Below are 72,089 nucleotides of genomic sequence, written 5' to 3'. Positions count from 1 at the left end.
GCAAAAAGGTCCTCTCGTTAACAATGGAATTGTGCACAAATAATTTTGAAAATAAGTTCCCTGGGTAACAATATTTATACACGTTTTCTTTGATTAAGTAAATTTATGCACAGAGCATATCCAGCAAACAAACTGTTACCGCTTCTATAGGTAACAGGATATATGCACTCATGTTCTCTAGTAACAGGTTTTTCATCATAAGGTCTTATGCACATTATACACATTACACACAATTTCTCTTATGTAGAGGTCAAGGCCCCTCTTCAGGAAAAATACTCAGAAATCACATCTTTCTTTCCACCAATTAAATGGTAATATATAGTTATTTAATTATTATTAGAAACACATTCCTTGTCAGGGAGAACCACAAAAGTCACTAAATAAACCTGTGCTTACCTTCTGGTAGCTTGGCACAAAAGCAGTCAAACTTAACTTAGTACTTATGTGTAAAGTATTTATGCAGCAGTCAAACAGTAATGAATTAAAAACACAAGAATCATCTCAAACCAATTTGGAAAATAAGAGTATTTTTTAATAAATACAATTACGCCAAAAATCCAATCAGTGGAACCAGATGTATGATTTTTTTTAAAGATTCTAGTGAAACCAATACCAAAGCGCACAAAGTGCCAAGTGTGGATATTTGGTTGCCTTAGACGTGGTCAAAATCACAAGCTTTAATTGATCGCGATGCAGCTCGCGCCAGATACAAGAACAAGTTTGGCATGATAAGAATTGTACCTTTTGTCTTTGAAGGGAATCCGGCAAGGCTTTGTCTTGCTCATCCTCAGTTCCAGTGAAGCTTTCAGCTACACAGTGAGGCCTTGAGGGTCTTCGCGTGACTTGCTGTCACAACTGGTAGAGGTTTCAGGATTTGTGTCGCTCAACATAAGTTCCAGGGAAGCCTTCGGTTTGGAGCTGCGCTGCTTTGCAGGGCAATGTGTTCCTTTGTGTCAGATCTGGTGGAACCTTCAGTTAGGCAGGAAGAAGTACGCTCTGACTTCAGGCAAGGTCCAGGACCTGGAGGGAGGCAATTATCGTTTCAGGACTAAATCCCGCAGGTGGGAGCAAAGGTACCATGTCAAGTCCAGTGGTGCTGGTCATCCGGAAAGCAGAAGCAGCACGAAAGACCTCTAGAAGCTTGTTGTGTTACTGTAGCTAAAACAGGACAGGATGTCAGCCAAAAGATCTCTAAAGTCTCCTATGGGAATCCTTCTTACCTTCTTCAGACAGCAGGGCAGTCCTTCTTCTGAGTCTTACACAGCTCCAGGAGTGGTCTGATTAGAGGATCTGAAATTGTCATTGGTATCCCTATTGTGTGCCTGTGGGTGAGGGATGCCTCCTTTTTCTAATCTTCCCTCTTTCATTGGTTTAGCTCCAATATGTCTGGGTAACAAAGGGCCGGCCAGCCTAAGGATGAGCTACATTTGTCTGTGGCTGGGTAGGCAGCCCTTGGAAGTCATTAAGGGTGTGGTCAAGCCCTGAGGCTAACCGCCGTTGAAGCTCTGGAAGGACTGAATAAAGTTCTCTAGGACATCCTGCTAAGGAGAGCAACACCCTGCTTGTGAGAAATTGGGTTGCTGGTTGAAGGGGATATGAACCCTTCTCAAGCAGCAGCGGCAATCCCTGTCAGGAAGAACCACAGTAACTTACTAAATTAACCTGTGCATAATCCTCTGGTAGCTTGGTAATAAAGCGTTCAGGTTTAATTTAAAGGCAATGTGTAAAGTATTTAGGCTGCACACAAACGATAATAAAGTGAAAACATAGAACAAAAGAAATCCCACCTCAGTTTAGAAAAATAGGGTACATCTTAATAAAGGATTTGACACCAAAACAACAAAAATCCAATCAGTAGATTCGGAAATATGCAGTTTCAAAGATTTAAGGTAAGTATTGCACCTAAAACCACAAAGTGCCACTCATGGTTATTTGGTCAAGTGAGACCGGAAGAAGGTCACAAGTTCAGATCAACCGGGATGGAAGATGGACCAGATACAGGGACCAGGTTAACCCCGCGAGTCGTGGTGGAGGAGGCCGCGAGGAGCAGGGAGAGCGCCGTGGATGGACATCGCTGTAGCCTGAAGAGCATGCTGGGCATTGTGAACGATCATCGCTGTAGTGCAAAGATCCTGCCAAGTGTTGTAGAAAGTTACTGCTGGAGCTTCACATTGGCATTGCAGTGCAAAGAGTCAGGTTCACAGGACCATCACGATGGTGGCTGGAGAGAGCTGCAAGATCTTGCCATGAACAGGCTTGTTTGCGGTCATGAAGAGCTCAAAATCTCAGGAATTCTCCTTTTCATCTAGGTGGAGCTCAGCTTATGCAGCTACACCAAGGGTCCAGGGTCCCTCTTGGGGGTCAGAAACTCACTCCAGAAATGTCAACAGGGGTCAAGGCCTAGTTGCAGGACCTGTCTCATGGGCAGATGCCTGCTTGATAGGCAAGTCTTTATTTGATTTACATTAACTTCCTTTCAGAGGCATTCCATGCTGACACCTTCTGCCTGACTTCTCTCCGAGCTTTACAACTTTTTCCTAGCTTAGCTGAACAGGCTTTTTTTTAAGGGAAATGGGTATGCTTTGATTTACTTTGAGACAACTTTAAAAGTTAGTCTTTGTATTTATGATTTTAAATTGCTTTGAATTATATTGCTGAATGTATTTGCATATTAGCTACTTAATTCCAACAAACGCGATTATTTGAATTTGTATCTTTGCTAATCTTTTAATAAAAACGTAATGGTTTGAAAAGTCAATACTCTATGTCATCTTAGTGGGGAAAATGTGCTTCACATTATTTAATTGTATTGATTGTTGTGACAACCTTTGTCCAGAACTAAAGGTCGATCAGAGTGCAGCAGAACTTTGCACGGTGCAAAGTGCAGTATCACACTTTACCACTGGTTAACCGGAGTAAAGTGTGCAGTCCTAAAAGGAAAAAAAACATGTCCAACAATGGAAGTAAAAAGTCTGTTGTGACACTTAAGGGAGGGCCCAGTCCCAAAATGCAGTATCTTTAGAGACAAATATTTTTTTTATGAAAAATTTAATTTCATTGTCGGAGAAATATATAGTTCAAAGTGTTTTTTGAATAATCTAGAAGCACTGTATGAGCCACTACTCTATTTACTTATACACATTTTTCAGTTTATACAATTCTTATTGGTTGCTGCAGAATGCTGGAGTATATTCTTGCAGGGAGTGGTAGAGAACTGTTGGAGCCCAGTTGGGTAAGGAAGACACCTTGCCTTCAGTCTCAAACCTGCATTCTGACAACAAGTTCAGTTCAAAGAGAGTTTGAAGAACACAGTTATGCTGCTCATGACCTGCTGATCCTCCAGATTAAATTGACAGTAACCTCTTCCACCTCATCAGTCTCTAAATTGAATAATCCATTACAGGACCCCTCAGATATATGAGGGGGCTGACTCAATCTCACATCACATTGTAAGACTCACAGTAAGCTAAACATGTTTACAGATGAGTATTCCGACATATTGATTAACGTGTCATACAACTTGAGTGTGATGTTTTGGTCACTTCGTAATTCAGGGATTGTCATTGCTTGTACGCCAGCTTAACTATGATACAATAGCAATTAGGCCAATGGCATGTCAGCTGTTTGCACCATTGCCAGTCCCTATTGTGAGTTTCTGTTGATTTTGGGTGTAGACGTCATAGCTGTCCTGGCATTGTCAGTGAACCATGGTCCTAACTCATTAAGTGCCAGTGTGAAGCCGCTTTATACTTGTCTGTAGGCTATGTCAATGTACTGAACCAATATGCTTTCACAATCATGTAAATCCAGAGAAAATGTGCTTGTCATAAATCATCCCACTGCCTGTGGGTCACTGATTGATTTGGTGTACATGTTGTTACAACTAGACATGGCATGTGAAAAGGGATACTATGTTGCTGGTACCATGGAAATGGCCACAAGCATTAACAATTCCATGGTATCATGTCAGTGAAGAATGCAACCTGAGAGTGGACTGCTTGGTGTGTGTGTGTGAGCAATGTCTAATTTGTGTCAGGTGCTGCACCATGAACCCATCACAGACTAATGGTACCTCTGTTTTTCAAAAATCTACTAAGTGTATGTACAGATACCCTAAGATGATGAATACTTTGTGATGTGTCCCTCAATTTAGCTCTATTAATACCTACAGCAAAAGAACAAATGTGAGATCCTGGGCCAGTGGTGTGTAAAATCAAGAAGCATGCTGTGTTGTTATCGTCAATGATGTTGAGTATGGATACATATCCTTCACATTTGGACATGTCAGCCTCTCACATTCGGCATGTGTAAGACAGTCTCTAACTCATTGCTAGACCATCCCTCCTTGTCAAACATTATCCCAACTTGTGATCCCATAGCCTCCAGGTACAGCATTAAGGATGTCAGTGGTGGAATAATCAACAAGCAACGTCTTGGCAATGAGCATCTCACTTGGGCTTGTGTCCCTTGAGTATGGTGTGTCATACAGATTCATGGAAGCTAATGGTTTGAATAATCAGATTATAAGGACAGGTTTCAACCTAGTTGTGTGACCGTAATCAAGTGTGTGATGTCATTGTTGCAGTGTCTTCCATGTAAAGTATTATTGTCTACATTTAAAAATTGCAGACATACATTCACCAATGTTGCAGCCCTGCTCTGCAGGTCATTGGCTGTGTACCCAATGCTCTGATGGTGTGTATGACTTGCATGATTATTTTGATCTGGTCCGGGCTGGGTGCAGACAGGTGCCAACGTGATGGCCCGAGCTGTGCATAATGACAAGTCTAAGGTGTGCCCTGCATTTTGGATCAGTGTGGTGACAACCGTGGTCAGCCTAATATCAGACTTGTCATATGTCAATATGGACAATGTATGTTGAGCACTCATGGCATGTTATTTGGAGTCCAAGACATAAAGGCGCACATTGTACAAGTTGTGGATGGTGTTGCAACTGCTGAAGTTGATGTTGTTGGTGAAGCAAACAAAGCCACAATGGTCCATGCATGTAAGAGGTAGCTAACTGTTGTTTTGGCTCAGCTCATGACTGGAAAAAGCATGTGTTGTGCATAGCTGTAGGCTTGCTGAATGCAGCAGCACACAACGTCATTTGTGTGTTGTGCTAGCATGCCTCCTACATAGCTAATGATAATTACAGTGCATTAGGTGGATCAGTGTCTGTGGCAGATGGGAGAAGAGCCACTCATTCAACTGATCTGAACACAAAAATTATGTTGGACGGAGTCACAGCAGAGAGCCAATATCATTAGCAAAGATGCACTAAAGCATTCTGCAATAACACATGCCCAACTAGATAAACAACTTGACATAAATGCCAACACACAAATCCATGTACATCAACACCACATTCAGCACACAAATGACTAATTCCGCTTTCCCTTATATGTCACAGGGGACCAAGGATATGCACTTGGAACATGGATGACAACATCAGTACGAATCCCTACCAATCAAGGCCAGAGGCAGTACAATGTGGCACACCGACGCACACGGTCCATTGTGGAGCGGACATTTGGTGTATTAAAATCAAGGTTTCGGTGTTTGGATATGTCAGGTGGCAGCCTGCTGTCCAGGCCAGAAATGGTGAATAAAATCATCCTGGCATGTTGTGTGTTGCACAACATATGTGTCCGTACTAAAGCACCATGGAACCAAGTTCCAGATCCACCTGATAAAGGTGAGGATGAAGAAAAGGCTGGTGCTGTACACCCCAGACCTAATGCTGCAGGACTTGCACGGAGGAACTGTATCATTAACTATTTATTGGACTGAGTCTGTCACTTTGTGACGCTCACCCTCTGATGCTTGTCAGAGCCAAATGTCCACACACGTGGTGTCAGTCAAATACAATGTTACAAAAACATAAAATGTCTCTGTGTCACTGTCTGCCATAGTCACTGTACTCATTAAACCGTTACACTCCTCAAAAAGTGGTTACAGAAAACAATAGACCATGGACGTTGGGAATGTGTCCACAGTACAGAAATGGTCAGCAGCGTGTAAAATGCATGACACCACGCTCATCATTGTGCTACGTAGGCCGCACTATGTCAAAAGGTTGTCCCACATGATTACAATAAAAGCAAACTAGGGTGTTGTCTGTGATGAGGATGAGATTCATAATCTGCTGACATTGCCTGAATACAGGTATATTGGAGTGGGTACGTTGTGTGATTCTCCTAAATTATGAGTTTGTGAAATGGTGTAAAGGATGCCAATAGTGCATGCAAGCCTTCAAATATACAAGGGTGCATATCATCCAGACACATGTCAAAAACATGTCTGTCTATGTGGCAGAAAACTGCAGCTAAAGATGTGAAAAATAGGCTTGATAATCTGCCTACTACAATTCCCAGAGAGCTGGAAGCACGCCGAGTTCAACGCCCTACTGAAGAAACCCAAGGCGGACCCCAACGACCTCAAGAACTTCCTGCCCATCTCCCTGCTCCCTTTCCCGGCGAAAGTCACAGAGAAGATCTTTAACAGGCAACTGACCCGCTACCTCGAAGACAACAATATGCTGGACCCTTCCCAGTCAGGGTTCCGCAACAACCACAGCACCGAGACCACCCTCATCACCGCCACCGACGACATCAGGATCCTTATGGACAAAGGAGAAACAGCCGCCCTCATCCTTCTGGACCTATCAGCAGCCTTCGACACAGTCTGCAACCCCTCCCTAACAGCACGCCTCCATAACGCCGGAATCCAAGAGAAGGCCCTGGCCTGGATCACATCCTTCCTCTCTGGCAGAACCCAGAGCGTCCGCATCCCACTCTTATGCTCCAAGACCACCAAGATCATCTGCGGCGTGCTTAAGGGATCTTCCCTCAGCCCGACGCTGTTCAATATCTACATGGTACCACTTGCCAACGCCACACAACAACATAGCCTCAACATCATCTCCTATGCCGACGACACCCAGCTGATCATCTCCCCTGCCAAAGACACCCACACTGTCAAAGCCAACCTCCGCAGAGAAATGAAGGCCGTCGCTGAATGGATGAAGGACAGCAGGCTGAAGCTGAATTCAGACAAGACGGAGGTCCTCATCCTCGGCTCAACCCCCTCAGCCTGGAATGACTCCTGGTGGCCAACATCCCTAGGAACAGCCCCAGAACACACCGACCACAAACGCAACCTAGGGGTCCTCCTCAACTTCGCCCTCACCATGACCAAGCAGGTCAACGCAGTCTCCACTTCCTGCTTCAACACCCTCTGAATGCTCCGCAGGATCTTCAAATGGATAGCCTCTGACACGAGAAGAACCGTCACCCAGGCTCTCGTCACCAGAAGACTGGACTACAGAAACGCCCTCTATGCAGGAACAAGAACCAAGCTCCTGAGACGGCTGCAACACATCCAGAACACCTCGGCATGACTAATCCTCGACGTCCCCCAACACAGCCACATCACACTCCACCTGAAAGGCCTGCACTGGCTCCTCGTCAACAGGAGGACCACCTTCAAACTCCTAATCCACGCACACAAAGCCCTACACAATGCCGGACTAGCATGCCTCAACGACCAACTCAGCTTCTACACCCCCATCCGCAGCCTCCACTCTGCCTCCGCTCTGCCTCCCTCGCCCTCGCCACAGTTCCACGCATCCGGAAAACCACTGCCGTCGCCAGATCCTTCTCCTACCTTGCCGCCAAGACTTGGAACACTTTCCCTACCGGCCTACGACAGATCCAGGACCTGCTGGCCTTCAGAAGACTTCTCAAGACCTGGCTCTTTGATAAGTAGCAGCACCAACCCCCCCCCAGCGCCTTGAGACCCTCACAGCTATGTAGCGTGTTTTACAAATGCATGATTGATTGATTGATTGATTCCTATAGAAGCATGCACAAGATGTGCAGGATATCTAACCTGGGACCGTATATGAAATATATCCTGCATATTAGCAAGCACATTGTTGCAGTATATTTGCCTATTTATATCTGCACAGATGGCCATACTGTCAATGATGTTCCTGAACATATACCTCAAAGATGCATGTGTGTGATCGGCTAAGAGCTGCAAGGAGGGCGTGTAATGTCTGGAAATTTGGATATGGGGTGTGAAAAGTGGCAGCATATGAATTTGGGGCATCTAGTTGGGGTGCAAAGATGGAAATGGGGTGTGAAAAGTGGCAGCATATGAATTTGGGGCATCTAGTTGGGGTGCAAAGATAAAAATGGGGAGTGGAAAGTGGCAGCATGTGAATTTGGGGCATCTAGTTGGGGTGCAAAGATGAAAATGGGGTGTGAAAAGTGGAAGCATATGAATTTGGGGCATCTAGTTGGGGTGCAAAGATGAAAATGGGGTGTGAAGAGTGGCAGCATATGAATTTCGGGCATCTAGTTGGGGTGCAAAGATGAAAATGGGGTGTGAAAAGTGTCACTATTTAGAAATGTAGGGGACAAATTGGTGTAACACGTAGATGTGGTATATAATGTGGTTTCATCATTTATCTGTCTGTCACAAGATATCAGCCCGGAAACCAGTACCACATACAGATCAACAAGGGCAACCTTAACTATCCAGACCAGCTACTTGCCAAAACCAATGGTTCCCCACCACCAAGAAGATACGCAAAACAGCTATATCAAAAAAAGGACACCCTGCATGGGTGAAGACACCTCCCACAGTTGGACAGACAAGTTTATGAGGATACACACTGACACCTGGCTCAGTCATAGCTACCAGTGAGACACATCTGCCATTGCATATGCACCACTATGTAACATCAACATCTGACAATACACATGCAGGTACACACACCTGGAAGTGTACAGAAAGTGATGGCCCATGTCATGTGTCCCCCATGGGTGAGTAGCACATGTAAGAAGAAGAATTCATCACTGATGGCCCACTTGTAAACAATGCCAACATGACGTAACATATGTGGTGGCTAAAGTTCCAAACAGTGCAGATGTGGTTGGCCTAAGGCGCTGACGGGAGCTAACTTCCTACGTGCACATACATTCGTAGTATGTTGAGCTGCTGTTCATGTTGGTGAGTAGCAAAAATACACACCTGCTGCGGCCCTAAGCCCAATTCAATGGCAATTAAAGGCATGTTCATTGCACAACCGAGCCACGGACTCATGACCCACGGACTACACACAGAACAGATGTGAGGCGCAGGCCATGTGAGGGCACGGAATAGCTCTGCAGCCCAGGCTGTGGCAAGTGTTGCAGCAATCAGTACCATGCCACTGGGACCCTGACGCCAACCCTCGGTGCGCCTGCGTGGTCCTGCACGATGACGCATAATCACGGGAGGAAGACCCAGAGGGTAACACACTACATCCTGTGGCTGAACACTACACTCACAGATATGTGAAAGAGAGAGCTAGATGGACTACGACGTACTGAAAGAGTCCTGCAGCAAAACGTTTGATTGTTGAAAGTGGGGGCGCAGCCATAGGATACACTTGTGGTGCGTCACGAAGACTCACAGTACATCTGGACATCCCTGATGGCCTTACCAGAACCCCACACACCCCTGACCTCTGACCTCTCCTGAGCTCACAATGTCTGATCCTGGCCACACTGGATCTAGTGGTCACCGCAGGGAGACAACTGAAGGTCCATTCTGATCCTGCATGCTGGGGTGGTGCGGTTGTGCCTCTGCTGGCCCAGCCGCATTACACAGTCTCTGCCTAGCCCCACTACCATCTACTATGCTCCTGTATGCTGTGTGGACTAGATATGACTGTGTCTATGTCCCTGCACACACCAAACTGCTGTGACATTGTTTGGCGTGGGTGCACAAGTGTGATGGTGGGTACTCAATGCGTGAGAAACATTGATAGGTGTGTCTACAGATGCTCAGTACCATGTGACATACTTAAAATACACTACAAGTTAATTTTAGTGGACACTTTGCCAACCAACCCCACTCACACTGCAGATGAGCTGTACACTGTTGCGCACACAAACAGGACCTCTTGCATGTTCATCATGACATGGTAGTGCGTGTAAGGCCTCAAGCCCTGTGATACAGAGGCAGACTGTCCACCAAACCCAGAAATGTGGTCACACCTGCAATGTAGCTCTACAGTTGCCCTACACTTCAGCCTGCGCTCCATGCTGAATGCTGCTGCCCTTGTGTGGCTGATACACCTGAAATGGGTGGCCATCACAAAGCCCTACCCAGACAAAAGGTGGCATCATGTGGCTGAGACCCCAGCCACATGTCACATGCCACTTGTGCATGGCGGGGGGCGGAGGTGCACTCACCTCCCCTCTGTCCTGCATGTGCAAAGCAACTTCAATGTCAATGCAAACCACAATGGATCATGTCTCAGGCAAACAAGAAACAGCTTCAGTACCATATAAAAACCTGGGTGAGTCAATATGGCAAATATGCACTTCCCCAATTTTATACATTTTTAATGTGGCTATAGAACACACACATCTACGTGCAGATCAGCAACAACTAGTACATTGCACCATTCACACAGAAGCTGACGTTCCTGAAGTTTCCAAGCATGTTGCATCTGTAGACCAACATATACGATACATAATCAAACATGTTGAGTGCTGGAAGACAGAGTCAACAATGTCGAAGGGTGGCCACAACGCTACTATGTATGCATGGTGTGCTGGGAAGAAGGGCAGGAGGGTGAAGATCCGGATGTGTACACTGCAACTTGACAAAAATAGATGCTATCCAGAAGGCACTCTCTCATCACGCGTCATAGTGGAACGGGGAAACAGGGTGCTCACCAGACCCTTGCCAACAGGATTTGAGCCTCACACATATTCGATCAATATCCTCAACCACAGGGACAGGGATGCCATAATGCAATTAATTCCACAACTAAAAAACATCAAGGTTCTCAATCATTCCACATTTCTTCATGGACTACATGTCACTGGTCACTAAACATAGATACACGTTCCTGACAGGCAAGGATCGTGTTAGGCAAGATAAGCTTGTGGACCTTATCCTGTTCCCAGCATGTCTACGTGTAGTAGCAAAGGGAAATACTAACTGTGTTAGAAAATCCATGACAGGCTGAATATTGGATGGACTCATACGCCACTGCAAAATCTGAGACTGTGCCCACTTATCTGCAACGACATTGCCACAATGCATCCTCCCACACAACCAATGCTGGTCAAACATGGAGCCAAACTCACACTTTACTATCTAGATGACTGACATTGCTCCAGGCACAGATTTATTGTTCAAGGTAGTCCAGGCCATAGCAGACATCACAGGATCTCAACTGGACCACCTGGCTCCACCATGAGCCCACAGGACAAGATCAGCCACATTCATTCCTCCAATGAGCCACAGGCATCTCAATACTCTCACTATCTGCCCAATGTCACTCCACAAAGGTCCAACTACATCGCACAAAAAGCAGAACTTGTGCACCACTTGGGTGACATACCCTTGGGAACTATATAGAACAGCAGTCATGGCATGCATATCCTCAACTGTTTCATGCCACAATCCATGTCTCACACATACCTGTTTCTTGGCTGTGTCACGATCACTGACTCCATGACGAGCCGGAGTGCCCTCTCACTCCCAAGCTGTGCTCCCACACATTTCACATATGTCGGTATGTATCTTCAGGCTGGGATGTATCACCGTGTGGTGCATGCCGATTTGCAACTGTCTGTCAGCTGTGAACTTCTCAAGAACCAGTCAAGAGGCTTGCATATCCTTGGTCCATGATGCAGTATGTTGCACACACACCTCTGTCATTGTGTGAATCTTGCGATTGGACAATGATTTGTGGATTGATTGCCGCACATTTGCCCGATTGTGTTCACTTATGTGTTTAGAACCGTTTGCATTGCCATCTAACATCAGTATAGGTTCAAATTATGAACTTTCAGTGCCATTGTAGGCAACACTGTGACCACATGTAATAGTTCCAACGTATACATGCACTTGTGCTCAAAAATTTAACACACTCTTCACATTTAATGACCTCCCTCAAAAAGGGGCACATGGAATGTCCAGGGCATACACACTCCATCATGTGATTTGTATTTTTACTCCTATCTCAAACAACACCATAGAGAGCTAGTGCAGCTACGGGAAAATCATGTGTCTAAAAGCATAAATGCCACATCTACATCGTTGTTGTCTGTGACAGTGGGGTGCCACGGGATACTCCAAGAGTCATAGTTCAGTCCACAGGCTGGTTGAAGTGGCAAGGAATGGGGTGATATGGCAGTCCATGGGGGGTCCAATGATGTTCCCAGGGACAGTGGGAGTAAGTGCAAGAAGTGCATGTGTGGCACGATACTGAGCACAGCAAGACAAAAGAAACTGGGGCTTTGGCACAGAGGGATACTACCGCTTCCTCTTCAGCAGCAATGCGCTGTCATCTCATCTCCATCATCTTGTGTGTCATGTGCATTGCAGGTGTCAGGTTGTGTTGTGGCTGCAGCCCTGTGAGGCACTGACACGCCTGGTGTTGGAGCTGAGGATGTGGAGGCCGCTGCAGCATTCATCTGCACCAAACCCTGTGGCAGAAGAAGACAACAATCAGGTGCAGGGCATTGTGTATTCCAGCAACCTGGCCCCTGTGTTCAGCCCTGTCAGCCAAATCTTGGGCCTGCATCCGCTCCATGCTCTCCATGATCTTCTGAATGTTATCCAGATCCTTGCTGACACTACAGGGCCCACCCTGAGCAGACAGTGCCTGTTGCCTCAGGACCATGCCTCTAGCAATGTCAGCCATGGACCACTGGAGAGCATTGAAGGGGCTGTGGATGTCTGTGAATGTCTTCATGCAGTCCCTAATGGGACTGAGACACCCACGTAGACCCGCAATTTGGTCTGCCAGTTGCCTAAACCCCACCTGCACCCTTTCCCCCAACCGTTTCTGGAGCTCGATGACCCGCAGTTGGAAGGCGCGGTGGTAGGATCAGGCTCCTGGAAACTAGCTGGGGCGGTCGGTGCCTGCTGATCATTGCTGTGAGCAGGGGGTGGGGTCTGCAGAGGGCTGCTGGGTTGCCCTGCAACGGAGGCTGGCGAGGTGAGGTCGTCGAGCAGGAGTTGCAGGGTGTCGATGTTGATGTTGGCATACGCCTCCACGTCATCAGCGGGTTCCAGGCCAGGAAGCTCTTCAGGTGCTGTCTCGCCCTCTGCAATGTGATATGGGAGATGAATTACATCACTGTTCATCTGAAACAATCATGCATTTGTTCATTTTACTTCGAGACAGCAGGACAATGTCAGATCATACTGATTTGGAGGAGAGGACATGTTGACAAACGGTGAAAGATTTGATGAGAGTGCACATTGTGAAGTAGTAGTGGTACATGGTGGTCTCACAGTGCCCTATTTTCAAGAAGACATAGCAAAATGGCTCTGCTTTAGTACAAGGAAATGGCCATTTGAGTGGAGATTATGTTAACACCGTGCTTGATTATATGCCCTATGATGTTATTTGACACAGGCAATCGGGCGGCCTTTGTGAGACATCGTCGCATATGCTCATCCATCCACAGAATACTGATACGAACCTCCCCTCCCCCTTAGTGGTTGGCTCTTTTTAGTTCCACTTTAGATTCATGCTGTAGATCAAATGGATTACAGACAGCTATCTCGACGCACAAGCCACATCATTAGTGGGGACAGAGTAATGGAAGGCTGATTCGTGTCCTGTTGTCATGGGGCCTTTCTGCCAGCCTATCAACCATTCTGACTTCAGTATTACACTAGTGGAGTTGCTATGCGCCCAGCTAGCCGCAATGCCTATGATATGGTTGTTTGCATTACGTAATGGCGTTCTACATGTCTGCTATGGCCTACAGTGTCTGACATTAAGGGGCAGAATTCCGATAATTGTTGCCTCTTTGCATATCTGCAGGGATGCCACAGTTATTGTGCAGAACGCCGCAGCGAGCATGGATGTGATGCATATACAATGCGGTGCAACATGGTCAAGAAATGAAGACGATGTGTGAGCCATCTATGCTGTAAATGGGTAGCATTGCTAGAGTGGGTTTGCAAGTGCTACGCAGCCAGCCACAGCTGCCAGTGGGAGTACCTGCAGTGCGGTGATGTGGGCAAGTTGGGGAGTAGTAATGACCGGTTACTCACTGGTAACATTCATTACTCCGAGGCATAGCCCTCCCCGTCCCACTTCCTTACTAATGAGCTGATAGCAAAGAAAGATTTGCCTTCACACAGTAGCAAAACAGACTCAAGCAGCACAAGCAGAAAGTCACAAAACCCAAGCAGAACACAACACTGCGCACACAAACACAGGAGAAACAGTCCCACACATCACTCAATGACCACAGGACATAAAAGTGTGTGGAGAACACCCAGCAGCATCCACGCTGAACACTGCCAGGGAAGCCCCCCAGAAGCAATGCCCAATAAGCAGGCACCCCGACGCAATGAACCTCAAACCGACGCAGGTGCCAACACACCACATGTCCAAAAGCAGGCCCTACAGCCAACACAGCCACTGATGAAGAGTAGCCAAAAAAGTCTCCAGAACATGACCAGCCAGCACAAAGTAAACAAAAAGGGAAACCACCATACAAAAAAAGGCACTGCAGGAAGGAGGCACACCTCCAGAGCACGCACAACCGCCAAACAGAGCAGCTGCACCTAAACCCCAGAAAGAGGAACCGAACAGAAAAAAGCAGAACATGAAACTTCAACAAGGAGTAAAGGAACGAAAGAATGGCCCCAGGAGGAAACAACTCCACAACCACCTGGACACCAAGGGGCGCACCAGCTCAACGCACAAACCTCCGAAAGGCACATACAGCTGCCCACAGAGCTCGCAGGGAGGATACAGGCCAACCTAAAAGTCAAAGACAACCACCAGGAAATCCAAGACACGCACCGGAATTCAATGCAGACACACCTCGTGTAGGACATTAATCCAGGAAAGAAAACCCCATGACTGGCATCGGACAGGAGAGGCGAAGGGCTTCCGAACCAAGAAAAAAATACTCAGCCACGGAAGGAGAACACCCCAAAGCTAGGAGGTCGAGACACACCACAGCCCTCCCGCAAGCAGAACAGACACCCCGAGACAGATGTGATAGAACAAGGGACCGCCGGCAATCACCAGCAAGGCCCCACTGCAAATCACAATAGAGGGAGCAAAGGCCACCCAGACCAAACCGGAGCCACCATGAGAAACGAGGCCCAACCCAGTCCAACCGGCTGCAGGACCCGCGGATCCAGCACAGTCGGGGGAAAAGCACACAGCAGGCCCCTGTACAACAGAAGGACAGGGCAACCACCCCCCAGACAGTGTCTGAGCAAACCAGACAACAACCTCAACCCATGGCATCCCCGGAGATGAAAAGCAGGTCCAACCACGGGTCCCCAAACCAGGTCAGCAAGAGGCTCAACTCGGATAGGGAGGGAAACCCCCCACCACTGCGCCCCCCTCCAATGACAAAGTAAAACGTGCAACCAAAAGCAAAGGCTGGCCACTTACGAACGGGTACACACAGCACTAAATAAATGAGATGCAAATAAAAGAATTGAAAGCCTAAGTTAACAATGATCCAAAACCCACTTTCTGAACCAGGGACCATTCAGATCACCAGTGAAACGCTCCACCAACTGAGGATCTCAGACAGCTCGGACAGTGAATGTCCCGTGGCAGGGCAAAGAGGCCCGGGTGAAACCAGGGCTAAACAGCCATGGTATACAGTGCCCCGCCATCCCAAAGCACTGACCACGAGCATGAAGCACCAGGCGCAGACCAAGAAGAAACAAGCCACCACGCCCCCGGCACACAGAGAAGCCAGCCGCGCCAACACACCACCCCTCCCACACCGGGTGTTCCCGCTACACCTACTCCAAGCAAGTGCAGGGATGTGACCCAGCATGGGACCAAAAGTGAGTGACTGGTATCTAGTAGATTTAAATCAGCCAATAGAATGAGGCGTACCAATGCCAGAACACAACCTCCTGTGCATGACTGCCACCCCCGGTGCCAGCCCTTTGTGACTTTACATATCTTAAAGAGGCATTAGCTTGAGGATAGCCCGCAGCATTGAGCATCCTTTGCGCCACAACTGACTCACAAAAAGGGACGCAAATGCAGACTTTGAGAGGCGCAAGGGACTTGTAATTCTGCACCATGATGTATGTTTTTTAGCATTCTGATCTTCCCTAATGTGTGTAGCCTGTCAACGTCTGCATGCTGTTGTTTCACGAAAAACACAATACATCAAATGTACATGGAAATTTAAAACTTGACCACTAATGTGAATTTAAATGGTGATTCCATTAACATCCAGGCATATTTTTATACATCACCATGATGATACACCATTATAGCATTCATTTAATATATTGTGCCCTTTGCAACCTATTAGCGTTGCATCAAATTTTACTATGTAACCCTTTGCGACGTATATGCGTCCATATTATCGTTGCTAAAGCTAAATTTTTGCCGCTAACACACAGGAAGTGATGTATTACTGCTTCCTGTCACTGGGGTTTGGTTCTAACTTTCACTTTCTCTTTTCAGCACATTGCTTGTGTATGTGCTGAGAGGAGGAGGTTTATGGTGGTTGCTGTGGTTGGAATAGGATTTAGAGAGTGGTGCTGTGTCCTGTCTGAAGTGTCTGTTTGGTGTATTTGTCTGTTTTTGAACTGCTTGTGTGTCTACTGTCCTCAGTTTTGTTGTGTTTTGGTTTGGGGTAATTAGTTATTAATATATAGTTAGTTAGGTGGGTTATTATTTCTTAGCAGTAAGTGGGTTACGGGGGCCAGGGAGATGGCTGGTGTGGGGCGATCAGGGAGGATGAGTGAGGGGGCATTGGGGGGGGGGTTCTGTTGATGGTAAAACTTTACCTACCATTAATGTTGAAGGCTGGGAGACAGATCCTGCAGGGATATACTGTGGCAGTTCAAAAGGTGCGCTGGGAGCGGGTGAACCTCCAGATGGAGAGATATTTAAAAATTTCACGGAATATGCGCCAGTGGAAGCACGGCTGGCAAGACATGCTTGCGCAGGAGGCAGACCTGCTAGACTACACCGGAGTGATGACAGGCCTACAGGGTGGTAAGTACTAAACCCATTATTTGAATCCAATAAACATAGGTATGTAAGTGAGTAACTTGTGTGACATGTATGACATCCACATGCTGACTCACAACTGTGATACTGTGACAAGGTGTTACTGACAATGTCATAAAACATTTGCGCAACATTCACATCACTTAGGATTCTGAAGAACTACCTCATCCAAACACATTGTGGCAGATTTACAAGCCCCTTTTACCTCTTTAGCGCCGCCATAGCGTCACTTTTGGGATGCAGCGGCAGTGCTAAAGATGCGCCATGGTGCGCTATTAATAACGTGATGCATCTGTGAGCAGCATCACATTGTAAAGCCCTGCACCTTCAGGAGGTGTTCCTGTGCAGGGTTGGGCGTTCCTGCGCAGGAACGCCTCCTAAAAGTGGCAGAGTAATATCTACAAGTTTACACTCAGCCACTTTTAGGCCAATGCTGCATCAAAACCCTGTGCCTGCTTGAAGCAGGCGTAAGGATTGACGCAGCATTGACAAGATAGGGCCCACAAGAGCATAGCTGGAGCTGCTTTGCGCCTGCAATGCAACTCCTGAAATGCCCGCCTGTTAGACTTGGCTGTCTCTAGTTGGCAGAGGTATACACTTCTGATAAATAGGGACTCACCTCCTCTAATCAAGGCAAGGCGATCACACACTTACATAACCCCTGCTCACCCCCTCGGTAGCTTGGCAAAGCAGACAGGCTTATCTCAGAGGCAGTGCGTTAAGCATTTATGACCATATACAGTAATAAAGTGAATACACTACAAATGGACATGACACAGTAGTATTATAAAAATAAGAATGTTTATATAAGGCTTAACACAAGACCAAATAACGACAAAAATATACCACAATCTTAATAAATACTCTTGGAAGGAAAAATAATAGTTCAAGCGTGGTTTCTTCCTAGCACAAAGTCTTTAGTAACAAAATCAACTCTTCTTCTTTAAATCACAGTTCTTGGCAACAATGTAACCCACACAGTAGTCACACGATGTCGAGGCAAAGTTAATCCAAAGGTTCGGCGTCGACCGCGAGGAGCGCTACGTCGAGCCCGGAGTCACACGGACCCCCCACAACACAGTACCTTGGAATAGCAAAGCACAGGATGATCAGCGGTGTCGAGATGTCCGGCGTTGCGTCTTCGGCGTCGATCAGGCCTTTGAGTCGGGGCGATCTGCAGTGGCGTCGACAGATGTCAGGCAGGAGCAGCGCTCACGAGGTGAAGCGGGATACGGCGTCGTCGTCGATGTCGATGATGATGTTGTAAGAGTGAGCAGCGCTCACGGCGTCGAAAGGGCTCGGGGTCGCGGCGTCGGCAGCTGCTTTGCTACTACCATCGATCGGGCCCAGCAGCCGGCGTCGAAGATGCGGGACACAGGAGCTGCACTCATGATGTCGAGCTGGATTCGGCGGCGTCTGTCGGTGTCGGGATTGCTAGATTTCTTCAGAGGTGCTGGACCTTCAGGTTCCAGCAACAAGCACTTTCAGCAAATGGTGAAGTCCTTTATCCCTGTGACTTCAACAGGAGGCTGGCACTCTTCCAGCCCTTGGAGATTTCCTTGGCAAAGCTTGAGAGTACACACTCAGTTCCTCTCTCCTGGTTCCTTGGCAAAAATAAAGAAGCGACTGCAGGATTCCCCCCAGCAAAAAGCACTCTGGCAGAAGGGGTAGGCAAGTCCTTGAATCAGCAGGCTTCTTGTCCTTGGTTCAGGGTTCCTTGTCAGAATTGATCTAAAGTCTTGGTTAAGGGGTCCTTCTCTTATACCCCTTTTCGGCTTTGATCTCTTTGTCCATGCAGGGGAACTCCCCTCATCCCAGGTTTGCTGTGGGTGTAGCCAGGCAGAGGCACCTGGCCTATTCACTGTGCGAGGCAGGGCCCTCAGACGCCCAGCAGGAGGTGGAGCCAGTATTGTCACCGGCAGGAGCAGAGCTATCAGTCGCCCGGTAGGAGGTGGAGCCAGCATTGTATCGGGCAGGGCCGGCTATCAGGAGCTACTCTTCCCCTACTCTTAATGCAAATGCCTCACTCACCCCACACTGACTCATTCAGAACTCTGGAGCCACCCAGCCCCTGTCACACACACACCAAACCAGCAGAAACCAGTAATAGTTAGACAAGAAAATAGCCACTTTCTAAAAGTGCTTTTTTCAAACCCAGAGTCCAAAAACCATCCACCCAAACGGATGCGTTATTAAACCCTGAGTTCAGGGATACCAAACTCGACATTGTACCATGCTCCCTAAGCCAGCTAGGATTATACCATTAATAATCCCGGCAGCCCATTCTAACTTATGGAGAGCAGGCAACCTTTCAATAGTGAAGAACGAATATGGCGGTAATTCACTATTAGGACATGCCGACTTCGTCAGGCTTGTCCTACCTTAGGCTTACAATGCACCCTGCCCTCAGGCCTACCATAGGGGTGACTAACATGAAGTTAAGGGAAGGTTTGGGGACTGGCAAGTAGTTGTACTTCGCAGTCTGCATGACAGAACCTGACTGCACGTAGGTCTAGCAATGGCAGACCTTTAGACATACTTTTACTTGGCCGCTCTTGTGGGTGGCACAACATGTGCTGCAAGCCCACTAGCGATTCAGAAAAGGGGGTGGTGATGAACAGAGTGTCTGAATTAAGCAGACCACTCTTACCCAGTCCAAAGATCAGGGCTTGATCCATCACTGTTATTTAGCTCACTGCACCATCCCAGCTCAGAACCTGGCTATATGCAAATTATTCTGTCCCTGGCCCAGTGCATCATGGGAACAGGGCAGACCAAACTACCAAGCCAATTCTTCACCAGAAAGGAGACAAGCTCACTAGCAGCACTTGTATTTACAAGCCCTGGCACTCCTCATGAACTAGACTAAGGACTGACAGTAAACCAAATAAGCCAAACATGGAATTCAATCAATACAGTAATTTTACATAGGGAGCACTTGCACTGTGGCACTGATCAGCAGTGGCACAGTGCCCAAAGCAATATACCAGCAAAAATATCGTAAACAGAGGAGGCAAACAGAAGAAAAATGGAGGAGAGACTCAGACCAAGGATGTCAGGTCTAACACCGCCTTTACGGCACAGATGGGTTACGCATCTGTGACGTTTTTGCCCCATGGTGCACCACATTGTAAATGCGGCTCACCATGGGTGGCAAAGGCATGTCGCACAATTACTGGCGCATCCCTGCTAATTTGCATGGATGCGCCAGTAAGTGTAAGTCTGCGCCTTTGTGTGCAACAGTAGCGTAGGTGTGCGATTGGTCAATACAAATAGCCCTATTAGTATTGCACCATGATGTGCCAGTTGGAGTGAGTAGTCGCCTTGAAATTGAGCTGTGAACACATATTTTCGCTGTGAAGACCACATATGGGACTGAGGTCTCCTGTGTGTCACTTGCCAAAACATTACTATGTAATGGTGAGTGCACACATGGCAGTAAGGGTGGCAAGGCACAGAGGGTATTAGAAAGTATAAGTCCATCACGGGTGTTGCCATTCGAAGAGATGTGAGCAGAGACTGTGTGCAGGATGCCGTGTGTGTGTCCACTATGGGTAACTGAACATGTCGAGCAGAGCAATTGTGTGTGTAAACTATGTGCAGGACAGGACACAGTGTGACAATTGCGCAAATCCATGAGCAGCAGGACTGTACCTACACGGCCCCAGTTCATGGGTCATGTGCAGAGATGTCCTTGTCAGGTGAAACCTGCACTACAGGAGTTTTACTGTTCCAGAGTGTCTTACATCCCAAAGGACTGCATATCAGCCTCTTCCAAACTGCTTTGTTGCCCTCATACGCAGTACAACCTAGACATGATGCCTGTGTGGACATGGTGCCTTGAAATTGCATTACACAACTCTTATGTGCATGTATCACAGCACTGATGTTATGTGTGGGCCACCACTGCATTTGCAGGGCAGGGTTGTGGACCAGTGTCAGCAGACTCGATAATTCTCTCCTCGGTGCCTATTCTAACCTGGGATCACACTCGGCAACTCTGGGCATTAGCTTGCCTCATCTCCACAACGGCCCCACACATACGCCAGGGATGCCTGGTTTCACCTTGGAGATACCCAGTAGGGACCATCTCACAGGGAAAGCCAGGACGGGTTCCCCAGTGGTCTACTGCGCAGAGATACTCCTTCGGGAGTCGATTCTAGCGCATTACAAACCCACAATTAATTAATATGCATGGCAGTCAAAGTGAACAGGGTCATGCGTACAAATTGTCATTGACCTACACAGTGATGTTGTTTTTCCTGTGACTCAAATGTTGTTCCTCATGTTTATGTAAAGTTTCTGGATGCCATGTAATGACATATATTTACATATGTTCACTCACACATGGCCGACAACCCATCACACAGGGTGACATTGACCGATTCAAGGACCCAAATGCCACTGGTGAGTATTTGTAGTTGAAATTGCCATTCTGTGGTGTCATGAATGTCATTACCAAATGGTACACATGGTTGTTTGGCCATATGGGTGTGCACCGCATGTCAGTCTCCCACAATGTGTAGATGTTATTTATGATTCAGAATTGTATGCAAATAGGTATTTGGATGTGTCGAAAGGCATATCATTCTCAGTTGTGACTTTGCCCATTGAGGGACAATGATACTGCTTAGTTTTCCTGTGCATGCCATACAGCACAGGTTCTAGATAATTAGTCATGCAGGCAATACACTACTTGATTTTCACACTTGGGGGCATATTATCAGGAACAGTCGCAAGCGTTATCTCCGCTTTATCTGCAGGAAAATGCCACGCATAATCCCGTAGCAGATGCCCATTACTTGGCTGACATGAATTATCATGGACAGGGCATGATCTATTGTTAGTCATAGTTTGCGGATTGCAGGTTTGCGAGGGGGACATTAGCGCAGTTCCAGCGGCCACCATTCATGTGACCAAAATTCCTTAGCCTTGCCAAACAGAATAATGTCCGTTTCACTGCGGTTCAGTAGGAGTTTGTTGCTGCTCATCCAGTTACTTATATCAATCATGCTGTTTTTAAAGCAGAAGCGTATGTCAGAGTAGTCTGGTCCGCACATACAAAGTACATGGGTTTCGTCAGCGTATGATATGGTTTAGTAACCGTACGGTTTGATTCCGTTGGCCAGCAAGCTCAAGTATAGATTGAACAGCATAGGACTTAGGATAGATCCTTCACACCTGAACCTGGTCAGTAATGTCTATTCTCAAGGGCATAATATCAAGCCGTTTATTGCCGGTTTAGCAGCTGCTTAGTGACGATGTAGCAGCAATATTGTGTTGCCCTTTCTTGATATCATAGCCCCCAGTTGTTAGTAAGTGTGTACCAGTCTTGTTCCTGTGCATGTAGGCTGAGTTTACAATCAGTTGGCATTGACACCTGCACACAGCCACACTATCACCCATAATGAGTGCCAGTCTTGTCACTGACTACATGAACTGTACCCATTGGCAGGTAGACACACATGTCTGCACAAGTGCATTGTACAGAAGCTGAAGCAGTGTGTCACAGGATCAGATGAGGGTGGTGCTGGCCATGGAGGGGTAATGCCACCCTACTAATGTGAATTGGACTAGTTGCACACACTCACGATGCTCAATGGTGACATGTTATGACAGTCTAATTTTAAATCAGATTTGTCAGTACATCACACCTGCCATACACTGTCATGTCACTATCCATATACTGTATTGAGCAACCAATAGCTTGACATTTATGTGGTCAGGTCACTTAGAGACGTTACAGGATATCACTTGTGTTTTGGCTTCCATATTGTATGGGATTTGAGCAAATACTTGTTAATTAGCAAATGACCCAGTGTCCTTGTGTGGGAATTAAAACTTTTTTTTCCAGACAATATGACTCCTGAAGAACTGCATGCGTACCAGGTGGCAAAGGCAGGTGGCAGCATGTACGTCGTGGTAAGAAAGGGTACATGGATATGGCCTGGAAGTACCTGTCTGACAGGAAGGCAGGGAGATGGTGCTCTATGCCAGAGTCTGTTGTAGGTACGGAAAAACGAAAATCCTCCAACGATGGTGCCAGGACTGGACCAATTACTTTTTTGCCGAGGCATTAGAGGGACACGTCACAAGGCCTGTTAAGAAACCAACCAGCCAGGAGACTGTTCAGACGTCAAGCATTCCGGCGAACATTCCAGGAACAAGCAGCCAGGGGGCGGTTACGGGAACAAGCAGCCAGGGGCCGGTTACAGGGACAAGCAGCCAGGGGCCAGTTCCAGCAGCAGGCAGACAGGTCCCAGGGCCAGTTGCAACTAGTCAGGGTACAGGCCAAACCCAATCCAGCCAGGATCTTGGACCACCCACCACTCTGCCTCAAATCTCCAAAACACTGATGTTGCTGTTAAAGGAACAGCAACGTAACAACAACTTGCTCTTGGACATTAAAAATGAGTTGCTGACCCTGAACAAGAACATCCATGCAATCAGTGAGAAACTGGCTCTTCCCTGAACATTCCTTTGTTTCCCCAACACCCCTCTTCTGCCTTCCCTCAATGTTCCTTTTTCTTAGATTTGTAAATAGTTTATTTTGTTATTAGATGTAGATTAGTTTTAGATTAGGTATAGTTAGTTTAGTATAGTAACATATTTATAGGATAGGTTAAGATAGTGTTGCGGCTAAGTTTCTTCTCTCTTTGGGTGGGGGGTTGATGTCCTTTTTTAGTATGTGTAGTAGTGTATAGTTAGTATTACAAGTGTAGTTTAGTTTAATATGTGTTTAGGTATTTTAGACATAGTGATAGTTGTAGTGATTATTGTAGTTTTTGATAAGTAATTTTTGTAAGAATAAATACAGTTGATTTCATTACTGCTTGCAATGATGTCAGGTAGTATGCAGAGTGTGTGTCTTGATACATTGTATGCTACTCAGGCCATCTGTGGAGTAATCTCTGTATGTGTGACTATGGATGTGACCTGTTACTCTGATGCATGTATAGTGTTAAGTAAACCTTAGCTGTGGGATCTGTTGACTTGCATGGTTGTCAGATGACATAGGATTTTGAATGGTCTAGACTATTGACATGTAATATTTAAGGCACAACATATGAAGTGTGATGTGCAGAGTTGCACAAGACAATGTTTCACATTAGAATTAGTGCATAGGAACATGGTATTGTGATTGCCAAAGCCAGGGAAAGTGGATGAGTTTGGTGTGCGATAGTCAAGGAATGGTATATTTTCTGCTAATCCATGAATGTTTCCCAGGTGAGTGTTTGTGGACGTTGCAGGACAGTGGAGTGAGGTATTCAGTGTATTGAGGTTCAACAGACTACTAAGGGAAGACAGGCCTTTGTACATGACTGTCTGCAATTTTTCGTTGATTGGCACACAAATGAGGCTAGGCTCACAGCATACACTGAATCTTGGATGCAATTCTATGTGGGAATTCATCACGCCTCTTGCCAACACTTTATTAGCATTTTTGTACTGCAAGGCAGGGATGATTTTGTTACCCATCAGGGTAATATGGCCACACATCTCATAGAACGTCCCAGACGCATATTGCATGAGATTTCTGGTGTTGACTTAATCTTCTATTATTGTAATCACCACACACATTTGATGTGTGCGCACACAGACACATGCAACTGTGACAGAACATTGTGGATGCACTGTGTATGTTGATATTCATGTGCACAATTAGGCATGGTGCCTCGGACATTGACACACAGGTGACATTGTGTTCAAGTGCTTGAGTAGTCTGCAGGCAAGTGAGTATGTGTCAGGCTCGCAATGGTAGCACAAGCTTGGACACTACTCAGACACATGTGTGCAATGCTGCAGGCGTGCAGACGTTGGTGAAGGCATGCCGGATTGTGCACAGGGGCATTGACATTTGCTGCACATACACAATGTGGCATCCGAGTGACATGTGTAGATGTGCATTCTATTTGTATGTTCATGGTGATGTTGCAAGGGGCCCATTTTGTAAATGTTGTACATGTAACATTGTAGTGCCACTGTGTGTTTTGCAAATGCACTCTGACACTGCTGGCAGGCAGTTTGCTCCACCTGCCACCACACGGCCGCCAGCTACCTGGGGCCTGCTCCCTGCCACACGCATGTGTGGCTGACATTTTCCGCTCCTTCACACTGCTGCGTCCCTGTGCCTCCGCAACCAGCTCTCCATTGGACACCCCACTCCTGCCTCCCAGCTGCTACTCACTCCCTATCCCCCTCTTATGTAGTCGGCACAGCGGGTGGGCAGCTGGTGTGTGTAAAACGCAACAAAGGCAAGCCTGTCTGCACCAGGGCTGCGCCCAGCGCCAGACCCCTGGACCACAATAACATCACGGAACCAGAGTCCGCTACGACGCCAGCACCCTCCACACACTCAAACACATCAAGTTCAACACAGCTTCCAAGCCACCAAAAACAGACTCACAGACCTTTCTCCTGCCACACCTGCAGCTTCACCTGCAACAGTACCATCAAACCTCCTAGGACTGGACACAAAAATATACGCTGCATACTCCTTAACACCCACACAACACGCAAACACGCCGTATATCTCTGGGATCTGCTCGACACCTCCACCCTTGACGTGGCCCTCCTGACTGTGGCATGGGTTTACAACTCCTTTGCTCTTGACATCGCCATAGCCATCCTGGATGTCTACAAGATCACCCACAGGGATCACACTGACTGAACCAGAGGATTAATAGCCATCGTCCACAAGTCCACCCTCAAGCTCGCCACCCACGCAGATAACATCCTCAACACAGGCAAAACACCTGCCCTTCTAGATCCACACTGACCCCAACACCAACCTCACCAGCACACACACACTCACCTCCACAGACTACATCCTCCTCGGATACCAGAAATTCTACCTCAAGAAGAACAACAACACTAAATCCACCACCCTGATCGACAACCTGGACAATCTCCGCCTCAGGCAAATCGTCAGCCCACCAACACACAACGCTGGTCACACGCTGAACCCCATCTTCTCCACAGGCACCCACATCACTTTCTACCACACAACCTAATTCCACTGGACTGACCACCACTGCATCCATTTCCCCTTCAAGGAACAAACCACGCAGCACTGCACACAACTGCTACCTTGCCACTACTGGAGCTAATTCACCGAAGAGCAGCTGAATCCACACTCACCCAAAACCCACACACCGACTACAAGAACCCAGACACTGCAGCCTGCCACCTCAGACAGTGGATCTACGACAGCGCCAATACCCTTGCCCCACTGAGGAAAACCTCCAACAACCACACCAGCAAGAGAGCCACTTGATTCACCAACGAGCTCCAGAGCTCAAAACGTGCATGCCAGAAAATGGAGAAGATTATGCGCCACCAACAAACTCCGGACAACTACGCAGCCAACAAGGACACCATCTGCAAATATCACCACATCATCTGATTAGCCAAGGGATCCTCATTCAAAGAGCATCTGGATGACAATTCACACAAGAGCAATGAGCTGTACAGCATTGTGAAAAAACTCTACACAACCAGCACCAGCACCAACAACAAACCTCCCTCATAAGAACTGTGCAACTCACTAGCCATCTTCTTCCAACGCAAGATCGCTGACATCCATGACAGCTTCAACACGAGACACGCACCAAAAATGAAAGATTCCACCTCCCCTGTGATCACCACCAGCACAAACCCCCTGACCTCTTTATCAAACGTCAACAACGACAAGATCCACAAGGTCATGTACTCCACTCACTCAGGCTTTCCCTCAGACCCGTGACCACCCCATGTTTATACAAAGCAGACGCTGCCATCACACCCCAACTACGGAACAACACCATTTTCAGTAAGCTGGATACACCCAAAAATCAACGCCCTCCTCAAATTGAACAAAGCAGACCCCAAAGACCTCAAGAAATCCCAGCCCATCTCCCACCTCCTGTTCCCAGTGAAGCTCACCCAGTACAACATCAACATGCAACAGGGCCGCCACATGGGAGACAACAACATCCTGGACCCATCACAGTCACGGTTCCAACAAGACCCCTGTACTGAGACAGCCATCATCGCCGCCACAGATGGCATCAGGCACCAACTGGAGAACGGCAACCCATCACTAAGGGTGGGCGTAAAATCCGTTTCGCGGGCGAATTTGCAGATTTTCCGCGATTTCGCGATCCGCGAATCTCGCGAAATCACGGTAAAATCCGCAAATCAGCGGGGAGGAATTTGCAGCCAAGCAAGGGTTACAGCAGCAGGTGCAAAAGTTGAACCTAATTTCTTTGTAACCTTTTACAAAAGGGTTACAAACAAATTAACTTCAACTTGGACACCTGCTGCTAATTGCTTCCTGGCGCCTCGTTGCCTACTTGCAACTATTCTCTGACCCTGCTCTGACCCTTGAAGCAGGGGCAGAGAATAGTTACAAGTAGGCAACGAGGCACCTGTCCAAGGAATTAAACCTCATCAGGAAGCACTTACAGATATAAAAAACAGGAAGAAGGGAGAGGATGGCAAATACACCCATTTTGAGTTGTCAGGAGGGGTTAAACTAAAAGAGACCTTTACAGCACAATTTTCATATGCATTTTGCTAAAAATAAAAAGCTGTATGTTCTGTAGGGGCAACTCAGGAATCTGGCCCTTCAGAGATCCGGCCTCTCTTTCTTTCTCTCGTTCTCTCTCTCCCTCTCTCTTTCCCTCTCTTTCTCTCTCTTTCTATCTATCTATCTATCTATCTATCTATCTATCTATCTATCTATCTATCTATCTCTCTCTCCCTCTCCCATAAACGACTCCATGGGTAACTTCGCTATGCAAGCGGCTCGCGAAGACGCAAAAATCCCCGCGAACACGCAAAAATCCCCGCGAACACGCAAAAAACCCCGCGAACACGCAAAAAAACCCGCGAACACGCAAAAAAACAAAAATCCGTAAAAATCGCACAAATTCGTGAATTTTGGGGATCGCAAATTCGCAAATCCGCAAATTCGCGGATCACGAATTCGCAAAATTCGCCCATGCTTACCCATCACCCCTCATCGGCCTCGACTTGTCAGCCGCATTTGACATGGTCTGCTATCACACTCTAAATACATGCCTCCTATGAGCCAGAATCCAAGAGAAGGCCCTTGACTGGAGCACGTCCTTTCTCTCCGGCAGGACCCAGAGCATCCACCACCAGCACTTCAGATGCAAGGACACCTACATCATCTGCGGCATCCCCCAGGGCTCATCCCTCACCCAATGCTGTTCAAGATCTACATGGCCCCACTCGCACAAGTGGCCTACCAGCACTACCTCAAATTCATCTCCTACGCTGATGACACCCAGCTCTTCCTCGACCTCACCGAGGACCCGCACCCCGACATAACTGAACTCGTCAAGAGAATGTAGGCCGTCGTCGACTGGATGAGGAACATCCGTCTGTAGCTGGACTCTGACAAGATGGAGGTACTCATCCTCAGAGCCACCCCATCAGCCTGGGACTAATCCTGGTGTCCGACCACACTGGGAACAGCACCAACACCCACCAACCATGCACACAACCTAGTATTCATCCTCAACTCCTCCCTCTCCATGTCTACAAAGGTCAATGCCATCTTCTCCTCATACTACAACACACTGCATGCTCCACAGGATGTACAAGTGTATCCCAAGCTAAACAAGTAGAACGGTGGCACAGGCCCTCGTCAGCAGCAGACTGGAATACGGCAACGCCCTCTACGCAGGAATGCCGGACATACACCTACGGCATCTACAACGCATTCCAAATGCCTACACCCGACTGATCATCCACATCCCCCACCAATGCCACATCACCCCCCCTGAGAGAATGTAAATGTAAAATGTATTTGAGCTTATATAGCGCACAGGTACCCGCAGTGGGTTTCCCGGCGCTTGCTTAGGGAACCCGTCCTGGTATTCCCCTGCGAGATATCCCGGCAGGGTATCCACAAGGTGAAAACCAGGCATCCCGCCGTGAGGGGCCGTTGTGGAGATTAAGCAAGCTATTGCCCAGAGTCGTAGAGTGTGAACCCATGAGTCGAGGAGGCACCGGAGCGAGAATTATCGAGTCCGTGGAATTTTTTAGCCCAAGACCCGCCGAGGCGGGGAATTGAACCCTGGTCCAGGGCCGATCTCAGCTTCCGGGTCTGCCGCCTCTAACCCCTGAGCCACACTTCTCCACAGAGGCCTACACTGGCTCCATGTCGACAGGAGGATCACCTTGGGGCTCCTCACACACACACACAGAGCACTTCACAACACCGGACCTGCCTACCATAACAGCTGAATCAGCTTCTACACCCTCACCCGCAAGCTCCGCTGCACCAGCCTCCCCCTCACCACTGTCCCCCGCATCCAAAAGACAACCTCTGGCAGCATACCCTTCTCCTACCTCGCCGCCATGACCTGGAACACCCTCCCTACACACCTGTGGCAGACCCAAGACCTATTTGCCTTTAGGAGACTCCTCAAGGCCTGGCTCTTTGACAGTAGCGACACCCCCTCCCCTCAGCACCTTTTGACCCTCACGGGTAAGTAGTGTGCTTTACAAGTTGTCTGATTGATTGATTGATTGATTGAGGTGCTCTGGCATTGTGATTTGACTATATTTGCCTAGCTTTTTGGTGCACATCCCGGGTTCTGTCTGGCTTGCACAATGGTCCATGATATGACATGTGTAATGACAACATTGTATTGGCTTTTTCATGAGGGAGATGCTGCTTCTTCAACACAACAGTGCTTGTGGATATGCACTATTGTAATATAAAGACAAAAGAGGATTCTGGTGTGCCCCAGGCCTACTATTTACATTCAATTAATCATATTGGTATTCCCCTCCTCAGTGCTTTGTGAGCTGTTACTTCTGATAATGCATCGTAAACACTGCCGTCATTCACGTTACTATGGCCCTATGGGGCATATTATCAACAAAATGATGAAGAGAGGCGGTAGACATCTTGGCTTGACGGCTGTCTTAGCAAAGTCAGAAACGATAGCCTGCAGCATATTACCAAGGATATGGTGCAGCCTAGCGATTCACCCTGCCATGGTGGTAGTTTCTGCTACTTATCGCGAGCACAGGCAGACTTGCACCAGAGTGCAAGGGTGTCTGTGAGCAGGGAGGTTTGTTTATGTTCAGGCAGGTATTCCTTCATGCACATAACCAATGAGTAAATGCCATTTTGTAACTAACATGTGTGATGCTTTATACATCACACATGTAAGTGACACATGTGCAATTTTTTATGTTGTTTGTTTATGTACAGGAAGGGACACCATCCAGGACATGAACAGGCCGTCGCATTTTGGTTTTTCCATGTGTGCTGCACGAGCCACCACACATGGTAGAAACAAAAAGTAGGTGATATGAAGCATTTCTCCTAGATTCATCAACTTCAGAACAGGACTTCCTACCTGTTGTCACCAAGCTTGATACCAGTTGGCAGCCTCAAAGTGAATGGGTGATGCAGTGGGACGTACACCACAACGCCCATTATTGAGATTGTGGCCCTATTACAAAGTCAGCATTAAAACAATGTACATGTATTTGAGCAGAGTTGATTGACTTAACGATGCCCTGATAATAGTGCCATGCACATATTTCCACGTTATTGGCAGAAAAGTGCCAATGACGCAGCAATGAGGGGCTTGAAGATAAGCCCCTGTGTGTTGTGTGAGTTGCTGTTTGTGATTGGTGATATGTCCCTATGCCAACATGCAGAGGGGTGTCCAGGACTTGTTGTACAGTTCATGACAGGTATGCAATACTATGACTTTCATGGTAGATGTGTGCCACTGTGCCCATCCAGCCCCTTCCCCCCGTCCCTGGTTGCCGCTCACCCTAGTGTTGTGGGTGTTCCAAATCAGCAGTATCCTGGCCTGCGACTCCATCTATGATTGAAATGAAAAGAAAATGTATAGAGCGCGATAGCTTCCCTAAGTCGTCCTAGCGCTACAGACTGATGTGTGCTGGAGGTAGGGAGGAAAGTTAATCAGGGTGAGAGAAAAGCAGTGTTTTTAGCTGCTTGCGAAAGGAAAGTAGATTTGGTTCTGTGCGCAGATTGAGGGAGAGGGAGTTCCAGAGCTTTGATGCGTTGTATGAAAAGGACCAGCCTCCACATCTGTTTTTTTTATCCTGGGGACTGTCACCAGGAAGGAGGTTGATGATCTGAGATGTCTTGCTGGGTTATATGCAGTGATCAGAGAGTGATTGATGGGAGGTCCAGTTTTCCGGTAGGCTCGATGGGAAATACAGAGACTCTTAAACTCAATTCTTCTTCTCGCTGGCAACCAGTTGAGGTTCCTCAGTACGGACTTCACCGAAAGACGCTGGGGGATTTGGAGACGTGTGCGTGCTGCGCAATTCTGTACAATCTGTTGAGGGTTGATTGAGGGGCTCCTAGGTTCAGGACGTTTCCAAAATCCAGTCTGGAAAGGACAAGTCCTTGGATCATTATTTTCCTGGTTTGGAAGGGCAATAAGGGAAGAATCTTTTGTATCAGCCTAAGTAGGCCAAAACAAGTCACTGAAAGTTTAGTGGCTTGGGCGTTTAGGTTGAGGCATTTATCAAGCCATATTCCTAAGCTCTTGATTTTGTCCTTAGGGGTGGGAGGTGGACCTAGTGAGGGAGGCCAGAGTGCCTTGAAAGCAATTTGGGAAGGGTTGCCCAAGAGCATAAGCTCTGTTTTATCGCCATTCAGTTTGAGGTATGACCGAGTCATCCAATTGGTGGAAAAGTGTGGCTCACTGGTTAGAGGAGGCAGACCTGGAAGCAGAGGTCAGCCCGAGACCAGGGTTCAATTCCCCTCCTCGGCGGGTCTTGGGCTCAAAATGTCATGGACTCGACAATTCTCGCTCTGGTGCCTACTCAATTCATGGGTTCACACTCTGCGACTCTGGGCAATAGCTTGCTTAATCTCCACAACGGCCCCTCGCGGTGGGATGCCTGGCTTTCACCTTGCGGATACTCTGCTGGGGTTATATCACAGGTGAATACCAGGACGGGTTCCCTATGCAAGCGCTTAGATACCGTGTCGGTGATTTGCGCTATATAAATACATGTACATGTACATTTACATTTACATACTTCCAGGCAGGTCCTAAAGTTGTCAGAGTTAGTATTTAGTTGGTTGAGAGACACCTCTAGCTGAGTGTCGTCCACGTATGTGAGGATTTTAATTCTGAATGGGCGCACTACCCCAGCTAGTGGCCCCATATAGACATTAAACAGTGTTGGGCTCAAGGACGAGCCCTGGGGAACACCGCAGAGAAGGTGCTTACTTGGGGAAGTGAAGGTACCCTCAAATACTTGAAAAGAACGATCGGTGAGGAAGGATTCAAGCCAGGATATAGCCTTACCCGAGATCCCGATGTCAGCAAGCCGTAGAAGAAGTGTGCTATGGTTGACAGTGTCGAAGGCAGCACTTAGATCCAGGAGGATTATGGCCGCTGATCCTCCCTGGTCCAAGATCTTCCGTGCCTCCTCCGTTACAGCAAATAACGCGGTTTCGGTCCCATGCTTGGGGCGAAAGCGGGTTTGGGAGTCATTGAGCAGAGGGTGAGACTCGATGAAGTCTACTAGTATGGTGTTAGCATATGGTTCGAGTATTTTACTCATCCAGGGGTGTTCGGAGATAGGCCTATAGTTTTTTAGGTCTGTCTGGTCAAGGTTTTTTTTTTTAGGAGAGCCTTAACCATAGCGCATTTCCAGGGAGGTGGAACTGAGCCCGTAGCTAGAGAGGAGTTAAGTAAATTGAGTACCGTTGGAGAAATTTTGTCATTTGCCATATCGTGGAGGGGCCCGGTCATTGGGGGAGCCTGATTTTACCAGAGGTAGTATGGAATTTAATATTGTGAGGTTGAGAGGAGGAAAGGATTGCAGGGAAGCGGGGGGTGGGTATCAGTGGAGGGGATAGTTGCTGATTAAGCAGAAGTAGGGAAAAGTGGAAAGGAGGAATAGATAATTTGAGTTTTTTCAGAGAAGAACTCAGCTAAATTATTACAACGGGCTTGTGCATTGGAAGGGTTGAGGGGCTGCTCTCCATGTTTTAGGAGGGTTTTTGCAATACGGTAGATTTCTTTTGGTTTAGAGGCTGCTGTGTTGATTTTCTCTGCAAAATAGACTGATTGGGCTGATTTAATCTCCCTTTTGTAAGTCCTGAGCATATTTCTGTAGTTGATTTTACTGGCCGGGGAGAAATCTAGTCTCCACTTCCTTTCCAGACATTTGCATTTGGATTTTAATTCACGTAGTGCAGGGAAGTACCAGGGGGCAGTTTTAGAGCTACGCTTGGATTCCGTGCGATTTAAAGGGAGTACAGCGTCTAAGGATTTGGAAATCCAGCTATGAAAATCCTTGTTTGCTGAGGTGGGATCTGGGTTGTTATGGGGTCTGGTGTTATCCAGGGTCATCCGCCAATCATCCAGAGGTAGCTTGGACCAGTTTCTATGTAGAGAAATATTAGTTTGTTGCAGGAGGTGTGAGTTAAGAGCCGTCCAGGCGAAGGAAATTAAATGGCAGTCCGACCATGGGATGGGGGAAGTAGTACGGACTTACAGCTCCGGACAGTTACTAAAGATGGGGTCGAGGAGGTGGCCTTTCATGTGGGTAGGATTGGCTACTAACTGGGTAAGTTGTAAGGCCGCTAGACTGTCGAGCAAGTGAAGGGCAGTGGGATTGGAGGTGTCATCAAAATGGATATTGAGGTCCCCTAAAAGAGTGAAATTGGCTGGCGTAGTCGCTAGACAAGCTAGTATGGGAGGGAGGTTGGAGACGAAGTCGCCTAAGGTTCCAGGGGGACGATATAGAAGAAATCCCGAAAACGTATTGATAGGGGAGAACTCTATAGCAAATGATAGGATTTCACAATCCGGAATTAGATGGTGAGAACTACGGCACTGAAACATGTCCCTGAAGATGATGGCTATTCCCCCCCTTTCCAGTTTTACGATCGAGGCAAGCTATTTGGTACCCAAGGGGAATGGCTTGGACAAGGTCTGGTTCAGAGTCATTGGTAAGCCATGTTTCGGTAAAGAAAACGATATCTGGAAAGAGATCCTGAATAAGTAGGTGGATTTCTAGGGAGTGTTTTTCAAGGGATCTACAGTTTAGAAGGAACATCTTGTACTTAATCGGGGGAGTTTTATTATGGTATGCTCCCTTAAACTGAAAGCCGCATGATGAGCAAGTGATCTGGGGGGTAGCCAGGTGCCAAGAGTGGTTGCATGGTTTAGGGGCATTGCACCTTAGCTCGTGGAGTATACAAGAGCTATAGGGGATGTAAGGTTTATGGCCCCTGGCCCCGGTCGGCTGCGGACGGGCTCAGACGGGCTTGCGTTTGGCGCGCCTTCAGTGAGCCATCAGCGCGCCCGCTGCGTGTCCGATAAGGTGTGGCCATTTAAGTCAATGAGGGCGGGAGGGGCGATCAACTAGTCCGCCGACCTAATCCTCGGCTAAGATGGCAGCTAGAGAGATCCCCACCCGACAGCACCTAATCGGCTGCGGTGGGAAAGTGCGAGTGCAGGTATGTGCAAAGAAACAAGGACACAATGTTAAAACAAAGAAGCACAATTTAAAAAAATAGACGCGATGTTGCATTCCCGGCTTCCGCCTCAGGAATGATCAGCCAGCTAGTCTGCACGCGTAGGCAGCGGCGCTGCTTTTGAGTCAATGAGGGCGGGAGGGGTGATCAACTAATCCGCCGACCCAATCCTCAGCTAAGATGGCAGCTAGAGAGATTCCCACCCAACAGCACCTAATTGGCTGCGGTGGGAAAGTGCAAGTGAAGGTATGTGCAAAGAAGCAAGGACACAATGTTAAAAACAAAGAAGCACAATTTTTAAAAATAAACGCGATGTTGCATTCCCAGCTTCCGCCTCAGGAATGATCAGCCAGCTAGTCTCCTCGCTGATGACATGGGACACCTGTTCCTCCAGCTCATTCAGCCCCTCCTGTGGAGCTGGTCCGCCACCTCTGGTCTCCCTCGCTGCCCTAAGGTTGGCTCCCAGTTTCTTCTTTGTCTTGCTCTTTGTATCACCGCTTCTTGCACTCGTCCACTGTCCTCCTTCGCTCCCCCACGGCATTGACTTTGGTCATGGTGTCCTGCTATATCTCCTTCTTCCTTGCCATGGTGACGGTGGAACTCACAAAGAGTTCCTGCTGGTGTTGCGTCACCTCTTCAACCAGTACCTGGTTCTCCATTGGACTGAACTTGGGGTTCCTCTTCCTCTTGGCCTTTCCTTGGGCCTCTGCCTGGCTTTCCTGGGTGTTGTTTCTGCCCTTTGCACTTGTCCCTGCTTGCTCACTATCATCAACTATGTTGGGCATTTTGCTAGGTAAACTTTTTCGGTAAGCAGGCGTTTTTCGTGTCGCTTACGCGATTTATGTAAGCCTGGGGCCTATTGGTTTGCGATATTTATCCCTGATTGGCCCAGCGTCCTTTTTTTCACGTTAGCGTGCATCGCGTTAGCGACGTCACGCTAAATGTATCGCCTACTTTTATCGCTTTGTTTGGGAAATATCGCCGGTTAGCGACGTATTAATAATACGTCGCTACAGTGGTGATAAATACAGGCGATGCTCGGCGATAAAAAAATCATGCTAATTGTGATTAGCGATAATTATCGCCTCTTGTTGGTAATATCCCCCTCAATTCCTTAAAAAATATGTTGTTTGGTTCTATTTTCAGTTATGGGTTCCGGGTTTTCCTCTACCAACAGCTATGGCATGGAAAAGTGTCCCCCTATGTTTAATCCATTGGGAGGATTGTTGGTTCATTAAGTTGCATTTACCAAGGTCCTGCTTGATGTGTGGTATGAAGTCAAATTCTGAAGTTCCGTAGCTTTTTATGCATACTGCAGAAGAATTTACATTTAAACCTTGAACCCACTGGGAGCTAGTGGAGTTTGCAAAAAAGTCCATCACATTCCGAACTCTTAGTTGTGTCACCTTTTCAGTCAGTCAATGAGGTTCTTTGGAGGTAGGGTTCAGATGGTGTTGCAGTAATCCAGGTGGGCCATGAACATAGCTCCTTCGGGAGCTTCAGTCAGTGGTCGTACAGTACAGTATTTGTATTGCTCTTAATAATAATGGCTGTCAGGTACAGGGACAAGGGTGTAACGATTCAACCTGTAAATACTCCACTAAGGAAACAGAAAATTATGAGGCAGCAACGTTGTGCCCCAAAGCTAAATATTAGCGGTTTTGGAGGACATGGAGATTTAATATTTTGTTGACATGAAAAGGCTATACCAATAACCAACCAGTGGGCATCATACTTCCGGGTTGGGCACAATACTTCCAGGGCAATAGTGGCAGTCAGTATAATAGGCCGCTTTCCCATGCAATATCTGGGGGGCATAAGCACAAGCCCCTATTGCCACCACAATGTCACTAATATCGACGTTGTGGTTATGATAGTAGCTGCACCTTAGTTTCAAGGCAGCATTAAGCCACATAATGTGGATTAATGCTGCCTTGTAAATAAGGCCCCCTTTCACCCATTCATTTTGACGCTGCCCCCTATGTGCAAGGGTGGGGTACATAGGAGGCAGCGTAATCCACAAGGAGGGTTGCCTAGTATTTAAGAGCGGTACATGCAATAATTTGGTATAGGCATGTACCTACAGTGGCTATCCTTCAAAAGCTAGTTTAACTGAGAATGGCAGAAGCTGTACTACAAGGAAAACTAAAGAACAGAGGGCCTGTATAATATGCAAGGCTGGGCCACCATGGTCTGCTGAGTATATTATAAGATTCACTATGCCAGTCTTTTCATGGAAGGCTCACCGCGATAAAAGGGCTGCCAGAGGGGAAACAAAAGGGGGCCCTACATGGCCCTGGCACCATGGGGATGCATTCAGGGGAGAACAACATGTGCCCCCCTGCTTGCATGCACCCCAAGTTCCAGGGCAGAATGGACTTCACAGTACACAATATTATTTTTTTCGATATTGTGACAGTGATCCAGGCTCACATTTTCCTCCCCAATTGATATCCCACTTTCTTACACATTTCATTTAAAATAACTGAGAAAACATTTCACACAGGCAATAATTGATCTGGATTTCAAGTCAAATATTATATTGCAGTTTGACAGGTGAAATAACATGTATTAAAAACCCCAAACTGCAAGATACTTTCTCCTACAATGCACATTATCACAAATGACAGTTAAGTGACAGAATCAAATGACAATGTAATGTTCCGTTTTAGTTTATAGCTGCAATCATACTTGCAAGTCTGAGTAGGGATAGTAATTCTGATGTTTGTGATATTTATACCTCCCCACTGATTTCCCCTTACAGATCTGACCAAGTAAAACATGTATTTAGGGAACAAGTACAAAGGCAAATGATATTAATTGCGGTGCAATAAATAAATGATCTGCATGTAATGCCTCATTTCTAGAGCCAAAATTTGGATAAGGAGTTATATTTCGCATCTAGGAAATACTTCACTTCTATATGAGTCATAAGACAAAAGAGGAGTTGCTTTAAGAAATGTTTGATGCTGTGGGATAACAAATCATTCAGCAGTCTGAGCCCCGAATCTCTAACTAGTGTCACCCCTTTATGACAAACTTACCGGAAGCGTTAATATACACTGAGGAAGAAGAAGAAGAAGCTTATTGGAGTCAACGGTAGCAGAAGCTGAATAAAATGAATAGTAAAAAACACTTTTTAAAATTTGTTATTCTCAATCTAGGAATTTTACCACAAGTAAAATGTGCTCCAATGAAAACATTGAAAAGGAATGGTCAAATAACATTATACCTCAGAGCGTCCCAGCAGGAACGGATCCCCCGCTAAGGCAGAGGAGCGGCACTACATTGGTTTCAGCACAGCAAAAGAAATGATAATAACACGCTGATACTATCATTTTATTTTTCTGTACTGAAGCAGTTCTGAGAAGCGGGGTGGAGCTGGGTTGCTCACAGAGCAGAGGGAGGAATGGTTGTAGCGCTTTCTAAGTGCTCATGATGGCTGGGCAGGCCATCTTGGGCTGGCCAAACATTCATGGGCACTTTGCATGTGCTCCACCGGGCTATAATACACAGCCTGAGAGGAGAATATGCACAGGTTCCCACTGCCTGTCTGAGCGCTGAACCACTGTGCTAAGACCAAATAACAACGCTGCTGACAGCATCATTGTGATTGGCTTAGGGGAGTCTGGGAGCCTGCGTGCCTTTGGTCCACACATGAGCAGAGAAGGGAGAGGATGGAGGAGAGGCAGCTGCCGGCCAGCCAGTAGGTAAGAGCTCTTTCTTTTTTTTAACCCCCTCCTCCCTGCACCACTACTACTGGCCAGGAGCAGCCGCCAGTGCGTTCCAGAAGAATGTTCAGACATTGACAAATTATATCACTTTTCATTGTTATTTAACACTCTTCATTCTCTTGATCTTTGGTGTGGAAGGCAAATAATACTGCCACCACACACATAAAATGTAATGACAGTAGATCTATCAACAATAAAAAAAAACTTTGCAAACCGGTAGTTTATGAAAATGCGATAGATGTCCATAGGGGCTGTGAGTAGCACAATACAAATGCGATTACTTGCATACATATATGTGTTTCATGGAACAACTCCTGTCTTGAATATTCGATGAGCTGGCAACTCCATATTTAGCTTGTCAAAGTCCTGATAAAGATACACTCGCCTTAGCTATTATATACGCATTATTATACATTTCACTACTTATTGTTTGAACTCCTTAGGGGCCACCTGTGTATACTCACCAAAGGTGGTGCTGAGGGCCACCAGCACAAAAATAGTTGCAATCTTCATGGCTAAGCGAGGCTTCTCCTTCAAGACTTCTGTGGCAGGGTGAGTTCAAGTGTGGAACGCTGTCTGTCGGTCACCTTTATTTATACTAGAAGAAGCCTCTCGACCAGGACCGGACTGTCTACCGGACATTTTGGAATCCACCCGAGCTGGTGGCTGAGTTTCTTGCAGTGGGGGCTGATTTCGTTCATGGAGTCCTGCGTGTGCTTCGAAATATTGAAAACAAAATTAATTTCGTTCAGCACACACAGGTCCCCATCATCGAAAGAGGCCCCCAGCTCAGCATCATTCCAAACTGCCCTGTAACCAGTCCGGCTGTGCTCCTGACTCCTCCTACAAATTCACAGTACACCTGGAATGTTCTTGTGCACGTTGTTCTTACCACATAGATCGTGAAACAGTAATTTGAGGGTGACAAATAGACTTCCTCCCATTCTTTATCCAAACCTTGGCACAAATTGAAGGAGTGGTTGGCATAAACTCTTTGTTTGATGTTCCCTCTGAAATACACACATGCACAAAGAGGTTTAAACATGGCATAATGCCATGGTAAACGAATCTGCATACTTATATTTATTAAAATGTTAATGATAATGAATGCGGCTGTCCTTAAGAGGACGGGACATCCGTGTACAGGCTCATCATCTGCTCTAGGGCATTTAATATTGTTTGAGATGAATGAAGTCATTGTACATTAACTGTTGAATTAGACTCTTAAATGTTGCCTGCTGTACTCACTTGGGGCTAAATGTAGGTAAATAGGATTTACCGATTCTAAAATACCGAATGTTACTGATTCAGTATTTTAGAATCGGTAAATGCTATGTAGGTAATAATTCGGTAAAAATTACCAGATCATTAAGATTCGGTATTTACCGAAACAGTACTTACCGATTCGGTAATTGCCATTCATTCCTATGGCCGTGGAGGCCCCCAGGAATAAATGTCAATTACAGAATTGGTAATTACCGATATGGTAAAATAGTCAAAGAGTCAAGGGTGGCAGGGTGTCAATTTGACACCATGTTTCACCCCTGAATAGTGCTTGTGTGCACATGTGGCACTCATAAATGCCTGAAGGGCATGTATGTCTGTCACATGGCACAGGTGTAAATGCACAGATTTGCATTTACATAGGTATTCATTATTTACCCCCAACTAATAGTTGGTGGTAAATAACGAATCCTTAAAGCACAGAAGCACTCTTCAAAGTGCTTCCTACATGTCATTTACCGATTCGGTAAATACCGAATCGGTAAATGATGATTCGGTAAATACCGAATCAGTAAATACAGATTAGTTATTTACTGAATCCTCCCCTACATACCAAATGCCCATTACCAGTCGGTAACGGCCGAAATTCGGCCATTTCAGCCGTTACCCACCGGTATTGGGTCACCTACATCTGGCCTGTGATTTTTTTCAGTAACAGGTGATTTATGCACATCTGGATAGTATCGAATTTAAGTATGCAGCTTCTCGGGGTTACAGTATTTGTACACTTTCGTTCTCTGGAAAATGGAGGATTTGAGCACAAATAATTTCTGGGTAGCATTACGCCCCACAAATTGTTTGGTTAACAGAATAATTACACATAGTTTCTTTGAATAACAGGATCATACAAATATCATCTTTGAGGGATCTCTAGCAAAAAGGTCCTCTCGTTAACAAAGGAATTGTGCACAAATATTTTTGAATATAAGTTCCCTGGGTAACAATTTTTATACACGTTTTCTTTGATTAGGGGAATTTATGCACAGAGCATATCCAGCTAACAAACTGTTTATTTGCATGGATTGTCCGTGTCAGATATATGCTATGCATACCACTTCTATAGGTAACAGGATATATGCACTCATGTTCTCCAGTAACAGGTTTTCCTCATGACGTCTGTGGGTAACAACGGATTTATGCACATTATACACAATTTCTCTATGTAGAGGTCAGAACCCCTCTTCAGGAAAAATACTCATAAATCACAACTTTCTTTCCAGCAATTAAATGGGAATATACAGTTATTGAGATAGTGCTGCTAGATTGTAGATATTAAATAGATTAATGTGAATGACAGCATAACACAAACGGAGCAGGGGGCTAGCATGGTTCCACAGAAATACAAAAGAAAAAGCTAGCGGAAACAATAATAATATTACAGATTAGAGATGCTCATTGAAAATGACATTGTGTTATTAGTTGGGAGAGGCGGGAGTCTCAATCAAATAAGAAACACAATCCTTGTCAGGTAGAACCACAAAAATCATTAAATAAACCTGTGCTTACCTTCTGGTAGCTTGGCACAAAAGCAGTCAAACTTAACTTAGCAGTAATGTGTAAAGTATTTACGCAGCACTCAAACAGAAATGAAGTAAAAACACAAGAATAATCCCAAACCAATTTAGAAAATAAGAGTATTTTTTAATAAATAAAATTACACAAAAAATCTAATCAGTGGAACCAGATGTATGATTTGTTTTTTAAGATTCTAAGAAACCAGTACCAAAACGCACAAAGTACCAAGTGTGGATATTTGGTTGCTTTAGACATGGTCAAAATCACAAGCTTTATTTGACCGCGATGCAGCTTGAGACAGATACAAGAGCAAGTTTGTCATGTTAAGAATTGTACCTTTTGTCTTTGAAGGGAAGCCGGCAAGGCTTTGTCTTGCTCCGCCTCAGTTCCGGTGAAGCTTTCAGCTACACAGTGAGGCCTTGAGGGTCTTCATGTCACTTGCTGTCAGATCTGATGTAGCTTTCATGTAGGAGTTGCATGGCTCTGTGAGGCTCGGTGTCACTCTGTGTCACAACTGGTAGAGTTTTCCGGCTCTGTGTCGCTCAACTTAGGTTCCAGGGAAGCCTTCGGTTTGGAGCTGCGCTGCTTTGCGGAGCAATGTCTTCCTTTGTGTCGGATCTGGTGAAACCTTCAGTTAGGCAGGAAGAAGTACGCTCTGACTTCAGGCAAGGTCCAGGACCTGGAGGGAGGCACTTATCATTTCAGGACTAAATCCCACAGATGGGAGCAAAGGTACCATGTCAGGTCCAGTGGTGCTGGTCATCTGGAAAGCATGAGCAGCACGAAAGACCTCTAGAAGCTTGTTATGTTACTGCAGCTAAAACAGGATGTCAGCCAAAAGATCTCTAAAGTCTCTTGTGGGGATTCCTGAATTCAAGGCAAGCAGGCTCAAGCTTTCCTTCTTCAGACAGCAGGGCAGTCCTTCTTCAGAATCTTACACAGCTCCAGGAGTGGTCTGATTAGATGATATGAAGTTGTCATTGGTATCCCTAGTGTGTTCCTGTGGGTGTTGGATGCCTCCTTTTTCTAATCTTCCCTCTTTCATCGGTTTGTCTCCAATCTGTCCGGGTAACAAAGGGCCGGCAGGCCTAAGGATGAGCTGCATTTGTCTGTAGCTGGGTAGGCAGCCCTTAGAAGTCATTAAGGGGTTGTTCAAGCCTTGAGGCTAACCGCCATTGAAGCTCTGGAAGGACTGAGTACAGTTCTCTATGAGATCCTGCTAAGGAGAGCAACACCCTGCTTGTGAGAAATTGGGTTGCTGGTTTAAGGGGATTTGAACCCTTCTCAAGCAGCAGCGGCAATCCCTGTAAGGAAGAACCACAAAAACTTACTAAATTAACCTGTGCTTAATACTCTGGTACCTTGGTGTAATAACCGATTTTTTCCGGCCCTTTTAGAGGGAGGATGATGGAGGATGACTCCAGTCTATTACCCTTATAGTATAGGGATTAGGACTATAAGTGGGACCTATCCATGAGGCACAGTAGTGCATTTTCGTACCCTTTTCTTTAGATCAGGGCTTATAAACTTAAGTTAGGGGATAGATATATATGTGTTAGTGATGATCCATCCTTTTGCAAGAGTGTTAGTATATCTTCCATGGAGTTATGCGTATTTTGGGCCTTGTAGGCCTTAAACGGGACAGACTCCATCTTGCTCTCTGCCTGGTAGCTTGAGAGGCTTTCTAGGTCAAGTGTAATGTTTTAGTTTCAAGGTGTTGTTCGCTTGGAGAGAACCGGTTCAGGCTGGCCCTTATCGAAAGACTGTATTTTTCTCCACTCCGAAGACACAACTTCAGGCCGGCCGGCTGGGAACGTGTCCTTGGTACGGGGAGGTACAAGAATTTGGTGGGCGGCAGGTTGCTGGCCGTAACTTTCCATGAAGGGACAGGTTTTGATATTAGCGAAAGTGTTAGGCGATGAGTCAGTTAGTTCGTAGACGGCAGCTAGCCGTTAGCATCTATGCTATTAATTATTTCTGAGGCGGACAGTCGCCATTTTGAAGTCCGAGAAAGATTCTAAAACCGAGACTCTCTGAGAAAGACTGAAGGAGAAATAGCGCGGAGCGCACAGAGACAGAGAGAGAGAGAGAGAGACGGTAGCTAACAGCGAGCAAGGTTCCAGTGACTTGGAGGGGAGCAGAGGAGAGTGAGTCTAGCGGTGCAGATGTGTACCTGTGACGGCTGAGGTGTGATTTCGAGACGAGCCAAGACACAGAGACGAGAAGGGAACCTAGATGACTGCCGAGCCCCGACTTCATATTAGCCAGGTGACCTCCGCCCTTTCCCATATTAAGCGCGCATTCTAACCTTTTTTCCCTTTTCTTTGCAGAATGTACATTGCATAGTATTGTGTTTATGTTAATTGCAAATAAATACCCCAGTTCTTAGTGAACCGACATGTGCCTTGTATTCTTGTTTGATCGGGGTAACCTTGCCTTCTAGTCAGACATTGTTTGCGTGAACGGATGTGATTCCCGATCAGGTAAGGAATGAATGAAAAATGAGGGAGGAGGGGAACGTTTGATGCCAAGAGCAGAAGGTACATATATATATCAATTTGGAAAGTCGTATTGATTTCTATTATCGTAGTTTTATCCAGAGTAGATAAATGAGAAATTTCCTCCCTAACTATTCATAGGAAAGTGATCGTCGTTAGTATACGGCGTTAATGAGAGCACCGGAGGGATACGGTGCGTAGGTTCGCCGGATTGTGAACCGTGTGTAAATGAGAGCACCGGGGGGATACGGTGCGTAGGTTCGCCAGATTGTGAACCGTGTGTAAATGAGAGCACTGGGGCTGCAGACCCATGTGTGTAGACACGCCGGATTGTGTGTCGAGTGAGCACTGATAGAGCTCAGTGTGTAAGGGTATATTATCAGATCTGCCCCAGGGTAGATTAGTCTGGGCCTAAGTGGCCGCGAGACTAGTTGGTATGAATAGGATATTGTAGAAAACCTATGCATGTTTATTGCTATTTCCCCATCCTTAGGTACAAAATGTACATACATATATATCCATACCTATTGTAAATACGTTCTAAGGTGGGAGGTGATTACGTTCCGGCTGGTTTAGAGGGGCCCCTAGGGGCTGATTCCATCTAAGCGGAAAATCCGGTCGTTACATCTGGCGTCACAAACTGTTTACGAAGCCTGTGTGCGCTGTATTGTTTTCATCTTGTTGGTTTGCGCTCGGCTCGTACGTATTTTCTTTGTTGTTCAAATTCCCGGCTGGGAATCAACGCCTTACGAGGCCTTGGCCCGTGAGTGGGCCGATTCTACTGGTTTGAGCGAGAATTGGTCTTCTTGTCTGGAGCAGGCGGAGCCTGCTGATGTGGTTTCTTGCTTGCAAAAACCTCCAGTAGTGAAAGGTGATGAGCTTCCTGTTTTAGGACGCAGAGGTTGGATTGTGCTGCATGCATACAGAATTCTTCATGAGAGGTTTGTTCAGTTGCGAAAGCAATGTGTAGATATGGAAGGACAGGTTGTTGAATTGCAAAATGCGCATACGCTTTTGCGGTGTCAAAATAAATTGCTTGCCGACAAACTTGAGACTTATCAAACTATAGCCGAAAGGGCTGCGGTTCGCATTGCGAGATATAAATACAAACACTGTTGTGGTCGTGTGTCTACACGGAAAGTGGGTCTGGTCGTGGCGAAAGCCGGACTGGATTGGAACCCTGACGAGTGGGATGGCAACATCTGGGATTCTAATGCCTCTGACTCCTCAGCTGAGGAGGGTGACAAACGCGAGTCTTCTCGCTCCGGACGTGACTGTAAATCTACTTCTTGTGACAAAGACGACATGTCTGGCGACCGTGGTCGCTCTTCCCGTCCTGATGACGTATCTCATCCTGATTGTTCTTCTAAATCTACGGATAGGGCTTCTTCGGGGGCTCTTCCGGAGGTTTCTGCTCATCCTGTGTTTCGTCGCAAATTACAACAAGCTCCTGGTAATCCGGGTGGTGTTGCTCTGGATAGTATTGAAGATTTTACTCAACAGGAGGTTAGTGACATTTTACAACGCTTTCGTCAACGGCCCGGTGAGGCTTTGCTTACGTGGATGGTGCGCCTTTATGAACTTGGCGCTGCCGGTATCATGCTCGATGCTGTTGATTGTTTACGATTTTGCTCTTTGAGTTCCGATTCTACTATACAAGATCATTTTCGGAATTATAATGGTGCTGGCCAAATTAGTTTGCTCCAGCTTCCGTTTGATGGCTGTAACCATAAATACCCTACTGAGTCTGATTGGCCTGTCAATGACAGGCCATGGTACACTTTGCGTGATGCGTCGCAACGTCTGAAGGAGGAAGTGATGAAGACCGCGATTTTTCTCAGTACTTCTGACAGGTTGTTGGACGGTCTTTTGACATCTTCTGTACGCAATCGCATTATCCGTTCTTCCCCTGTTGCTTACAAGCAGGTTATGATGACTTTATTGATTAATCAGACTGGCAATCCTCTGTCTACGGTGCTTGAATCTGTTCGTCAGCTTGGTGAGCTGGGTGAATGGTTTAAACCTGAGAGACAATCTCGACCTGAGGGTCGTACTGCTGGGGATTATAAGTTCTCTAGACGTGATATGTTTCTTGCACTTTTGGCTGACGGTGTGAAAAGGGAGGACATTGACGGCAAGCCTAATAATCGCTTGTGGGAGATATTCCGTAAGCGTGGTTTGGATCGGAAGGAGGGTGCCCGTCGTGTGCGAAAGAATGATTGTGGCCGTGGTTCTGATGACAGTGGTGATGAGAGGCGCCGTGTGGATTCTGATCGCCGTAGTGACCGGCGCTATGATCGTGATGTGTCCCCTCGTCGTGACAGAGAGAGAGAGAGAGAGGGGGAATAAGAAAGGGGGAGAGATGATCGTGTTTCCAACCGATATAGAGATGAGAGAGATTATTCCCCTGAGCTGAGGAGAAGGGAGGATCGTCACAGGCTTGCTGATCGTAATTCACAGTACTATGAAAATGACAAAAATCTATTTCGTAATGGAGATGGATATGAACAGGACATTTTGATACCCAAGAAACATGAGAGTATTTATCCTGATTTGTCTTGGTTGACAGAACGCAGTAAAAATGACTAGGAAATAGGTCAAGCTCCAGTACGCAGGTGGGCTCACAGAGACAACAGACCCTATGTAGATATTGAGATTTTTTGGAAACATCGTAATATCCAAAGGGCCCGAGCATTAGTGGATACAGGAGCGGAGGCCACTTTAATTCATGGTAAATCAAAGAAATTTAAGGGACAATTCTTCACAATTACTGGTTTAGGTGGAAAAGAGACCCCCGCAGTACAAACTACACTTGAGATGAAAATTGGTAGGATTCCCCGTAAAGAATATTCTGTGTTAGTTGTACCACTTTTGGAGTATATAATTGGAATTGATATTTTGAAAGGAATGACTTTGCATTTGGATGATGGTTGTTATCAATTTGGAACCAAGCATTACATTTCGTCCAGACCCGTACGGGTTGGCCGCTTACGAATGCCTCCCATTAAAATTCCTCAAGCTACGAAAGTAGTTTCTCAGAAACAATATCGTATTCCAGGTGGTCATGAAGAAATTAGTGCCACAATTCAGGATTTGGTTGATGCAGGAGTTATAACTCCGGTCACTTCTGCTTGGAATAATCCCGTTTGGCCCGTGCGTAAGAGTGATAATTCTTGGCGCATGACTGTTGATTATCGAGAATTGAACAAACACACACCTCGTTTGACTGTTGCAGTGCCAGGCATTGTTACTTTGATTCAGAGAATTCAGAAGCATCCAGGTACATGGTATGCGTCCATTGATATTGCTAATGCTTTCTTTTCGATTCCAATTGCCCCCGAGTGTCAGGAACAATTCAGTTTTACCTGGAATGGACGTCAGATGACGTTTAGGAGTCTTCCTCAAGGTTATGTACATAGTCCTACGATCTGTCACCGGCTGGTGGCGGAACATTTGTCTGAGGTGCCCGTACATCCACAAATACAGGTGTGTCATTATATTGATGACATTTTGATCCAAGGTGAGACGCAAGATCAGGTCCAGTCCCATTTAGATCAGATTCTTGATTGTTTACGAGCAAAAGGTTGGGAAATTAATCCTGATAAATTACAAGGCCCATCCCAAAATGTTAAATTTTTAGGCATCAACTGGCATGAAGGTCACAGAGAAGTGATCCCACAGGTAAAGCGGAAAATTTTAGATTTTGCGGTTCCAAGGAATAGAAAAGAGGCTCAGAGCTTTATTGGTTTGTTTGGTTTTTGGCGTCAGCATATTCCCCATTTGAGTCAGATTTTGGCTCCCTTATATCGAGTCACTCGTAAAAAGAATGCGTTTGAATGGGGTGAACCACAACAGAATGCATTTAATTTGGCGAAAGAAGCGATTCAGTACGCCTTGGATTTGTGGCCTGTGGGCGAGGGTGATGTGGATCTGAATGTGTCTGTGGAAGGTCCGTATGCCAATTGGAGTCTATGGCAAAAGCAGGGCAGACAAAAAGTGCCATTAGGTTTTTGGACTAAAAAGTTACCAGAGGCTGGTGAGCGTTATACACCTTTTGAAAAACAGTTGCTTGCATGTTACTGGGCTCTGGTGGATACCGAGCAATTGACCCTAGGTCATGCTGTGATTTTGAGACCTGAAATTCCTATCATGCAGTGGGTTTTGAGTTCGCCAAAATCCCATCGGATTGGACATGCTCAAGAGGCGAGTGTGATTAAATGGAAATGGTACATTCAGGACAGGACACGTGTGGGTCCGAAAGGTGTGGCAGTGTTGCATGAGCGAGTGGCGCAGGCGCCATCGAATGAGACTGGAAGTGATTGTTCTGTGCCTGTAGTACAGGAATCTCCTATCAAGTGGGGTAAATAATTTGATGATCTGTCCGCGGAGGATAGAAAACATGTGTGGTTTACGGATGGTTCAGCGAGGTTCATTGGTGAGAAACGGCATTGGAAAGCAGTGTCATATAATCCGATTACGCAGAAACTATTGAGTACAACTGGTGATGGAAAAAGTAGTCAATATGCTGAATTATATGCAGTTTACCAAGTTTTGAAACAGGAACTACCTGGCACATGTCATATTTTCACTGATTCCTGGTCCACTGCTAATGGACTGGCGGTTTGGTTACCAACTTGGCATTCTCATAATTGGGAATTGCATTCAAAAGAACTGTGGGGTAAAGAATTATGGCAAGAAATTTGGGAATTACTCCCACAGAGTACTGTTACAATCTTTCATGTGGATGCTCATACCCCGATTGACTCCCTTGACAAGTTCTTTCATAATATTGCAGATGAAAAGTCTAAAATTTCTGAGGCAGTGGTGGACATGCAGGATTCTGATTTGGCAGGATTGGCGAAATGGGCCCACCAAAAAGCAGGACATTTTGGAGAAAGAGCCACTAGGAGGTGGGCTTCCGATCGAGGAATTCATATTCCTTTAAATTTGATTAAAGATGTCATTCTGCATTGTCCCATTTGTCAGCATTCTAGAAAGAGAAAAGTGCCTCATATTGTTCGAGGCCATTTACATCGAGGAAAGTTGCCCGCTCAAATTTGGCAAATTGATTATATTGGCCCGCTCCCTATGAGCAGAAATTGTCCGTATATTTGTACCGCTGTTGATACCTATAGTGGCCTTCTGGTCGCTTTCCCTTGTAAAAATGCTACCCAAATCAATACCATTAAAACATTGGAACTACTCATTTTATATTATGGTGTTCCATTTCAAATTCAATCTGATAATGCATCCCACTTCCGTGGAAGATTGGTGCAGGAATTCTGTGTGGAAAATAACATTGGATGGGTGTTTCACATTCCATATTATCCACAGGCTTCGGGATTGATTGAGAGGATGAATGGTTTGTTAAAGGAACAATTACGAAAGTTAACGGATGAACATTACAAACACTGGAGGGACTTCTTACTCCAGGCATTATTGATTTTAAACAATCGTCCCTTGCTGCATGCTGAATCTCCTTTAATGCGTTTGTTTCCTCCAACTGTTGATGCCAAACCAAATACCCTTGTTAATACTGTCATGTACTGGGAAATTACCCCCGGAACTTTGGCTCCATGTAGAGCAACCCCAGGTTCCGCAGGCTTGGACCTGCATGCTATGAATGACGTTGTCCTAAAAGGTAGAGACCGAATCATTGTTGAAACTGGCATTGGTGTCTGTATACCAGCCGGTAGCTTTGGACTGATTGCCCCTAGATCGGGCCTTGCCTTGAAAGGTATTCAAGTTCTTGGAGGAGTGATTGACAGCGATTATCAGGGAGAGATAAAGGTCCTCCTGCTTAATAGCAGTGAGGTTGATTTATCATTTAAAAAGTCTGACCGTGTTGCTCAGTTGCTGATTATGCCTGTCTTCTGTGGTGAGATTAAGAAAGGCACTGCCCCGACTTTGCTAACGACAAGTGGCCAAAAGGGCTTCAGCTCCTCCGATAACCCTGGCGCTAAAATATGGGTGCAATCGCCTAAACATCCCCCTGAACAGGCTGAAGTTATTGCGACCGGTCATGACAACACCATTTTGGTGATGAAGCCAGGGAAAGATAGCTGGGAAGCTGTCCCAGCTGACAAATGTTACTTACGAGAATGATTAAGGCCTGTGTTTGTATTCTTTCAGATCATTCTCTGGATTGTTGCTGCAGGATGTGCCGGCGTTGGACTCCTTTTGGTCTGCTACGCCGGGAGAGGAGAGAACCCACCGACTTCGGTTGATTGGAGAACCCGAGTTCCTCGTTCCTTCGCTGCGTGGGATTCTTCGTCAAACTTTTGGATTACTCTTGCCAAAAGAGTTACCAACTCTCCACATTTTTGCCTCACTCCCATGAGGTCTGTGACTGATATTCTGGCGACCTGTTTGGTTGCTGTCCCTGCTTCCACTGAGACTTTGCGACATATTTTCAATATTTCCAGTGCCCGACCAAATATAATTCTGGGCGATTTTTCGGCTCACGAATTCTGCCCTTTGTGTACGGTCATGTCTGACTCTATTCCCCCAATTCATTCCCAAATCACTACTTATAATATTTCACAGGGTGATTTATGCTTCATCTTGACATGTGATCCCAAGGCCATCACAGAATGTCTTAAATTAAAATTGCAGGCTGCCACTTCTTTTTCAGCTCATCAACGATTATTGTGTTTACAAAGACTTCCAAGTTCGTGCATTTCCGTTAAGAACAATATGACATGTAAACGTATATTGGTTGCTCCTAGTTATTACAGTGCAATGTTACTGCCTGCTGGATGGCTGTTCTCCTGTGGGAATACCTCCTGGCCCTATATTCCCGCTAATATTTCTGGAGGTCCATGTGCTATCACTAGATTAAGCTTGTTAATGTTTTCATCGCACCCTGGTTCCCATTCCCGTGTAGTACGGGATTCTATGATGTTACATGAAGACTGTGATTCCTCCGTACATCTTTATTCTAAATCTGAATATCTTAGTTTAGCTATTTCTATCATTGGTGTCCCGGCTTTAGCCGTTAATAACGCTAAAACAATTGGCAAGATGGCCTGCTGGATGGTTAAATCCATTAATCAGACTTCTACTGTATTATCTGACTTATTATTAGATGCCCAGGGTGAACGTTGAGCTATTTTGCAAAACCGCGCTGCGATTGATTATCTCTTGTTAAAACATGGACATGAATGTTCTGACTTTGAAGGTCTTTGCTGTTTCAACTTATCCGACCACTCTAAATCTATCCAGGCCCATATTGACAAACTCCACGATTTGACTGCAGAAGTTAGACCACATATTGATCAGGGCTGGTTTGATTGGCTCTTTAATTGGTTACCTGACTTACATTCTTTACGACAGATTCTAGGGGGTATTATGATTTCTGTTTGTGTTTTAGTGGCTATTTGCTGCTTTATTCAGTGCATTCCTTCTCTACTCCAATATTGTAGATTTAGCGGGAGACATAGATCAGTTAATTTTGTTTCTTATTATTCTTCTACTGATGTTAGTTCTATGTAGAACATGGCTAATAGACTGGAGTCAAGGGTGAAGTGTAATAACCGATTTTTTCCGGCCCTTTTAGAGGGAGGATGATGGAGGATGACTCCAGTCTATTACCCTTATAGTATAGGGATTAGGACTATAAGTAGGACCTATCCATGAGGCACAGTAGTGCATTTTCGTACCCTTTTCTTTAGATCAGGGCTTATAAACTTAAGTTAGGGGATAGATATATATGTGTTAGTGATGATCCATCCTTTTGCAAGAGTGTTAGTATATCTTCCATGGAGTTATGCGTATTTTGGGCCCTGTAGGCCTTAAACGGGACAGACTCCATCTTGCTCTCTGCCTGGTAGCTTGAGAGGCTTTCTAGGTCAAGTGTAATGTTTTAGTTTCAAGGTGTTGTTCGCTTGGAGAGAACCGGTTCAGGCTGGCCCTTATCGAAAGACTGTATTTTTCTCCACTCCGAAGACACAACTTCAGGCCGGCCGGCTGGGAACGTGTCCTTGGTACGGGGAGGTACAAGAATTTGGTGGGCGGCAGGTTGCTGGCCGTAACTTTCCATGAAGGGACAGGTTTTGATATTAGCAAAAGTGTTAGGCGATGAGTCAGTTAGTTCGTAGACGGCAGCTAGCCGTTAGCATCTATGCTATTAATTATTTCTGAGGCGGACAGTCGCCATTTTGAAGTCCGAGAAAGATTCTAAAACCGAGACTCTCTGAGAAAGACTGAAGGAGAAATAGCGCGGAGCGCACAGAGACAGAGAGAGAGAGAGAGAGAGGGTAGCTAACAGCGAGCAAGGTTCCAGTGACTTGGAGGGGAGCAGAGGAGAGTGAGTCTAGCGGTGCAGACGTGTACCTGTGACGGCTGAGGTGTGATTTCGAGACGAGCCAAGACACAGAGACGAGAAGGGAACCTAGATGACTGCCGAGCCCTGACTTCATATTAACCAGGTGACCTCCGCCCTTTCCCATATTAAGCGCGCATTCTAACCTTTTTTCCCTTTTCTTTGCAGAATATACATTGCATAGTATTGTGTTTATGTTTATTGCAAATAAATACCCCAGTTCTTAGTGAACCGACATGTGCCTTGTATTCTTGTTCGATCGGGGTAACCTTGCCTTCTAGTCAGACATTGTTTGCGTGAACGGATGTGATTCCCGATTAGTTAACGAATGAATGAAAAATGAGGGAGGAGGGGAACGTTTGATGCCAAGAGCAGAAGGTACATATATATATCAATTTGGAAAGTCGTATTGATTTCTATTATCGTAGTTTTATCCCGAGTAGATAAATGAGAAATTTCCTCCCTAACTATTCATAGGAAAGTGATCGTCGTTAGTATACGGCGTTAATGAGAGCACCGGAGGGATACGGTGCGTAGGTTCGCCGGATTGTGAACCGTGTGTAAATGAGAGCACCGGGGGGATACGGTGCGTAGGTTCGCCAGATTGTGAACCGTGTGTAAATGAGAGCACTGGGGCTGCAGACCCATGTGTGTAGACACGCCGGATTGTGTGTCGAGTGAGCACTGATAGAGCTCAGTGTGTAAGGGTATATTATCAGATCTGCCCCAGGGTAGATTAGTCTGGGCCTAAGTGGCCGCGAGACTAGTTGGTATGAATAGGATATTGTAGAAAACCTATGCTTGTTTATTGCTATTTCCCCATCCTTAGGTACAAGATGTACATACATATATATCCATACCTATTGTAAATACGTTCTAAGGTGGGAGGTGATTACGTTCCGGCTGGGTTAGAGGGGCCCCTAGGGGCTGATTCCATCTAAGCGGAAAATCCGGTTGTTACACTTGGGAAAAGTGCAGTCAGGTTTTACAAAAAGGCAATGTGTAAAGTATTTATGCTGCACACAAAGGATAATAAAGTGAAAACATAGCACAAAAGAAAGTTTAGAAAAATAGATTACATCTTAATAAAGTATTTCACACCAAAACAACAAAAATCCAATCAGTAAAACGGGAGATATGCAGTTTCAAAGATTTAAGGTAAGTATTGCACCTAAAACCACAAAGTGCCACTCACGGTTATCTGGTCAAGCGAGACCAGATGAAAGCCACAAGTTCAGATTGACCGTGCTGGAGCATGGGCCAGATACAGGGACCAGGTTAGCCCCGCTGAAAAGGTTATCTACTAGAGTCCAGAGCAAAGAGTTCTGTTCGTGGTGGAGGAGGCCGCGAGGAGCAGGGAGAGCGACGTGGATGGACGTCGCTGTAGCCTGAAGAGCATGCTGGGCATGTGAACATTCGTCACTGTAGTGCAAAGATCCTGCCAAGTGTTGTAGGAAGTTACTGCTGGAGCTTCGCATTAGCTATCGCCATGAGATGTAGGTGCTTTGATCATAAAGAGCAGTTCTCCTGTTGCCAGTCCTTGCTGGCAGTTGCTGTAGTGTCTCCAACCTTTTCTGTAGTGAGAGATAATTCTGCTCAAGGAAAGTCCTGCCGAGCTACTAGCATATTTTATCACTGTAAAATGCTGATGATGTGTATTACCATTACACTGTGACAACCCTAAGCACGATTATCAGTAGTAACCACCTAAACATTCCAGGTGAAGGTATCGGCAGAATGCTAGGGAAATGTTTATCAATATTAAATGCTTGTAATCAAGTACAATTCAAATCATCACATGCTCAGTGCCACAAAGGGTATTACCACAGCAGTAAGTCTCCCCAACTCAAATTGAATTATCATTCAGCTAACAACTTTAAATGTCTTTTAGAATTGCAATATTTGGTCTTCATTAGTATATTAGTTTTTGAAAAGACACATTTTTCTATCAAAATCACTTTCCACTTTGAGCAATCAAACTCAATTTCCCAGTGGAAAAAGCTTTGTGGAAAAAACAATGTTTTCCTTTAAAAATCAAATGAGTTTTCCTTGTTAGAAAATAAACAGTGGCTAAACATCAGCTTTTCGTTTTCATTGAGTACCATCATGTAAAAATACCTCTCATGGACAAATTCTGCTTCAAATTCCCAGGTATTGGAATCATAGGCCATGTTTGCTCACCATAACACTACGAATGCCTCTTTTATGCTAATAATGCCCTTCATTAAACCAGGGCTAACACTGTGCCACAGCTGGATGCCCAACATATATTAGTTAGGGCCATTATTATGGGGGAAGCAGTTGCCACTCTGTCCGTAAGGGCTAAAAGCAGGCCAGTCATGCTTTTTATATGTCAGTGATGGCAGCAGGTATGTAATTACTAGACTTGTACGCACAAAATAGTCAAGGATGAAAATGTTATGGCTATGGCACCATTATACCATGAACTGGCTCAATTGTATCAGAGATAATACTTTTATGATGGGGACCAGCATACAGACTTGGCAGTCCTTGACAATAGGAGTAGCTTTAAGGAATCAACACTGTTTATTAGGGAAGGACACAATGTCACACACCCAGACAAAATTGAATGTGAGGCTTCTAACTTTCTCTACCCCCGATGCATACTCTCTGCTCCTCAGCTCTTTGGTTGATCATGCTCCCAACTAACACATTTTCCCTCTAGTTCTTGCAGTCACACACTTTGGTGGGTCAGCCCTGGTTACTGCTGCTACTCTCCTTTGATGTCACACACGGTGCGACTGATAGAGCCGGGCTTTAACATTGCCAATCTACTTATTAGGTAGATTTAAAGTGGATAAAGTTGGTTCATGTGATGCCGTAGCCTCTTCATACTCCAACACCCTCTGCAAGACCTCAAAAATGGATCTCCCCCCGAATCCAAGAAGACAATCACCCACGCATTCATCACCAGCAGGCTGGACTACGGGAATGGAGAAGTGTACTGATACGGGCAACGATTGGCCACATATTGGAGCAATCAGATGCTCTGATTTAGGAAACAAACCAATCTCTGACTTATGAGCAGGTGAGTAGTCGTCTGACTTTACTGCAAGGAGACGCGATATTCCCCAGATCTCAAAATAGGCTCATAAGGTACGACAAGATGATACAGTAGAGGTAGGAAAAACATAGCTTTCCTATGCACGACAACTTAATATAGTAGAGGAACAATATTAAACCTGCTTTTGATATCTTCCTTTACTGCGTGCACAAATGCGAGCTATTATTGGCTAGATGTGGGCCAATCAGTAATTTGATTTTGGATTTTTAACTAATCCGGAGTCCTAGAGAAAAGGAACACCGGCTTGTTTAGAAACTTCCTAGTCTGGGAGAAATTGATTGACAGGTTCTGTCTTTCTAAAAAGAGTTGAGTTTGGTAGAATTGAAGGACACACAATGGTCCTTGATGTATAAGATAAGTTCATGTTGTGTGAAAAATACATGAGAACAGAGGTGGAATATTGATCGCGTGTTGAATCATACTCCGTATATAGCACTTAAACGCAAGATATTATTGGCTCAATGTGAGCGAATCAGGAGCACCATTTCGGGCCTTTAACCAATCCCTGGTTCCTAATGAATGTGGAACGTCGGCTGACTTCGAATCATCCGGTTTGGGCTAGAAATCGAGTGATGGGTCCGGTTTCTAAACGCGAAAAATTATTGCATAACGCGCCTCTAATCAAAACAACTAACAAGATAAAAGCGGTCGCTAGGAACACACGAGTGCACTTAGCGGAAATAGCAGCTTTGAGACACCACTTGTGATTGAGAATTCGATTGGCCATGAGAAGGCCAATGACAAGTGTCAACTCATGAGTCGTCTCCCATTTACAGGTGTTTGATTAACTACAGTGGTTCCCAAATGGGTCCGCGGGTCATATAATCCAGGATGGCCTGACGATTGGTTGAGCATGGACGTATTAACAAATAAGCTTTGTCCTGTCGGTACCTTCCCCCGAGCCTCAGGACGAGGCCAGAGGTACTGACGGACAGGTAAGGAATAGCAGTGCGTTGCGCTTCTCTGTTCTTCCTTTAGCTTTTGTTCATGCTTTTCTTACTCCCTAAACAATTACAAGGTAATGAAGGAACCACTCTATCTAGCCTCTGAGATGAAGCTGAATCAATCGGGCTATGAGAGGAGGGTCTAAATTATGTACCTCAAATATAGCAAGAAATGTTTTTGAATAAAAACACTGCTTTTCTAACAATGAGTGTGGAAATGTACACATTAGGTGTGCGTGACATTAGCCTTTTAATCTGCCAGCCATCTCCAAATCTCTAAGTGACTTAATACCAATGTTGTTCAAGTGCTTCCATATGGCAGCACATGCAGTGGATAAATTACCTGATGGGTCTCACTTTTTAGGATAACACACAGACATGTAAATTTCTTTTCCACTAAATACACAGCGGGGCCTCCAAATCCTGAGCCGTGGCCAGGAGAGGTGAGGTTTACTCCCAAGACTCTTTGGGTGAGTAATATTTAACTTTTCAACTTTTCTCAATTATTGTTATCCACTATGACTGCAAAGGTTGACTATGAAGCAAAATCTATATGTTCTCAATAGTGGGCATGTTGTGTCTGTGTTAGATACAGGTGTACAATGGAAATATCTATGTGTTCTTTGAACTTCTTTTCAGGAAAGAATCCTTTTAGAGAATTCTGGAAATACAGACGCAGTGAGTAACTCGCGGACGGCCCATTCTCCAGTATTATTATTTGGTAACATAATTTATTTTGATTTATGTACATTATTGCAGTAGTGTATTCTATTTTTGGGCCTGATGAAAGCCTGGTAGGGGAGACACCCCTGCATGGCAGAAATATGTAGACCACTGTACCAACTTTATAGGGCAGTCATTATTTCAGACCGCCATACACTTTTCTTTTAATCTTGACACCATGATTTATCCCCAATAAACATTTCCTTACATCATGGTAGCCAATTTTAACTAGCACCTTTTTTGATCTTTGTTTCACATTATTTACCTCACTGCAATTTATTTTCCCACACCATTATACCCACACATATCATTCAAGGTCGGATCCATTTGGGTGGTCTTGGAGAATTGGAGAAACACACACAACATCCTCAGGTGTGTCTCCTTATCTGGACCATGACCCTTCTCAATCCCAGATGACGAAGTTCCGCCATATGGGTGGGCTGATGGGATTCATTTCCTTTCATTCACACACATCAGTTGTCTAACAAAAATGCGCTTGCTTCTATTCCATTGGCTCAGTCTTCAATATAGACCGCAACCAGTTTCTGTTTTTTGTTACTGGACTACGGGAACGCCCTCGACACCGGTATCAACAAATCTTTACTCCACAAACTCCAGACCGTACGTACAGCTCCCATGACAAGACCTCATCCCCCAGCAACTACGAGTCCTCCACTGGCTCCCGTCAAAAAAAGAGTGACCTTCAAGCTGCTGACACACACCTACAAAGCCCTCCACAACACCGGACCCCAATACCTCAACGAAAGGATCTACTTCTATGCCCCCTAAAGAAACCTCCACTCAGATGACCAGACCTTGGTGGAAATCCCCTGCATCCAAAGAGCCAGAACTAAGCATGGGCTGAAAATTCATTTCGCTCACGGAATTTGCGGATTTTCCGCGATTTCGCGATCCGCGACTCTTGCGATATCACGGTAAAATCCGCAAATCAGCGGGATGAATTTTCAGCCAAGCACTTACCGGGTTACAGCAGCAGGTGCAAAAGTTGAAGCTAATTCTTTGTAACCTTTTACAAAAGGGTTACAAAGAAATTAACTTCAACTTGGGCACGTTGTTAATACCCAGCACCATGGTGCATCTTTTGTGTGGCCACTGCGTCACAAAAGGTCTCGGTAGAGGGTGGCAGTGGTGAACCAGAAGGTGACAGTGCAGAACCAGAGGGTGGCAGTGCTGAACCAGAGGGTGGCAGGGGTGGACCAGAGGGTGGCAGTGATGAACCAGATGTGGCAGGGGTGAATCAGAGGGTGGCAGTGGTGAACCAGAGGGTGGCATGGGTGAACCAGAGGGTGGCAGTGGTGAACCAGAGAGTGGCAGTGGTGAACCTGAGGGTGGCAGTGCTGAACAAGAGGGTGACAGTGGTTAACCAGAGGGGGGCAGTGGTGAACCAGAGGTGCTGTGATGAACCAGAGGGTGGCAGTCATAAACCAGAGGGTGGCAGTGGTGAGCCAGAGGGTGACAGTGCTGTACCAGAGGGTGACAGGGGTGAACCAGAGGGTTCTGTGATGAACCAGAGGGTGGCAGTGGTGAACCAGAGGGTGGCAGGGGTGAACCAGAGGATGGCAGTGCTGAACCAGAGGGTGACAGTGGTTAACCAGAGGGTGGCAGTTGTGAACCAGAGGTGCTGTGATGAACCAGAGGGTGGCAGTCGTGAACCGGAGGGTGGCAGTGGTGAACCAGAGGGTGACAGTGCTGAACCAGAGGGTGGCAGGGGTGAACCAGAGAGTGGCAGTGCTGAATCAGAGGGTGGCAGTTGTGAACCACAGGGTGGCAGGGGTGAACCAGAGGGTGGCAGAGGTGAACCAGAGGGTGGCAGTGATGAACCAGAGGGTGCTGTGCCCATACACGACCGCATGAGTAACTTCGCCATGCAAGCGGCCCGCGAACACGCAAAAAGCCTGCGAACACGTAAAAAACTCAGCAAACGCGCAAAAAAACAAAAATCCACAAATTTGCACTAAGTCACGGATTTTGCGTATTGCGAATTCGATTTTGCGCGAGTTCGCGGAACGCAAATTCGCACATTTCGCCCATACTTAGCCAGAACAGGAGGCAGATCCTTCTCCTACATTGCGGCCAAGACCTGGAAAAAAGTCTCCCTCAGCATCAGATTAGGCCCCATACTCCAAGCATTCAGGTAGAGCCTCAAGATCTGGCTTTTCGAATGACCAGAGCTGACCAAATACCCCACCCCCACACCCCCCAGAATGTTGAGACCCTCACGGGTGAGTAGTGCGCTCTATAAATTCCTGATTGATTAATTGTTAGGCCAACACAGTGTGTTTGAGTGTTATCAAGAGTCCCTGCCATTGGTTTGGCAGTCTGTAACTCTTACAGGTAATGAAACGAGCAATGCTGCCTTCTTTAATATACACCGAATCTTGGCTTCACCTCTGAGAGATACATTGAGGGTGCTGGTGAGATTTTTAAAGGAAAAAATGTTTTTTTCAGAAAGGTTTTTCTTCTGAAAAATTGAGTTTGATTGCTCAAAGTGGAAAGTGATTTTGATAGAAAAATGGGCATTTTCTAAAACGAATATACTAATGAAAACTAAGGGTGGGCGTAGTTCGCGAAGTAGCGCTACGCGAAGCTACGCGAAGTGCACTTCGCACTACGCAAACTTCACGTAGCAATACGCGAGCTGCTTAGTAGCATGTTCGCACTGTGCAAGATGCGTTTTCAATGATTGCACAGTGCGGACAAGCATCCGGTACTGTGCAATGATTGAAAATGGCATCTTGCACAGTGCGAGCTGTAGTTTTCTGCTGCTCGAGTAGATTTTTACTCAAGCGTCAGCTTTCTCATCACAAACTGGTAGTTTCTCATTGCGAGCGGTCGCGAGCATGCGCAACCACTCGCAATGAGAAACCTCACCTCCCCACATTGAGAATCTTGCTGGAATGTCAGTTGCTTGCTCGCGGTCGCGAACATGACGTTAAGGACCGCAAACAAGCAAAAAATGACCGCTGCACTACGCTATGCTGCACTACGCGTTTTCGCACTGTGCTACGTGCAGCTCGCGTAGTGCGAAGTTGCGCAAACTTCGCAAGCTACGCGAGCGTAGCGTAGTGCTTCGCCCAGGGTTAATGAAGACCAAATATTGCAATTCTAAAACACATTTAGGGTCCGATTCCAATTCAGGTCGGAAATCGGCCTGACCGACTCGTACAGGGAACGGAGTCCGACCGACACCTACCGGCACCCTACGACCCGTGCAGTACGATGCAAAGTCTGTGTTTTACAACCAAGACGTAAGGAATCCAAGCCGTCCAACCACGCCGTACAAAACTCAGCCATCCGGACGGAAATCGGACACGAGCCGCACTGACCGAACCGCACCTGCAACAAACCCGACCAATACATTCCCGCAACGTCCGAGCCGCACAGTACGATGGCAAAGGCAGAAAGTCAGACCGAACCGCACGAAGCCCAAACCACACGATTGACCGGATCGAAACCGTACCTGAAGCGAGAGACCATGGCGGTAGACTCGCATGCAACACAGAACACAATCAGCGTGAAGGACACGGAGCAGCCCGCACAAGTCAACATGAGAGTCTGACTTGGTCAGAAGAACGTCTCCTACATGCCCACCAAAAACAATGCCAAAAACACAAAAAAAGGACCAGTCAAGCTCTGGCAAAGTAAATAAATACACCAAAAATGTAAAAAAAAATACAGAGACACACCCCCAACTCCACTTATAAAAAGGCAAAAGAACACTACCAGGATAGAGCAGCCAGCACAGAACACCTTGAGACACCAACCACAGACACACACACACAACTGACCCATCACTCAAACCACACGCCATCAGCACTACTCCAAAATCTCTCATACATACATCTAACAAAACAGACACCCACCCACCCTCACTTCCACCCACACACCCACATCACTCCTCACCAGCCCCCATCACCATGCGCCCTAAGAGGAATCCACAGTTCACAGACACTGAGCTAGAAATATTGGTAGATGAGATCCTCAGAGTGGAGCCACATTTGTTTGGCGCATTGGTGTAAAGGACCTTATGTCAAAGAAAACCAAGATGTGGGACAGAATCGTGGACAAGGTGAACGCACAAGCACCAGCTTATCGCATGAAAACCAACATCCAGAACAGGTGGTATGACATGCGCAGGAGGGTCAAGAAGCTCCTCCAGAAGGAACACGCCTTGAGACAGGTCATCAGCAGTGGCCCTCCTGCCAAACCAGTCGACTTCAAGTCCTGGGAGGAGAAGGTGCAGGACATCCTACCACCAGAGGGCAACCATGGCCTACCTGACATACCAGAGCCTGGTGAGTACACAACCAATTTGCCCAACATTGTGTCGCAATACACACACAACACTATTAAGGGGACTGTGAAACTATGCACTCAGAGCTAATGCATAGGAAACAAAAGTCAATCAGCCCAAGAAGTCCATGTCAGTCAGACAAACACAACAATGGCCACATCATAGTGAATTGTAACTGTGTCATGACATGTACAAACCTACCAACAAATAGGACAAGGCAGTGGCACAAATATGAATTAACACTGTCAGACATCCCTGCCACCATAACCAATACCTCACAGTGAAGCTGACTGACACAAAGGAATAGTGGTTATGCTTGTGAAGTGAGTGTATACCAAAGCATGATGGTGTTGTTGTCACAGATAATGCACACCCTCACAATTGCACCTCCCTGAACAATGCTCACCTCACAGGGGCATGGAAATGGGCTGGCAAGTACTCTGGGAGAGGGCTCTGTTGTGGGGAGAAAAAGGCTCTGCTGGTAATAGGCCACCACCAACCAACAGAACTCCACTGTCAGCCATCTTGTCAGCACAGGCACACCCCCTCACAGGGGAGCAGAGTCAGATGGAGGGAAGTGAGGGCATGCTGGGAAGGGGGGTGTAGCCCAGAGCATGCCGGGAGTTGCAGTCACTCACAAATCCTCAGCCACCTACATGGCCCAGCAAGATCACACTGCACTATGCTCACCTCACAGGGGTGGAAATGGGCTGGCAGGTACCCTGGGACAGGGCCCTGTTGTGTGGAGCAAAAGGCCCTGCTGTGAATTGGCCACCACCAAACACCAGGACTCCACTGTCAGCCATCTTGCAATTGCTGCCACACGCCCTCACAGGGAAGCATAGTCAGACGGAGAGAAGTGAGGGCATGCTGGGAAGGGGGTGTCACCCAGAGCATGCTGGGAGTTGCAGTCACTCACAAACCCTCAGCCACCTACATGGCCCAGCAAGATCACACTGCACCATGCTCACCTCACAGGGGGTGGAAATGGGCTGGCAAGTACTCTGGGACTGGTCTCTGTTGTGGGGAGCGCAAAGCCCTGCTGAGTATTGGCTACCAACAAACAACTTAACTCCACTGTCAGCCATCTGGTCAGACAGAGTCTAATGTCAACAGGGATCACACCTCTGTGTCAGCCACCTGATGGCCCTTGAGTAACAATGACCATGTACATAGACATAATATCTCCTCTGGTCACTACTGGGAAAGCAGTTTATGGTAAAGGTAGATACCCAAGCAAAAACAACGTAAATATCTGGCAAAAAGTGCAATATAATACAATAAAACATACACAAGAAGGGAAATAGAGAAACAACATACTATGATGACATAGAAAGTTTAATTATATTGATAAATGTTGATATGGACATGTTCAATCATACAGGAACATTGTGTTTAAAATGCAATAAAAATAAAGCAATTATTCAATCATGACAATATATAATGTTCGGGAAGGAAACATTTTTTTTAAAAACATTGATAGTTCCCAGAACTTATTGAGGAGGCTGATGTCTGGGAAAGCAGCCAGTCCACCTCCAGTTGGAGGCACATCAGATTTGCAGTAAAGGTGACCCAAAGTAAATGCAGCTACAGTACACTGAAGCGGCAATCCAATTCGCACGGCCGCATTCCTGTATACATATAGGAGGTAATTTACTAAGGAATGAAATCATATACATATCATGGATGCACAGGATTTGTGATCCACTGCCCCCTCCTTCATTGTTGGTACTACCCATTGCAAGATTAATATTTCAGCTCCTTTTCCCCCCTCCCTGTTGCAATATACATAGGTCAATCATTGATGTCTGTAGTAAAATAACTTACAATGTCTGTCTCTTCCAAACACTGGTGCCCCTGGGGATTCAGCACCAAGTGAAGATGAGTCCCTGGCCCAGACTCTGGTGGAGGATGAGTTCTCTGGTGTTGATCTGGCCCTGTCCACTTTGGATGACGACACTCACCCTGGCCCCTCCGGTGTGAGACATCAGGCAACCCCACCATCAAAAATACCCCCTGCAGCCATGTCAACACCATCTGCCGACAGACCTAACACCCCCGCCAATAGGGACCGACCTAGGAGACCAAGTTCAAGCAGCACAGGGGCCCCAGCTACACAGGATGCTACCAACAATATCACCAGTGGCAACAGCCAATGGGGACCGGTCAACTGTGCCTGCCACCACAGGTACAGGCTGTGTGCCTAGGGCTGGTGGGAGTGGTGTTAGGCCGAGGACACGGACTGCAGAGGGGGGTGGACTGCCTGATGACCCCCAACTGGTACACGTGCTGTAAAAACACGGGTTAACCCAGAAAGTCACTGGGACCTGGGTGAATAATTGATACAAACAATGTGGTCCCAGATACTAGAACGAATAAACCATGATAAGATAACTTGAGTAAATGCAAGAAAATTATAACAACATTGTTTTTATTCACAACGTGTATCGTAAAGAATCATTCATAAAATAAATACATAGTAAATCACATTTGATGCCCCTAAAGAGTTGGACAGGGAAGGGTAGTGATGGGATGGTGAAGGTATTGAATGGGAATCATAACAATGATCACTAAGACCTGAATAAACCAGAAATAATAATTGATTAACACAATAGAAAATACAATTCATCAATTAGTTCAAAGATCATGCCTCAAACAGAACAGAATCACAAATGATAAATCAGGGAAGAGGCTGAACACAGGAGGAAGTGTCGACGTTTCGACCCAAACATATGCAGGCGTGGTGTAAACCTTGCTAGAGGGTCTTCATCAGGACAAGGGACGCAGAAGGTGGGGCAATGAATCTTGAGTTATTAGGAAATACAGCACATGGGATTCAATTGCAATGGTTCTCTCCAATACTGCACTGTGGCTGGTTCTGATGTATATGTAACTCTATATTATAAACGACAAATCTTGGTGGTGGGATATCAACAGGACTACAGCTTCTTAAACCGAGTTCTGATTAAACTGAGTTCAAAATGCAGGTCTGGCTCACTACATGTATGTGGGGAAGTTAAAAAACCCATCCAGCAAGTGAGTCCATGTTGTGTCCTCAGGGCTATGTAGAGGAAGTATGTCACACTGACCCAGACATCTGCCCACTGTCCATGCCAATACACTGTATTTGGTTTACCTGCCCTGTCATGCCCACTCCAAAGAATAGTGAGTCTCTGTACTCACACTCACTTGTATGGACCCACTGGTTGTGCTTCCTGAAATGTGCCATCAGGTGTCTGACACAATATCATTGTAGTTTGGCTTCCTTTTTTGGACAACTGGCGTGTTGAGTATTTTAGTGTGAGCAGGACCTCTGAGTTGCGACAATGGAGATATTACCTGTGCAACATATAGGAGTGCGCTCAGTTGAACGAGCACAATGCTGTATGCAAGAGTGACTTTCATGCAGCTGTGTGTAATTGTCAGAAGCCTGTGCGGTGCTCATGTTCAGGTAGTTGTGTTTGCAGTCACACATATGTTAGATTTTAGTGATGTAGGATCGTCATAGTCCTAGGACAGTGGGTGGCAGGGGACAGACTGGTGCACTTGTCAGCTGCAGAGTTTGGTAAGGGCATGACCTATGAATGTGACGCAGTGAAGACATGTTTTTGGGATGCAATGCCCCATGACATGTGACAGTGAAGACTGACTTACCATGCATTTGTTTTCCAGGGCATTGACTTGCTAGGAGGGATCCTACATTGGAGTCTGAGGTGCTCCATGCACCCCATTGTGTAATTTAGTAACAGTACGTTAGGACCTCATTGTGTGTTGTGCTGATAGGCATCACAAGATTGTGAACTGTGAGTGTGGCCATATATTCATCCAGACACCTGTACTGAGTGACTGGCATTTGATGTGATGTATGTTAATAGTAATGTACTTCTACATGGTCATTTGCATGTACCACAACTGTGTATGTGGTGCACGCGTGCACTTTGGGGTATTGACAGCCAGCATGCTACAGAAATATGGGTACCTGTCCAGGAGGCATATGGGTGCCGTGGTTGATGTTCAGACTTGGTATTGACCTATGTACCCCTGTGTGTGCATTTTTAGTAAATGACAGCTGAGGATGGCAGTGCATGACCGGTAGTGTTGGGTATTGACAGTGTTGTGTGCAGTCAGTGCAGGATACTAATGTGGTTCTTCTTTTCCTACTTAAATGCAGATACATCCACGGGCACAGGATACAGCGCCACGGACCAGGATGAGCCACAGAGCCAGCCCGGGCCATCAACTGAGGAGTCGGAGGGACCCAGTGACAGAGAGGGTGAGGGGAGCCACATCGAGGAGTCCTCAGCACCTTCCACCGCAGCTGAGGACCACAACAGCTCGGAGGATGACTCCCTTCTGGGTGCGGGTGTCAGCAGCCGGAAACAATGAAGAGTGAGGCTGTTCCCCGCCACCACCATCACGACCACCATCACCACCACCACCCTCCCCTCGGCTCCCATTCCAGAGGTCCGTGGCAGCTTCTGTGTTCGGGGAGCATGTCTTCTACATGCCAGGCATCACACCCCCTGCCCCTGTGTCCCCTGCTGCCCTGAGTATGGAGTCTGTGGACATACTTAAACAGATCCATGTAGGGCAGACATCAATGCTGAGTGTCCTCCATGCAAACACCGGTCTGTTGACACAAGTGGTGTTGTTCATGGAGGGCATCTCATCTGGCATCTCAACCCTACAGAGGACCAATTAGTCCACGGCCTCCTCGCTGACAGCAGCAGTATCCCTCCTCCAGCAGTCCCTGACCCCTTCAGCCTCAGCCCAAACAACTCCTCCAAGCACCCTACCTGTCCCCAGCACACACACACCTGCATGGTCACCCAAACACACAGACAGCATGCATTCACCCACACATAAGTCTAAACGTGCATGCAAGCAAAGTCAGGGGACTGATACCACACACACAGGGGATGGGTCTCAAATACACACACAGGCATCCACAAGCACTCTGCAGTCCTCCAATCCCTCTCCCTCCAAGAGCCCTTCCCTTGCCTCACCTGCAACCCAATCTCCTAAAAAGCTCTTCCACTGCCACCTAGGCCTCTTCTCCTCTGATCCATCAGATCCTGACTGCAGGGGGAAGGGGAAGTCACCACACACTGAGAAGAGTGCCCCTCATACCCTGACACCCTTCCCCCAAGCGCAGGCAGACTGAGGCCCCCCAACCGCAACTCACCCCGTAGCTGGAAGAGCAAGACCCAACCCCCACCCCCCAGCTCCACTGCACAGTCTTCTTCCTCCATCCCCCAGGTCAGCACACCACAGGTTCCCTCGCCACACCCTGTCCCAGGTTCCCCCACCCACATATAAATCATCCCCCAAATTATCAGGCCCTCCCCCCCTGCCACTTTCTTTTCCACAAGTCTGTCTGTAGCTGCAACTACTGTGGGGAGTGTGTCACCTCCAGCTGTCCTTCCAACCCCACCTGTACCCGTTTACACTCCCATGGGGTTAGGCACTGCAGTGGAGTCCACGTCCACCCAGTCTGACATGGGCAGTGCAGTGGGAACCCTGTCCACTACACCTGACCTGCCCACTGCAGTGGTTCAAGTACCCACCCCATCAGACTTGTGCCTCAAGGCACAACCCATGTCAGACCCCACCACTGCAGCTGCCACTGACTCTCCTGCACCCAGCACCCCTTCCCAAGCTCCTTCTTAGCTCTGATCCTGTCCCTGGGGTGCCTGGCCTGCCCAATGTATGCCCCTCAGAGTTGATGTCCCCTAGTCCTTATCAGTGCAGGCAAGCAATGTGTGACAGGTGTCACTGACACCATCATTGGACTTTTGATTTTCTACTGGACATTGGGCTACATTTATTTATTTATTTTGCCTTCCAGATGGCAGATTGCTGAATAAAGCATTTTGTGTTCTCCTTGTGAATTTGATTTAGCTGTAGATTTTATTGCTGCAGTTTACCCTGATCTTGATGTGAAGATGCAGGATTTACAAATGTCTGTTACTGAGGTGTTCATGTTTTGTACTCCATGTGGGCCATGAAATTAGTTTTATGGTCAGGTTGGTATCCAAGTCATCCTTTGCAGCTGAGTGGGGGTGTCATGATTGACTAATTTGGCACAGGGATGGTAACATTTCTTTGGCATGGCCACATCAGTGGCTTGCATCCATGCACATATGATGTGCTCCACAATGTGCAATGTGACACTTTCCCTGACTGTTGTGCCATCTACACTGTACATGCAGGTACTGGACATCCTTGGTGTAAAGTCAACTGTGTCCCCTGTGCAACTTGGTAGACAAATGTATTGTATAAGTGCATGTGACTTAAGGGGCAATACCGTACCCATGCGTATGTCACCAGTGCCTACATTGGGTGGTAGATGAAGGTTGACTGTACAGGTGTTGTCCTGACATGCACAAGAATCATACATACTGTTTGTCAAGTGCTGATATTTCCATGATGACACCTACCTTGTGCTCACTGGGATGATGGGTGATTTTGACCCTTTGCCACAATGCTCTACTTTAGCTGCACTTTGTGTCCACACATTTTACACTGGATGTACACACTGATGGGGTGTTTTCACACATTGACCCAGTGCTATTTCAAAGCTTGACTTGTGTAGCCCACACTCTGGTTTACTTCACACATGTGAAGCTAGTTACTTTATGTGTCATGAATCAAAATCACTGTTGGGGCTATTTGTCAGGCACTACACACTGTTGGCATGATGTTGTTGTAGAAAGTATTTGACTGACATGCCTGTGGCTGATGTCTGATGGATGTGTCTCACATCATCCTCCCTATGTGTGGGATGGCATCATTGATAGAGCACATGACACATACGGGTGGGGTGGCATCAGTGATATGCAACATAACACATATGGGTGGGGTTGCATCAGTGATAGGCAACATAACACATATGGGTGGGGTGGCATCAGTGATAGACAACATGCCCCTATGGGTGGGGGAGCATCAGTGATAGGCCACATAACACATATGGATGGGGTGGCATCAGTGATAGGCAACATAACACATATGGGTGGGGTGGCATCAGTGATAGGCAACATGACACAAATGGGTGGGGTGGCATCAGTGATAGGTAACATAACACACATGGGTGGGATGGCATCAGTTATAGGCAACATGACACATATGGATGGGGTGGCATCAGTGATAGGCAACATGCCCCTAAGGGTGGGGGGACATCAGTGATAGAGCACATGACACACATGGGTGGGGTGGCATCAGTGATAGACAACATGCCCCTATGGGTGGGGGAGCATCAGTGATAGGCCACATAACACATATGGATGGGGTGGCATCAGTGATAGGCAACATAACAAATATGGGTGGGGTGGCATCAGTGATAGGCAACATGACACAAATGGGTGGGGTGGCATCAGTGATAGGTAACATAACACACATGGGTGGGATGGCATCAGTTATAGGTAACATGACACATATGGATGGGGTGGCATCAGTGATAGGCAACATGCCCCTAAGGGTGGGGGGACATCAGTGATAGAGCACATGACACATATGGGTGGGGTGGCATCAGTGATAGGCAACATAACACATATGGGTGGGGTGACATCAATGGTAGGCAACATGCCCTTATGGGTGGGGTGGCAACAGTGATAGAGCACATGTCACATATGGGTGGGTTGGCATCAGAGATAGGTAACATGCCCCTATGGGTGGGGTGGCATCAGTGATAAGCAACATGCCCCTATGGGTGGAGTGGCAGTAGTGGTGGCCATGGGTACCCTAAGGAGGCATAGTAAGGGTGGGAAGGGTCTGGACCCCCTGGATTTGTTTGTGGGGTGGGTGTCGGACTTACCATCTGCGAAGTCCACGTCTGTTCCTGATCCGGTCATAGATGTACAGGACTGGTATGACCTGCGCAATTGGATTCATGGTCCGTCTCGATCAGTTCCAAGATGCTCCAGTTCTAATCCATGGAATGCGTTAATGGCGCAAATCAGAGTTTATATGCAGCTCTTCCGGGTGCTGAGATGTCCTGTACGTGGCGACCCGTCTGGAACGTAGGAACTGTGCATCGTACTTGACAGGCAGAAAGTAGCTGTGTTTATGTTGCTGTGGGGCGTGAATCGAGTGTTTCCGGGTCAGGCTGGGTCGGAGATTGATGATGGAGACGGAGCGTGCAGATCGGTCAGGGTTTTGACACTTTTCCGCATCGTACTTCCTTGCCCGGACGGTCTCGCTCCTGGTACGGTTCAGCCGTAAGGTAAGGGCAAATGACACGTCTTGAAGGGCTGACTGACCGAGATCGGAATCTGCCCCTTAAAGTTGTTAGCTGAATGAAAATTCAATTTGGGTTGGGGAGACTTACTGCTTTGGTAATACCCTGTGTGGCACACAGCATGTGATGATTTAAATCAGGGGTCTCCAAACCGGTCCTGGAGGGCCGGATCCATTCCAGATTTTTGGGATATCCCCATTGAGATACATGTAGTAATTTTAAAAATCTGGCATGGATCCGGCCCTCCAGGACCTGTTTTGAGACCCCTGATTTAAATTGTACTTGATTACAAGCATTTAATATTGATAAACGTTTCCCTAGCATTCTGCTGATAACTTCACCTGGAATGTTTAGTGGTTACTACTAATAATCGTGCTTAGGGTGGTCACTGTGTAATGGTAATACATATCATCAGCATTTTACAGTGATAAAATATGCTAGTAGCTCGGCAGGACTTTCCTTGAGCAGAATTAGCTCTCACTACAGAAAAGGTTGGAGACTCCTGTGCTACACCAAGGGTCCAGGATCCTTCTTGGGGGTCAGAAATTCACTCCAGAAAAAGTCAACAGGGGTCAAGCAGGCCTAGTTGCAGGTCCTGGACCTGACTCATGGGTAGATGCCTGCTTGATAGACAAGTCTTTATTTGATTTGCATTCACTTACTTTCAGAGGCACTCCATGCTAACACCTTCTGCCTGACTTCTCTCCGAGCTTTACAACTTGTTCCTAGCTTAGCTGAATAGGCTCTTTATTTTAAGGGAAATGAGAATGCTTTGATTTATTGTGAGACAACTTTAAAAGTTAGTCTTTGTATTTATGATTTTGAATTGCTTTGAATTATATTGCTGAATGTATTTGCATATTGGTAACTGAATTCCAAAGAACTCGATTATTAGAATTTGTATCTTTGCTAATCTTTTATTAAAAACGTAATGGTTTGAAAAGTCAATACTCTATGTAATCTTAGTGGGGCAAATGTGCTTCACATTATTTAATTGTATTGATTGTTGTGACAACCTTTGAACTAAAGGTCCATAGGAGTGCAGCAGAACGTTGCATGGTGCAAAGTACAGTACCACACTTTACCACTGGTTAACAGAAATAAAGTGAGCAGAGTCCTAAAAGGAAAGAAAAACATGTCCAGCAATGGAAGTAAAACATCTGTTGTGACAATTCAGAGAGGGCCCAGTCCCAAAATGCAGTATCTTTAGAGACAAATATTTTTTGAGAAAATATCATAATTTCTTTGTGTGAGAATTATATAGTTCAAAGTGTTTTTTGAATAATCTATAAGCAATGTATGAGCCACTACTCTATTTACTTATAAACATTCTGCAGTTTATAAAATTCTTATTGGTAGTTGCAGAATGCTGCAGTATATTCTTGCAGGGAGTGGTAGAGAACTGTTAGAGCCCAGTTGGGTAAGGAAAACACCTTGCCTTCAATCTCAAACCTGCATTCTTTCAATAAGTTCTGTTCAAAGAGAGTTTGAAAAATTCAGTTCCTTAAACAATATGTTGTTTGGTTCTATTTTCAGGTATGGTTTCAGGGCTTTCCTCTACCAATGGCTTTGAGATGGAAAAGTGAATCCCTATGTTTAATCTATTGGGAGGATTGTTGGTTCATTAAGTTGCAATTGCCAAGGTTCTGCTTGATGTGTGGTATAAAGTCAATTTCTGAAGTTCCGTATCTCTTTTTGCATACTGCAGATGAATTTACATCTAAACCTTGAACCCACTGGGAGCTAGTGGAGTTTGCAAAAAATCAAACACATTCCGAACTCTTAGTTTTGTCCCATTTTCAGTCAGTCAATGAGTTTCTTTGGAGGCAGGGTTCAGATGGAGTTGGAGTAGTACAGGTGTGCCATGATTACAGCTCCTTCTGGAGCTTCAGTCAGTGGTCATACAGTACAGTATTTGTAGTGTTCTTAGTAATATTGGCTGTCAGGAACAGGGACAGGGGTGTAACGATGCAACCTGTACACACTCCACTAAGGAAACAGAAGATTATGAGGCAGCAAGGTTGTCCCCAAAAGCTAAATATTAGCAGTTTTGGAGGACATGGAGATTTAAAATTTTGCAGACATGAAAAGGCTAGACCAATAACCAACCAGTGGGCATCATACTTTCGGGTTGGGAACAATACTTCCAGGGCAATATGGCAGTCTGTATAAAAGGCCGCTTTCCCATGCAGTCTGCACCTGGCAACATTTTGCATAGTTACTTGAGTATTCTACTGCCATTTCAGTGCACACACTTTTCTCGCTCCTCCATGATTGTTTTGTTTTCAATTTATCAGTTTCTTCAGCCGTTTCTCACCTTCCCTGCAGGCTACCTTGTTGTTCTGTTTTTCACTTCCCTACTGCTTGTTCCCATAAATTACAGAGGTGCAGTCACTCATATTTCGACGGACGTTGGAAAGGCTTTTGATATTTTAGCGTTCATCACAGCTTGCTATGTCGACCCTGGGCAGTGCATGCGCAGCTCTGTGATCAATGCTGTATTCATGTATGGCCTTAAAGCTCCGCCCACTCTCCACCAATATTTTTTATTGGCTTGTGTCATTGGCCTTCATAAATGCTGGCTTCTGATTCATTAATAGGCTTGTTAGTCGCTCCTTGGTACCGCCATGTCTTAATTTGTAACCTCCAATGAGGACTGCCCTTTTACTTCTGTTGTTACAATGTATGTTTTATTTAGTCTGATATTACTATTGTTTTAATGAGTTTCTCCTACTGCAGGCACCACGGTCTTTTCCTGCAACATACATCGCGCCATGCATGCTTTCACTTTCCAAGCAGCCCAAGACAATGGGTCGCTTATTTGAAATTAAATAGGTCTCACATTTACAATAGTTATCGGCATTGCAAAT

Source organism: Lissotriton vulgaris, chromosome 1_1, assembly GCF_964263255.1.
Source record: "Lissotriton vulgaris chromosome 1_1, aLisVul1.2, whole genome shotgun sequence".
Lineage (NCBI taxonomy): Eukaryota > Metazoa > Chordata > Amphibia > Caudata > Salamandridae > Lissotriton > Lissotriton vulgaris.
This window is presented reverse-complemented; position numbering follows the sequence as displayed.